This window comes from Schistocerca americana, unplaced genomic scaffold, assembly GCF_021461395.2.
Source record: "Schistocerca americana isolate TAMUIC-IGC-003095 unplaced genomic scaffold, iqSchAmer2.1 HiC_scaffold_57, whole genome shotgun sequence".
Classification (NCBI taxonomy): Eukaryota; Metazoa; Arthropoda; class Insecta; order Orthoptera; family Acrididae; genus Schistocerca; species Schistocerca americana.
Genome location: NW_025726313.1, coordinates 164,728 through 219,383, shown reverse-complemented (window position 1 = coordinate 219,383; position 54,656 = coordinate 164,728). Strand labels below are relative to the sequence as shown.

General features: G+C 54.6%; 6 protein-coding genes across 6 annotated transcripts; all 6 read right to left on the bottom strand.

The window, feature by feature from the left end:
• Positions 1 to 12,265: 12,265 nt before the first annotated feature.
• Positions 12,266 to 12,973, bottom strand: LOC124586824 (mucin-1-like). Its single transcript, XM_047131425.1, has one exon. It carries the CDS (start codon positions 12,971 to 12,973, stop codon positions 12,266 to 12,268), a length of 708 nt encoding a protein of 235 aa, XP_046987381.1.
• Positions 12,974 to 17,529: 4,556 nt separating this feature from the next.
• Positions 17,530 to 18,837, bottom strand: LOC124586823 (mucin-5AC-like). The gene has a single exon (XM_047131424.1). The coding sequence runs from the start codon at positions 18,835 to 18,837 to the stop codon at positions 17,530 to 17,532; it is 1,308 nt and encodes a 435-aa protein (XP_046987380.1).
• Positions 18,838 to 18,878: 41 nt separating this feature from the next.
• LOC124586822 lies at positions 18,879 to 22,462 on the bottom strand. The gene is made up of 4 exons (XM_047131423.1): positions 21,384 to 22,462; positions 20,184 to 21,282; positions 19,282 to 20,094; positions 18,879 to 19,199 (listed from the first exon to the last, which is right to left on the bottom strand). Exons 1-4 carry the CDS (start codon positions 22,460 to 22,462, stop codon positions 18,879 to 18,881), a joined length of 3,312 nt encoding a protein of 1,103 aa, XP_046987379.1.
• Positions 22,463 to 22,561: 99 nt separating this feature from the next.
• Positions 22,562 to 27,298, bottom strand: LOC124586821 (mucin-5AC-like). The gene is made up of 8 exons (XM_047131422.1): positions 27,279 to 27,298; positions 27,030 to 27,223; positions 26,215 to 26,947; positions 25,680 to 26,097; positions 24,433 to 25,597; positions 23,383 to 24,277; positions 23,018 to 23,300; positions 22,562 to 22,900 (listed from the first exon to the last, which is right to left on the bottom strand). The coding sequence occupies exons 1-8, from the start codon at positions 27,296 to 27,298 to the stop codon at positions 22,562 to 22,564; spliced, it is 4,047 nt and encodes a 1,348-aa protein (XP_046987378.1).
• Positions 27,299 to 29,659: 2,361 nt separating this feature from the next.
• Positions 29,660 to 31,479, bottom strand: LOC124586820 (serine/arginine repetitive matrix protein 1-like). Its single transcript, XM_047131421.1, has 4 exons — positions 31,328 to 31,479; positions 30,978 to 31,145; positions 30,565 to 30,845; positions 29,660 to 30,447 (listed from the first exon to the last, which is right to left on the bottom strand). The coding sequence occupies exons 1-4, from the start codon at positions 31,477 to 31,479 to the stop codon at positions 29,660 to 29,662; spliced, it is 1,389 nt and encodes a 462-aa protein (XP_046987377.1).
• A 1,026-nt stretch (positions 31,480 to 32,505) lies between these two features.
• Positions 32,506 to 36,261, bottom strand: LOC124586819 (proteoglycan 4-like). The gene is made up of 4 exons (XM_047131420.1): positions 35,857 to 36,261; positions 34,957 to 35,774; positions 33,975 to 34,874; positions 32,506 to 33,193 (listed from the first exon to the last, which is right to left on the bottom strand). Exons 1-4 carry the CDS (start codon positions 36,259 to 36,261, stop codon positions 32,506 to 32,508), a joined length of 2,811 nt encoding a protein of 936 aa, XP_046987376.1.
• Between the last annotated feature and the right edge of the window lie 18,395 nt (positions 36,262 to 54,656).

Here is a 54,656-nt window from a genome sequence, read left to right as displayed (position 1 = left end):
TGTGCATCAATCTTTTCCAATATCGCAGTTGCTTCCCATTATTTTCCGACTTCTTTCACTCAGTTCTTCCCCGTTAAATCTGTTTCGTTCCACATCTTTTGAGTCAAATTCTTACCGTTCACAATCATGATGTGCTTGAAAATCTCAATCTTCTCTTCTGTAACATGCTTAAATCCATATATCCATATATCCATATATCCAAAATTCACCCTGTTTTTCCGTTCGCCAAATGTCTCTTCAAATTTTCAGACCCTTATTCGCCAGATGTATGCAGACTCCCTTGCCCAACATGGTTGCTTCAGATCCGTACATCTCGGCATTTCTGATTATTTTTGACATATTTCTGTAATTTGGCTGTAATTCATTACAGACATTATAATGTCTGCAAGTTGTCTTTTCAGCATATCGTGGTTTTTGCAGTATGTAAGGCCTGTCTAATATGATCTTGTTCATCTGTTGGTTAATTGTTATTTGGCAGTACATACTAACTGATAAGGGAATAAAAAACTCTTACAATTCCCTGTCTTTTTCTTCTTTAAAACGTCAGATGGCATTTCAGGTCCACGACTCTATCCTGTAGTTACGTTACTTCTATCATGTTGGATTTTGATGTGTAGATTGAAACCATTTATGATATAAAAGAAAAATTAAAACTGTTATCTGTGTCAGTCACCTTTATTTTGTTTATCTTCTAACAGATAATTGGTCTACATTAGCATTTCTTTTCATGGACGTAGCTGGATGTCTGTCTTAGGCTTCATTTCGTTAAAAATGAGTTATTATGTCCCACTTGTTATCATAATATGTCACTGAAGGCACACATTATAAACGACGACAAAACTTCTTATAAGATGATAAATCAAAAGGCATATTATATGTTGTTATGTATACGCGTTTGTGCAACTGATTATTGCTAGACCACGCATTTTTTAGGTCGTGAAAGTACATTTTTGGCACCTAAAATATGCTCTTTTAGATCTTCATTTTGGCTATATAAAACCTGAAATAGGCCCTAAAAAGTATTATGTAGTAGAACTAACTACAATGTAAAGTAAACATTCTTGACATATGAGCATATTGTTACTCATAAAAAAAAGGAAAATATAAATATGCACAACAACTCTACACAGCAGATGCTATACCACTTTCATGCTCAAACTGATCTCAAACCTCCTCAGTTTTCCTAAGGTAAAAATATAGTATAAAACCCATACAGCCATACGTTGAAATAGTGTAATATGTAATGTAATTAATTGCTGATAAACCAGTGGTTTCATACGTTCAGACCATAGCTGGCCTCGCGCTAAATAACTAAAACCTTATCTACGTTTTCCAGAGTAAAGCTAAGGTGCTTGTCAGTCAGTATTGATCTATAAGCCGGAAAAAAAGTTCTTCCTCAACAGATGTGACAGGGGTGAGTTTTACTTTCGTCTCATGTTAGACATGAATACTGCAATCAAGGGACGAGGATTTTCCGTTACTTATGTATGCTGTTGTATAGTAATTCAGCCGTTTTCGCTCATGCTTTTCCTCCCACTTCACTCGGCGCTTCATTAACTTTCTTTTTCACTTCCTTCAGTAAGGATATGCTCTCGTTGGTCGGTCTCCCGAGCCTTCTAATTCGGAAATGGTCCTCGCTACAAATGTGTAGTGGGCTCTAATATATGCCATGTCCCGCTGGATTGAAGAATTTTGGAGCACGTGCTTTGCAAAAGTTACAGAGGCGACATCGTACATTAGATTTCCAGTTACCTTCTGCGGTCCTGGCAGGTGCTTATTGTAGCCCACTGCCGCTAACCACCTGCTCCAGCGATTAACATGTTTATGTGGCTGGGAAAGAAAATTCTTTACTATAGAGATAATTAATTTACGTTAGGGAATTCTAGCCATACTTGCTCTGCTATACGGTTGGTGCCATGTACATGCAGTATGAAAGGGTAGAAAATTTGAAGCAACTGAAACGCTACAATCATATATGCAGCGGCATCTGGAAGACAGAAGCACCTCGTTTCTATCCAGGCCTTTTGGATTCAGCACATTCAAAGTGTGCAATTGTTTGCTAGTTACTCTTTGGGAGCTGTTTTGAACAAATCAGCTAAGTCCTAGAAGTGGCATCTGGGTCCGACGTGCCAACAATCAGATTTACAGTGTACCGGACAAGACTGTCAGTATTTTGATCAACATAAATCCATGTGCAAGATTCCGTAATATTCTCTCGGGTTCTACGCAGTGCGTCAGTGGAAACTGAATCCACGTAATTTTTACGCAACTTTGCCTTTGCCGGAACCGACTGATTGCAGTACTTTTCAAGAAAACCTTTGAAATTAGGATTTTTTAGATTTCGAAAAGGGATGTTTGATGCCACAATAGCATGACACAAGTCACCGCTGAAATGGTTCTTTCTGATGGATTCTTCAGATTTCTTTGTTAAAAGCGATTGCTTTGATTTTGATTTTCGTTCAACATTTACCTTATGTAATGCTCCACCTCTATGATGACACCAAGGGGATTTTTCACAACGCACGTTACCAAGGGGTGAGGGGGTGAGAGCGTACTTTGTGCCCTCCCGAAAAAAATCAAAAGAAACAAAAATTCGTTAATTGTTGTTGATTTATATAAACAACACACTTTTTAAAGAGTTGTTGATTTGTAAGAATGATCTAGAGACTCAAATCACGTTTTATCACGTTCTTTGCAATATCAACACACTTTCAATAATGTATACCACTGACTTCATGACCGCCAAAAAAAAAATTGGAAAAATGCAAACTTCGTTCATTGTTATTGACTTTTATTTTCAACATACTTTTTAAGAAATACTGGTGTGTAAATACGGCCCTGAACCACGAACCACTGAATAACACACTTAGCGGGGAAAGTGAAAACTGTTACAGAGACTTAAATTTGTGGGTAGTGTTTAACTGGAAATTTTTAAAGGTACATGAAGTCTGGCAGAAGAATTCATTAGAACCAACAAACATTTTTCAGAATTTTAAAATAAAAAATTAACTGACTAAATTACAGCTTTTTCGAAAGGCGGGCATGAAGTACTGCCTCCCCCCCTTGGTATTGCGAGGGGTAAGTGGGACTTTTTGTGACTCAGAGCCTACTACAAGAAAGAAACAGGAGAGTGTATACAGGTGCATATAAAAAGTATTTGGTGTTGTTAGAGTACACTGGTACTTATTTTTAGAAAAATAATAAAGGTCAAACAGGAAACATAGAATAAAGTTTGACAATTTTAGTTTTCCATCCATCCTGCCACTGAACAGAGTTTCGTTACAACTCAAAACTTTGAGCAAATTAATACCCGGTGCATGATTTTAAGAACATGAATGCTTTTACCTATAGGTTTGCCATTTTCACACTGCTTACTTTCCCTTTGTACAAAGACTGAGCTCAGTAACCAACGTGTTCTTGTGTCTCTTAGCATGATATTAAGCAATATTTACATAATAATATGCTTCAGGAATGCTCTGGTGGTGAAAGATGTAACGACTTTGAGTAGAGGGAAAACATGTGTTCTGAGACAATTTTTTAGTGCAGGTTGCAAACATTCAGGGAAAAACTTGATTGATTTATGACCCCTCCCCTTGCCCTTAACAAATTGCTCTGTTAATTTATGTATGACCACCTGGGGATAATACGTCCTTCTGATAAAGCCCCCTCAACCCTCCCCCCTCCCCTACCCCTGCCGCTCTGGGAAACACTTCGTTGATACAAGTACACTTTTGATATCAAATTAATTGACTAATTAATTAAATTGATATATTAATTACTCCCTTCCCCTACTGAGAAATCTCCAGCCCTCCCCTCTGACCCATCATCCCCCTATCCTCCGCCACCTCTCTGAAAACCTTCAACCTTCCCCCCTCCCCCTCGCCAATATAGGCACAGTTTCAGGCCCCCTCCCTCTCCATTAGTTTGAGTGACTAATTAATTAAATCAATAAATTAATTAACCTCTCCCCCTCTGGCAAATTCCCTCGGCCCCTCCCTTTCCACACCTGGCTATTGACGACTACATGCTGGGGAGGAAGGATCTCATAGCAAGAAATTCAATTACAAAGCAGAGGATATGCTGTTTATTTATAAAATTCAATTTGGAGGAGTTGTATTTCTGTTGCTCATTATTCTCTGCCATATTGGAAGATGCATGTCTTGTAAAATAAATAAAAAAGACGTAATTGAATAGATCGCTTTTTTTTCAATCACACAAAGGATATCATCAACATAACTCACCATAAGTAATTACACTGTTAAATGTCTTTCGCACTGACTGCAAAGCATTGTGCGCCTATATGCCAACCGATTCGCTGGACTGCACCATGCACTGATGTCCGAGAGATGGCACTATGCTCTCTCAGGCCCGTTCACCATGTGATCCTGGACACGAATTTTGAGCCTCGTTATAAAACTCTGACTGATGGCTTGGCTGTTCGCTTACGTGAAATTCCGAAAGAATGAGCCTGAATAGTGCGCCTTGGCGGCAGTTGATTCATTTTTATTCTATTACTCTAATGGCCCGCCCAATGGTGTAGATATTTCCTGACATCTTCGATGCAGTGTGTGTGTGTGTGTGTGTGTGTGTGTGTGTGTGTGTGTGTGTGTGTGTATGCTTACATCCCACCCTTAAATAGTGCAAGTTGCTGTCCTCTCCGGAGTTGACCTAAATTGGGCGTCTGTTTGGTTTAACCTTCCGTCTGTTAGCCACCTCTTTGAGTTGTTCTGGATGTCTGTAACGTCTCTCTTGCGATGTCGTTCAATGTGGCCACGTGGCGTTGCCGGCCTTGATTTCTGTATACTGCATTTTGCGCCCCTGTTAGCTCAGTGCTTCCATATTGACTCTGGTTTCAAAAAGGCTCTGTTCTATTTTGTACTGGACTTGTATTCCCTTCCCTTATGTATTTATTAAAACTCTTTCTGGACAAGTGGTATGGAACCGACCGTTAACACATGTCTTAGTGAGTGGTAGTTTGGCAGCGTGAGGGCCTCGCCTTGCGGAAGACGACGCGGGCCTGATGGGGTGGAAGGACGCTCGGAGCTGCGACAAGCGACGGACGACAGTTCTGCAAACGGCTCACTGAATCAACAGTTACGTAAAGCAGTTTATACGCATTTCCAAAGCGGCACATTTTGGGGGTGTGTCTCAAATAGTTGTCTTTTCTCCTAGAATGGTTGATGGCTTAAGAATTTTACGGAAAGTAATTGTAAGATTTTATTATGGTAACGCACAGAGACTTTAACATTTTCAAAGCAAAATACAGGAATTTGGGGAAGGTGGGTTGAAAGCTCATTTTGGGGGTGTGTCTTAATTTTTTTTAATGGTTAACACTTCTCTTAAGAATTGGACCATTGCAAATCTTCCTAAAGCACTCGAGTAGGTCTGTAGTTTGCGCTATGTGTATCTTTTATTTATTGATGACGTAATGAAGTAGGTCAGCAAATCGAGTTTTGTATCTTCTTCAAGTATGTGTAAATTCCTAAGAGACCAAACTGCTGAGCCCATCGGCCCCTAGACATACACACTACTTAGACTAACTTAGGCTAAGGACAACACACACACACGCACACACAGCCATGCCCGAGAGAGGACTCGAATCTCCGGCCGGCCGCGCAATCCGTGACATGGCGCGTCAAACTGAGCGGCCACTCAGGGGCATGCTTTTGTTTCTTGTTGTGAAAGTACTTTCTTTCAATGCTGCTCGTTGCGTCAATTTATATATGACTCCTGTGTGCATGTCGTATTCTTACAAGGACTTCAGTTCACTATTTGTCCTCTCTCTCCTTTTTTGCTCTGCGTTTAACATGGCTCCTGGATGTTCGACGGCACTGCCTATTTTTGTTATGAAGGAGCTTGCCATTGAAGGGGTCGAAGTCCTTGGTAATGATAGAGAAATAGAGTATACCTTTTTTCTGCGCCAGACCTTGATTCTATTTGTGCACCGTCCAGTTCCGGACGGCTTTGGAACGTTCCCGATTTTATGAAAAAGGATTGCGTTTTGTGTTGTGGAAAACTCCGCGGCATATTTCGCTACGTGCTGATTTTAACTATGTTGCGTCTTCTGGATCAGTTTCCCTGTCCTCAATTCTGTCGGAAATTGCAAGATTTAGTACATTCCTTGAAACTGCAAAACTATTAGATCTGTGAATATTTTACTCGTCAAATTTACTTATTTTACTGCTATTTCTAACTGTAGCCTTGACTGATTTTATTCATCTGATTGACTGCGTGATTAGTCGATGTTATCCCCACCAGTATGTTGTCGGTGCATAGGGACAGTGCAGCTAAATAAGGGACGATCACATAAAATATGGGACTTCTGGTCACCCTACCCCGGTCAGTCCGACGAAGAATCAGCAACGCTGGTGCCCTGTCCCTGGACTATAGTGAAGACTTCTGGATCCACCCATGTGCAACAGTGGCAGGTTGTGGTGTTACACTCAAAGACTGGTAATTACGGCGAGGTAGCCGTCTCAACCAATAACGGCTGCCGTTGCTCAGTAGCGTGTGCCAGGCGTCGCTTTACTGTAAACAGCAATCAATTGCGAAGGTCATGTACGTCATCGATCCGTCTGACCGCCTGCCTTACGAGCTACAATGCTGGGGTACGTATGGAGCGAAGTGGTGGCTCATGTTTACCTGACGACACACCGCATAGGTCTTGCTGTTACGGAGGTATCAGCGGATCTCGCTGTGCCGTGCTAGGTTAAAGAGATTTTTCTAGTGTGCGACGTGATCCTGTCCTGCGGCTTTGCCGCACTAAATTTCTCTGAGGTCCGCTGTCTGACCATCCAGAAGCGCTGGTGTTGTGTTTTCCCCCGACCCGCTCTCGGTGCAGAAATGTTATTCTTCGCTCCTGCCTCCTGTCGACTCCACCGTAATGCTAGCGAGATGGCTTCGCTCTGGGACTTTAAAAATCCTAACCGTTTACTGCCTTGTTGCTGTACAACAGCAGGTGAGGTTGACCAGCTATCTGGCCAGTGCTGTCCGAGTTAAATGCGCCGGTACAGCTGTTTGAATGTACGATTCCTACCGATGTGCGCGTAACGCACAGAATAAACTTTTTACTATTATGGTACTTGACTGTACTCGAGACTTGTTGGCTCCTGCTCCATGTGAAATAAAATCCAGTGAGATTCCAGTAAACGCGGAAGAATACATGGTGTAATCTTTACATCAGTTTCATTCTTGTGAATAACACAGTATACCATCTCCGACTGTGGCTCTTGCGGAAGAATGGATTGTCATTTCTTCCGAAATTCAGATACCAGAATGAAAGTGTCCCCAGCGGAGTTCAGTTCGTTATAAAGAGGGATACACACTATCCCAAATTAAAATCCAATAATAATTCTGGAGATATTCCTCATCAGAAAATATCGCAGGCGGTAGCTGGCATGGCGGCCTTGTACACGGGCGTGCGGGACTGCAGCGGCAACTAAAGCTGTAATATGTCACGTTAAGCATTAAAGAGTAGTTCTAAGACTGTAGTTTGGCCCTGAGAGGTCTTTTTTATTCGTGAAAGTGAATGTAATCTTGCGTGCCGCGTGGCGAGTTTCGTAGGCGGAGCGTCAGGCCACGGTGGTGTCAGCGTGGAGTGCAGGGGGCTGTGGTGACGTCAGAAGCGGACGGTGCTCACAGCGTGGAGTGCAGTGGGCTGTGGTGACGTCGGACACAGACAGCACTGAAAGCGTGGAGTGCAGCAGGCTGTGGTGACGTCGGACATGGACGGTGCTGACAGCGTGGAGTGCTGCGGGCTGTGGTGACGTCGGACGCGGACGGTGAACACAGCGTGCAGAGCAGCGGGCTGTGGTGACGTCGGACACGCACGACGCTGACAGCGTGGAGTGCAATGGGCTGTGGTGACATCGGACACAGACGGCACTGAAAGCGTGGAGTGCAGCAGGCTGTGATGACGTCGGACACGGACGGTGCTGCCAGCGTGGAGTGCAGCGGGCTGTGGTGACGTCGGACGCGGACGGTGCCGGCAGTGTGGAGTCCAGCGGGCTGTGGTGACGTCTAACGCAGACGGTGCTGACAGCGTGGGGTGCAGCGGGCTGTGGTGACGTCGGACACGGACGCTGCTGACAGCGTGGAGTCCAGGAGGCTGTGGTGACGTCGGACACGGATGGTGCTGACAGCGTGGAGTGCAGCGGGGTGTGGTGACATCGGACGCGGACGGTGCACACAGCGTGGAGACCAGCGGGCTGTGTTGACGACGGACACGGACGGCGCTGACAGCGTGCAGTGCAGTGGCCTATGGTGACGTCGGACGCGGACGGTGCTGACAGTATAAAGTCCAGTGGGCTGTGGTGACGTCGGACACGAACGGTGCTGACAGCGTCGAGTCCAGCAGGCTGTCGTGACGTCGGACGCGGACGGTGCTGACAGCGTGGAGTCCAGCAGGCCGTGGTAATGTCAGACCCGGACGGTGCTGACTGCGTGGAGTGCAGCGGGCTGTGGTGATGTTGGACACGGATGGTGCTCACAGCATGGAGTCCAGCGGGCTGTGGTGATGTTGGACGCGGACGGTGCTCACAGCTTGGAGTGCAGCGGCATGTGCTGACGTCGGACGCGGACGGTGCTGACAGTGTGGAGTCCAGTGGGCTGTGGTGTGTCGGACGCAGACGGTGCTGACAGCGTGGTGTGCAGCGGGCTGCGGTGACGTCGGACGCGGATGGTGCTGACAGCGTTGTGTGCAGCGGGCTGCGGTGACGTCGGACGCGGATGGTGCTGACAGCGTTGTGTGCAGCGGGCTGTGGTGTCGTCGGACGCGGACGGTGCTCACAGCATGGAGTGCAGCGTGCTGTTGTGACGTCGGACGCGGACAGTGCTGACAGCGTGGAGACCAACAGGCTGTGGTGACGACGGACGCGGGCGGTGCTCACAGCGTGTAGTGCAGCGGGCTGTGGTGACGTTGGACGCGGACAGTGCACACAGCATGGAGTGCAGCGGGCTGTGGTGACGTCGGTCACGGACGGCGCTGACAGCGCGAAGTGCAGCGGGCTGAGGTGACGTCGGACGCGGACGGTGCTGACAGTGTGGAGTCCAGTGGGCTGTGGGGACGTCGGACGCGGACGGTGCTGACAGCGTGGAGTGCAGCGGGCTGTGGTGACGTCGGACACAGACGCAATGACAGGGTGGAGTACAGCAAGCTGTGGAGACGTCGGACACGGTCGGTGCTGACAGCGTGGAGTCCAGTGGGCAGTGGTGACGTCGGACACGGACGGAGCTGACAGAGTGGAGTCCAGCGGGCTGTGGTGACGTCGGACGTTGACGGTGCACACAGCGTGGAGAGAAGCGCGCTGTGGTGACGTCGGTCACCGATGGCGATCACAGCGTGGAATGCAAGGGGCTGTGGTGACGTCGGACGAGGGCGGTGCTGACAGTGTGGAGTCCTGTGGGATGTGAAGACGTTGTACGCGGACGGTGCTGACAGCCTGGAGTGCAGCGGGCTACGGTGACGTCGGACACAGGCGGCACTGACAGGGTGGAGTCCAGCAAGCTGCGGTGACGTCGGACACTTACGGTGCTGACAGCATGGAGTCCAGCGGGCTGTGGTGACGTCGGACGCGGACGATGCTGACAGCGTTGTGTGCAGCGGGTTGTGGTGTCGTCGGACGCGGACGGTGCACACAGCGTTGAGTGCAGCAGGCTGTGGTGACGTCAAAGAGGTACGGCGCTGACAGCGTGGAGTGCAGCGGGGTGTGATGACGTCGGACGCGGACGTTGCTGACAGTGTCGAGTCCAGCAGGCTGTGGTGCTGTCAGACGCGGACGATGCTCACAGCGAGGATTGCAGCAGACGGAGGTGACGCCGGACACAGCCGGCACTGGCAGCGTGGAGTGTAGCAGGCTGTGGTGACGTCGGACACGGATGGTGCTGACAGCGTGGAGTGCAGCGGGCTGTGGTGGCGTCGGACATGGACGGTGCTGACAGCGTGTAGTGCGGCGGGCTGTGGTGACGTCGGACGCGGGCGGTGCTCACAGCGTGGAGTGCAGCAGGCTGTGGTGAAGTTGGACGCGGACGGTGATGGCAGCATGGAGTGCAGCTGGCTGTGGTGACATCGGACGCGGACGGTGCTGACAGTGTGGAGTCCTGTGGGCTGTGAAGACATCGGACGCGGACGGTGCTGACAGCGTGGAATCCAGCGGGCTGTGGTGACGTCGGACGCGGACGGTGCTGACAGCGTGGAGTGCAGCGGGCTGTGGTGAAGTCAGACCCGGGCGGTGCTGACAGCGTAGAGTCCAGCGGGCTGTGGTGACGTCGGACGCAGACGGTGCTGACAGCGTGTAGTGCAGTGGGCTGTGGTGATGTGAGACCTGTACGGTGCTGACAGCGTGGAGTGCAGCGGGCTGTGGTGACATCGGACACAGATGGTGCTCACAGCATGGAGTCCAACGGGCTGTTGTGACGTTGGACGCGGACGGTGCTCACAGCGTGGAGTGCAGCGGGCTGTGGTGACGTCAAACGAGGACGGTGCTGACAGACTGGAGTCCAGCGGGCTGTGGTGACGTCGGATACGGACGGCGCTGACATCGTGGAGTGCAGCGGTCTGTGGTGACGTCGGACGTGGACGGTGCTGACAGCGTGGAGTCCAGAGGGCTGTGTTGACGTCGGAAGCGGACGTTGGTGACAGATTGGAGTCCAGCGGGCTGTGGTGACGTCGGAAGCGGACGGAGCTGACAGCGTGGGGTGCAGCGGGCTGTGGTGACGTTGGACACTGATGGTGCTCACAGCGTGGAGTGCTGCTGGCCGTGGTGACGTCGGACGCGGACGGTCCTGACAGCGTGGAGTGCAGCGGTCTGTATTGACGTCGGACGTGGACGGTGCTGACAGCGTGGAGTGCAACGGGCTGTGGTGAAATCGGACACGGACTGTGCTGACAGCGTGGAATCGAGCCGGCTGTGGTGACGTCAGACACAGACGGTGCTGACAGCGTGGAGTGCACCAGGCTGTGGCGACGTCGGACGCGGGCGGTGCTCACAGCGTGGAGCGCAGTGGGCTGTGGTGATGTCGGACGCGGACGGTCCTGACAGCGTGGAGTGCAGCGGTCTGTGTTGACGTCGGACGTGGACGGTGCTGACAGCGTGGAGTGCAACGGGCTGTGGTGAAATCGGACACGGACTGTGCTGACAGCGTGGATTGCAGCGGGCTGTGGTGACGTCGGACGCGGACGGTGCTAACAGCGTGGAGTGCAACGGGCTGTGGTGACGTCGGACACAGACGCAATGACAAGGTGGAGTACAGCAAGCTGTGGAGACGTCGGACACGGTCGGTGCTGACAGCGTGGAGTCCAGCGGGCAGTGGTGACGTCGGACGCGGACGGTGCTCACAGCGTGGCGTGCAGCGTGCTGTTGTGACGTCGGACGCGGACAGTGCTGACAGCGTGGAGTCCAACAGTCTGTGGTGACGACGGACACGGACGACGCTGACACTGTGGAGTGCAGCAGGCTGTGGTGACGTCGGACACGGACGGAGCTGACAGAGTGGAGTCCAGCGGGCTGTGGTGACGTCGGACTTTGACGGTGCACACAGCGTGGAGAGAAGCGCGCTGTGGTGACGTCGATCACTGATGGCGCTCACAGCATGGAGTGCAGCGGGCTGTGGTGACGTCAGACACAGACGGTGCTGACAGCGTGGAGTGCACCAGGCTGTGGCGACGTCGGACGCGGGCGGTGCTCACAGCGTGGAGCGCAGTGGGCTGTGGTGATGTCGGACGCGGACGGTCCTGACAGCGTGGAGTGCAGCGGTCTGTGTTGACGTCGGACGTGGACGGTGCTGACAGCGTTGTGTGCAGCGGGTTGTGGTGTCGTCGGACGCGGACGGTGCACGCAGTGTTGAGTGCAGCAGGCTGTGGTGACGTCAAAGTGGTACGGCGCTGACAGCGTGGAGTGCAGCGGGGTGTGGTGACGTCGGACGCGGACGGTGCTGACAGTGTCGAGTCCAGCAGGCTGTGGTGCTGCCGGACGCGGACAATGCTAACAGCGTGGAGTGCAGCGGGCTGTGGTGACGTCGGACGTGGACGCTGCACACAGTGTGGAGTGCAGTGGGCTGTGGTGACGTCGGTCACGGACGGTGCTCACAGCGTGGAGTGCTTCTTGCTGTGGTGACGTCGGACGCGGACGGTGCTGACAGCGTGGAGTGCAGCGGTCTGTGTTGACGTCGGACATGGACGATGCTCACAGTGTGGACTGCAGCAGGTAGTGGTGACGTCAGACGCGGACGGTGCAGACGGCGTGGAGTGCAGCGGGCTGTGGTGACGTCAGACGCGGACGATGCTCACAGCGAGGATTGCAGCAGGCGGGGCTGACGCCGGACACAGCCGGCACTGACAGCATGTAGTGTAGCAGGCTGTGATGACGTCGGACATGGACGGTGCTGACAGCGTGGAGTCCAGCGGGATTTGGTGACGTCGGACGCGCACGGTGCTGACAGCTTGGAGTGCAGCGGGCTGTGGTGGCGTCGGACACGGACGGTGCTCACAGCGTGGAGTGCTTCTTGCTGTGGTGACGTCGGATGTGGACGGTGCTGACAGCGTGGAGTGAAACGGGCTGTGGTGACATCGGACTCGGATGGTGCTCACAGAATGGAGTCCAACGGGCTGTTGTGACGTTGGACACGTACGGTGCTCACAGCGTGTAGTGCGGCGGGCTGTGGTGACGTCGGACGTGGACGGTGCTGACAGCGTGGAGTGCAACGGGCTGTGGTGACGTCGGACACGGACTGTGCTGACAGCGTGGATTGCAGCGGGCTGTGGTGACGTCGGACATGGACGGTGCTGACAGCGTGGAGTCCAGGCGGCTGTGGTGACGTCGGAAGCGGACGGTGATGACAGAGTGGAGTGCAGCGGGCTGTGGGAACCTCGGACACGGACGGTGCTCACAGCGTGGAGTGCTGCAGGCTGTGGTGATGTCGGACGGAGTCGGTGCTGACAGCATGGAGTGCAGCGGGGTGTGGTGACGTCGGACATGAACGATGCTCACAGCGTGGACTGCTGCATTCAGTGGTGACGTCGGACACGGACGGTGCTGACAGCGTGGAATCGAGCCGGCTGTGGTGACGTCAGACACGGACGGTGCTGACAGCGTGGAGTGCACCAGGCTGTGGCGACGTTGTACGCGGGCAATGCTCACAGCGTGGAGTGCAGTGGGCTGTTGTGACGTCAGACGTGGACGGTGCTGACAGCGTGAAGTGCAGCGTGCTGTGGTGACGTCGGACATGGACGGTGCTGACAGCGTGGAGTCCAGCGGGATTTGGTGACGTCGGACGCGCACGGTGCTGACTGCGTGGAGTGCAGCGGGCTGTGGTGATGTCAGACCCGGAAGGTGCTGACAGCGAGGAGTCCAGCAGGCTGTGGTTACGTCGGACACGGACTGTGCTGACAGCGTGGAGTGCTGCGGGCTGTGGTGACGTTAGACGCGGACGGTGCACACAGCGAGGAGAGCAGCGGGCTGTGGTGACGTCGGACACGGACGGCGCTGACAGCGTGGAGTGCAGTGGGCTGTAGTGACGTCGGACACAGACGGCACTGAAAGCGTGGAGTGCAGCAGGCTGTGGTGACGTCGGACACGGACGCTGCTGACAGCGTGGAGTCCAGCAGGCTGTGGTGACTTCGGACACGGACGGTGCTGACAGCGTGGAATGCAGCGGGCTGTGGTGACGTCGGACGCGAACGGTGCACACATCGTAAACAGCAGCGGGCTGTGGTGACGTCGGACATAGACGGCACTGATAGAGTGGAGTACAACAAGCTGTGGAGACGTCGGACACGGTCGGTGCTGACAGCGTGGAGTCCAGCGGGCAGTGGTGACGTCGGACGCGGACGGTGCTCACCGCGTGGAGCGCATCGTGCTGTTGTGACGTCGGTCACCGATGGCGCTCACAGCGTGGAGTGCAGCGGGCTGTGGTAACGTCGGACGCGGACGGTGCTCACCGCGTGGAGCGCAGCGTGCTGTTGTGACGTCGGTCACCGATGGCGCTCACAGCGTGGAGTGCAGCGGGCTGTGGTAACGTCGGACGAGGGCGGTGCTGACAGTGTGGAGTCCTGTGGGCTGTGAAGACGTCGGACGCGGACGGTGCTGACAGCGTGGAGTGCAGCGGGCTGTGGTGACTTCAGACACAGGCGGCACTGACAGGGTGGAGTCCAGCAAGCTGCGGTGACGTCGGACATGGACGGTGCTGACAGCATGGAGTCCAGCGGGCTGTGGTGAAATCGGACACGGACTGTGCTGAGAGCGTGGATTGCAGCGGGCTGTGGTGACGTCGGACATGGACGATGCTTACAGTGTGGACTGCTGCAGGCAGTGGTGACGTCATACGCGGACTGTGCTGACGGCGTGGAGTGCAGCGGGCTGTGGTGACGTCAGACGCGGACGGTGCTCACAGCGAGGATTGCAGCGGGCGGGGATGACGCCGGACACAGCCGGCACTGACAGCGTGGAGTGTAGCAGGCTGTGGTGACGTCGGTCACGGATGGTGCTGACAGCGTGGAGTGCAGCGTGCTGTGGTGGCGTCGGACACGGACGGTGCTGACAGCGTGTAGTGCGGCGGGCTGTGGTGACGTCGGACGCGGGCGGTGCTCACAGCGTGGAGTGCAGCGTGCTGTGGTGAAGTTGGACGCGGACGGTGATGGCAGCATGGAGTGCAGCTGGCTGTGGTGACGTCGGACGCGGACGGTGCTGACAGTGTGGAGTCCTGTGGGCTGTGAAGACATCGGACGCGGACGGTGCTGACAGCGTGGTGTCCAGCGGGCTGTGGTGACGTCGGACGCGGATGGTGCTGACAGCGTGGAGTGCAGCGGGCTGTGGTGAAGTCAGACCCGGGCGGTGCTGACAGCGTAGATTCCAGCGGGCTGTGGTGACGTCGGATGCAGACGGTGCTGACAGCGTGTAGTGCAGCAGGCTGTGGTGATGTGAGACCTGTACGGTGCTGACAGCGTGGAGTGCAGTGGGTTGTGGTGACATCGGACACGGATGGTGCTCACAGCATGGAGTCCAACGGGCTGTTGTGCGTTGGACGCGGACGGTGCTCACAGCGTGGAGTGCAGCGGGCTGTGGTGACGTCAAACGAGGATGGTGCTGACAGCCTGGAGTCCAGCGGCCTGTGGTGACGTCGGATACGGACGGCGCTGACAGCGTGGAGTGCAGCGGTCTGTGGTGACGTCGGACGTGGATGGTGCTGACAGCGTGGAGTCCAGTGTGCTGTGTTGACGTCGGAAGCGGACGTTGGTGACAGATTGGAGTCCAGCGGGCTGTGGTGACGTCGAAAGCGAACGGTGCTGACAGCGTATGGTGCAGCGGGCTGTGGTGACGTCGGACACGGACGCTGCTGACAGCGTGGAGTCCAGCAGGCTGTGGTGACTTCGGACACGGACGGTGCTGACAGCGTGGAGTGCAGCGGGCTGTGGTGACGTCGGACACGGACGGCGCTGACAGCGTGGAGTGCAGTGGCCTTTGGTGACGGCGGACGCGGAAGGTGCTGACAGTATAAAGTCCAGTGGGCTGTGGTGACGTCGGAAACGAACGGTGCTGACAGCGTCGAGTCCAGCAGGCTGTCGTGACGTCGGACGCGGACGGTGCTGACAGCGTGGAGTCCAGCGGGCTGTGGTGATGTCAGACCCGGACAGTGCTGACTGCGTGGAGCGCAGCGGGCTGTGGTGATGTTGGACTCGGATGGTGCTCACAGCTTGGAGTCCAACGGGCTGTGGTGATGTTGGACGCGGACGGTGCCCACAGAGTTGAGTGCAGCGGCATGTGCTGACGTCGGACGTGGACGGTGCTGACAGTGTGGAGTCCGGTGGGCTGTGGTGTGTTGGACGCGGACGGTGCTGGCAGCGTGGAGTGCAGCGAGCTGTGGTGACATCAGACACAGACGGCACTGACAGGGTGGAGTGCAGCCGGCTGTGATGACGTCGGACACGGACGGTGCTGACAGAAAGGAGTCCAGCGGGCTGTGGTGACGTCGGACTAGGACGGTGCTCACAACATGGAGTGCAGCGGCATGTGCTGACTTCGGACGCGGACGGTGCCGACAGTGTGGAGTCCAGTGGGCGTTGGTGTGTCGGACGCGGTCGGTGATGACAGCGTGGAGTGCAGCGGTCTGTGGTGACGTCGGACGCAGACGGCACTGACAGGGTGGAGTACAGAAAGCCGTGGAGACGTCGGACGCGGTCGGTGCTGACAGCGTGGAATGCAGCGGGCTGCGGTGACGTCGGACGCGGATGGTGCTGACAGCGTTGTGTGCAGCGGGCTGTGGTGTGGTCGGACGCGGACGGAGCACTCAGCATGGAGTGCAGCGGGCTGTGGTGACGTTGGTCACGGACGGCACTGACAGCGCGGAGTGCAGCGGGCTGAGGTGACGTCGGACGCGGACGGTGCTGACAGTGTGGAGTCCAGTGGGCTGCGGTGACGTCAGACACAGGCGGCACTGACAGGGTGGAGTCCAGCAAGCTGTAGTGACGTCGGACACGGACGGGGCTGACAGCGTGGAGTCCAGCGGGCTGCGGTGACGTCGGACGCGGATGGTGCTGACAGCGTTGTGTGCAGCGGGCTGTGGTGTCGTCGGACGCGCACGGTGCACACAGCGTGGAGTGCAGCGGGCTGTGGTGGCGCCGGACGCAAACAGTGCACACAGCAAGGGGTGCAGCGGGCTGTGGTGACGTCGGACGCAGACGGCACTGACAGGGTGGAGTACAGAAAGCTGTGGAGACGTCGGACACGTTCGGTGCTGACAGCGTGGAGTGCAGCGGGCTGTGGTGACGTCAGACACAGGCGGCACTGACAGGGTGGAGTCCAGCAAGCTGCGGTGACGTCGGACACGGACGGTGCTGACAGCGTGGAGTCCAGCGGGCAGTGGTGACGTCGGACGCGGACGGTTCTCACAGCGTGGAGTGCAGCGTGCTGTGGTGACGACGGACGCGGACGGTGCAGACAGCGTGGAGTCAAACGGGCTGTGGTGACGACGGACACGGACGACGCTGCCACCGTGGAGTGCAGCAGGCTGTGGTGACGTCGGACACAGGCGGCACTGACTGGGTGGAGTCTAGCAAGCTGCGGTGACGTCGGACGCGGACGGTGCTGACAGTGTGGAGTCCTGTGGTCTGTGAAGACGTCGGACGCGGACGGTGCTCACAGCGTGGAGTGCGGCGGGCTGTGGTGACGTCGGACACCGACGGCGCTGACAGGGTGGAGTCCAGCAAGCTGCGGTGACGTCGGACACGGACGGTGCTGACGGCGTGGAGTCCAGCGGGCTGTGGTGACGTCGGACGCGGACGGTGCACAGAGTGTGGAGTGCAGTGGGCTGTGGTGACGTCGGTCACGGACGGTGCTCACAGCGTGGAGTGCTTCCTGCTGTGGTGACGTCGGACGCGGACGGTGCTGACAGCGTGGAGTACAGCGGTCTGTGTTGACGTCGGACATTGACGATGCTCACACTGTGGACTGCAGGGGGCAGTGGTGACGTCAGACGCGGACGGTGCTGACGGCGTGAAGTGCAGCGGGCTGTGGTGACGTCAGACGCGGACGATGCTCACAGCGAGGATTGCAGCAGGCGGGGGTGACGCCGGACACAGCCGGCACTGACAGCGTGGAGTGTAGCAGGCTGTGGTGACGTCGGATACGGATGGTGCTGACAGCGTGGAATGCAGCGGGCTGTGGTGGCGTCGGACACAGACGGTGCTGACAACGTGTGGTGCGGCGGGCTGTGGTGACGTCGGACGCGGGCGGTGCTCACAGCGTGGAGTGCAGCGGGCTGTGGTGAAGTTGGACGCGGACGGTGATGGCAGCATGGAGTGCAGCTGGCTGTGGTGACATCGGACGCGGACGGTGCTGACAGTGTGGAGTCCTGTGGGCTGTGAAGACATCGGACGCGGACGGTGCTGACAGCGTGGAGTCCAGCGGGCTGTGGTGACGTCGGACGCGGACGGTGCTGACAGCGTGGAGTGCAGCGGGCTGTGGTGAAGTCAGACCCGGGCGGTGCTGACAGCGTTGAGTCCAGCGGGCTGTGGTGACGTCGGACGCAGACGGTGCTGACAGCGTGTAGTGCAGCGGGCTGTGGTGATGTGAGACCTGTACGGTGCTGACAGCGTGGAGTGCAGCGGGCTGTGGTGACATCGGACACGGATGGTGACACAGCATGGAGTCCAACGGGCTGTTGTGACGTTGGACTCGTACGGTGCTCACAGCGTGGAGTGCAGCGGGCTGTGGTGACGTCAAACGAGGACGGTGCTGACAGCCTGGAGTCCAGAGGGCTGTGGTGACGTCGGATACGGACGGCGCTGACAGCGTGGAGTGCAGCGGTCTGTGGTGACGTCGGACGTGGACGGTGCTGACAGCGTGGAGTCCAGTGCGCTGTGTTGACGTCGGAAGCGGACGTTGGTGACAGATTGGAGTCCAGCGGGCTGTGGTGACGTCGGAAGCGGACGGTGCTGACAGCGTGGGGTGCAGCGGGCTGTGGTGACGTTGGACACTGGCGGTGCTCACAGCGTGGAGTGCTGCTGGCCCTGGTGACGTCGGACGCGGACGGTCCTGACAGCGTGGAGTAAAGCGGTCTGTGTTGACGTCGGACGTGGACGGTGCTGACAGCGTGGAGTGCAACGGGCTGTGGTGAAATCGGACACGGACTGTGCTGACAGCGTGGATTGCAGCGGGCTGTGGTGACGTCGGACACGGACGGTGCTGACAGCGTGGAGTCCAGGCGGCTGTGGTGACGTCGGAAGCGGACGGTGATGACAGAGTGGAGTGCAGCGGAATGTGGTGTCGTCGGACACGGACGGTGCTCACAGCGTGCAGTGCTGCAGGCTGTGGTGATGTCGGACGGGGTCGGTGCTGACAGCATGGAGTGCAGCGGGGTGTGGTGACGTCGGACATGAACGATGCTCACAGCGTGGACTGCTGCATCAGTGGTGACGTCGGACACGGACGGTGCTGACAGCGTGGAATCGAGCCGGCTGTGGTGACGTCAGACACGGACGGTGCTGACAGCGTGGAGTGCACCAGGCTGTGGCGACGTCGGACGCGGGCGGTGCTCACAGCGTGGAGTGCAGTGGGCTGTGGTGACGACGGACGTGGACGGTGCTGACAGCGTGGAGTGCAGCGTGCTGTGGTGACGTCGGACATGGACGGTGCTGACAGCGTGGAGTCCAGCGGGATTTGGTGACGTCGGACGCGCACGGTGCTGACTGCGTGGAGTGCAGCGGGCTGTGGTGATGTCAGACCCGGATTGTGCTTACAGCGAGGAGTCCAGCAGGCTGCGGTTACGTCGGACACGGACTGTGCTGACAAAGTGGAGTGCTGCGGGCTGTGGTGACGTCGGACGCGGACGGTGCACACAGCGTGGAGAGCAGCGGGCTGTGGTGACGTCGGACACGGACGGCGCTGACAGCGTGGAGTGCAGTGGGCTGTAGTTACGTCGGACACAGACGGCACTGAAAGCGTGGAGTGCAGCAGGCTGTGGTGACGTTGGACGCATGCGGTGCCGACAGTGTGGAGTCCAGCGGGCTGTGGTGACGTCTATCGCAGACGGTGCTGACATCATGGGGTGCAGCGGGCTGTGGTGACGTCGGACACGGACGCTGCTGACAGCGTGGAGTCCAGCAGGCTGTGGTGACTTCGGACACAGACGGTGCTGACAGCGTGGAATGCAGCGGGCTGTGGTGACGTCGGACGCGAACGGTGCACACATCGTAAAGAGCTGCGGGCTGTGGTGACGTCGGACACGAACGGTGCTGACAGCGTCGAGTCCAGCAGGCTGTCGTGACGTCAGACGCGGACGCTTGCTGACAGCGTGGAGTCCAGCGGGCTGTGGTGATGTCAGACCCGGACGGTGCTGACTGCGTGGAGCACAGCGGGCTGTGGTGACGTCGGACACAGACGGCACTGATAGAGTGGAGTACAGAAAGCTGTGGAGACGTCGGACACGGTCGGTGCTGACAGCGTGGAGTCCAGCGGGCAGTGGTGACGTCGGACGAGGGCGGTGCTGACAGTGTGGAGTCCTGTGGGCTGTGAAGACGTCGGACGCGGACAGTGCTGACAGTGTGGAGTGCAGCGGGCTGTGGTGACGTCGGACATGGACGATGCTACAAAGTGTGGACTGCTGCAGGCAGTGGTGACGTCATACGCGGACGGTGCTGACGGCGTGGAGTGCAGCGGGCTGTGGTGACGTCAGACGCGGACGGTGCTCACAGCGAGGATTGCAGCGGGCGGGGATGACGCCGGACACAGCCGGCACTGACAGCGTGGAGCGTAGCAGGCTGTGGTGACGTCGGACACGGATGGTGCTGACAGCGTGGAGTGCACCGTGCTGTGGTGGCGTCGGACACGGACGGTGCTGACAGCGTGTAGTGCGGCGGGCTGTGGTGACGTCGGACGCGGGCGATGCTCACAGCGTGGAGTGCAGCGTGCTGTGGTGAAGTTGGACGCGGACGGTGATGGCAGCATGGAGTGCAGCTGGCTGTGGTGACGTCGGACGCGGACGGTGCTGACAGTGTGGAGTCCTGTGGGCTGTGAAGACATCGGACGCCGACGGTGCTGACAGCGTGGTGTCCAGCGAGCTGTGGTGACGTCGGACGCCGACGGTGCTGACGGGGTGGAGTCCAGTGGGCTGTGGTGACGTCGGACACGGACGGTGCTGACAGCGTGGAGTCCAGCGGGCTGTGGTGACGTCGGATACGGACGGCGCTGACAGCGTGGAGTGCAGCGGTCTGTGGTGACGTCGGACGTGGACGGTGCTGACAGCGTGGAGTCCAGTGGGCTGTGTTGACGTCGGATGCGGACGTTGGTGACAGATTGGAGTCCAGCGGGCTGTGGTGACGTCGGACGCGGACGGTGCACACAGCGTAAAGAGCAGCGGGCTGTGGTGACGTCGGATACGGACGGCGCTGACAGCGTGGAGTGCAGCGGGCTGTGGTGACGTCGGACACGGACGCTGCTGACAGCGTGGAGTCCAGCAGGCTGTGGTGACTTCGGACATGGACGGTGCTGACAGCGTGGAGTGAAGCGGGCTGTGGTGACGTCGGACGCGGACGGTGCACACAGCGTAAAGAGCAGCGGGCTGTGGTGACGTCGGACACGGACGGCGCTGACAGCGTGGAGTGCAGTGGGCTTTGGTGACGGTGGACGCGGACAGTGCTGACAGTATAAAGTCCAGTGGGCTGTGGTGACGTCGGAAACGAACGGTGCTGACAGTGTCGAGTCCAGCAGGCTGTCGTGACGTCGGACGCGGACGGTGCTGACAGCGTGGAGTCCAGCGGGCTGTGGTGATGTCAGACCCGGAAAGTGCTGACTGCGTGGAGCGCAGCGGGCTGTGGTGATGTTGGACACGGATGGTGCTCACAGCATGGAGTCCAGCGGGCTGTGGTGATGTTGGACGCGGACGGTGCTCACAGAGTTGAGTGCAGCGGCATGTGCTGACGTCGGACGCGGATGGTGCTGACAGTGTGGAGTCCGGTGGGCTGTGGTGACGTCGGACGCGGACGGTGCTGACAGCGTGGAATGCAGCGGTCTGTGGTAACGTCGGACGCAGACGGCACTGACAGGGTGGAGTACAGAAAGCTCTGGAGACGTCGGACACGGTCGGTGCTGACAGCGTGGAGTGCAGCGGGCTGTGGTGACGTCGGACACAGGCGGCACTGACTGGGTGGAGTCCAGCAAGCTGCGGTGACGTCGGACACGGACGGTGCTGACAGCGTGGAGTCCAGCGGGCAGTGGTGACGTCGGACGCGGACGGTGCTCACAGCGTGGAGTGCAGCGTTCTGTGGTGACGCCGGACGCGGACGGTGCAGACAGCGTGGAGTCCAACGGGCTGTGGTGACGACGGACACGGACGACGCTGCCACCGTGGAGTGCAGCAGGCTGTGGTGACGTCGGACACAGGCGGCACTGAGAGGGTGGAGTCTAGCAAGCTGCGGTGACGTCGGACACGGACGGAGCTGACAGAGTGGAGTCCAGCGGGCTGTGGTGACGTCGGACGTGGACGGTGCACACAGCGTGGAGAGCAGCGCGCTGAGGTGACGTCTGTCACCGACGGTGCTCACAGCGTGGAATGCAGCGGGCTGTGGTGATGTCGGACGCGGACGGTGATGGCAGCATGGAGTGCAGCTGGCTGTGGTGACGTCGGACGCGGACGGTGCTGACAGTGTGGAGTCCTGTGGTCTGTGAAGACGTCGGACGCGGACGGTGCTCACAGCGTGGAGTGCGGCGGGCTGTGGTGACGTCGGACACCGACGTTGCTGACAGGGTGGAGTCCAGCAAGCTGCGGTGACGTCGGACACGGACGGTGCTGACAGCGTGGAGTCCAGCGGGCTGTGGTGACGTCGGACGCGGGCGGTGCTCACTGTGTGGAGTGCAGCGGACTGTGGTGAAGTCAGACCCGGGCGTGCTGACAGCGTAGAGTCCAGCGGCGTGTGGTGACGTCGGACGCAGACGGTGCTGACAGCGTGTGGTGCAGCGGGCTGTGGTGGCATCGGACACGGATGTTGCTCACAGCATGGAGTCCAACGGGCTGTTGTGACGTTGGACGAGGACGGTGCTCACAGCGTGGAGTGCAGCGCGCTGTGGTGACGTCAAACGAGGACGGTGCAGACAGCCAGGAGTCCAGCGGGCTGTGGTGACGTCGGATACGGACGGCACTGACAGCGTGGAGTGCAGCGGTCTGTGGTGACGTCGGACGTGGACGGTGCTGACAGCGTGGAGTCCAGTGGGCTGTGTTGACGTCGGACGTGGACGGTACTGACAGCGTGGAGTGCAACGGGCTGTGGTGACATCGGACGCGGACCGTGCTGACAGCGTGGATTGCAGCGGGCTGTGGTGACATCGGACACGGACGGTCCTGACAGCGTGGAGTCCAGGCGGCTGTGGTGACGTCGGAAACGGATGGTGCTGACAGAGTGGAGTGCAGCGGGCTGTGGTGACGTCAGACACGGACGGTGCACACCGTGTGGAGTGCAGTGGGCTGTAGTGCAGTCAGACCCGGGCGGTGCTGACAGCGTAGAGACCAGCGGGCTGTGGTGACGTCAAACGAGGACGGTGCTGACAGCCTGGAGTCCAGCGGGCTGTGGTGACGTCGGATACGGAAGGCGCTGACAACGTAGAGTGCAGCGGTCTGTGGTGACGTCGGACGTGGACGGTGCTGGCAGCGTGGAGTCCAGTGGGCTGTGTTGACGTCGGAAGCGGACGTTGGTGACAGATTGGAGTCCAGCGGGCTGTGGTGACGTCGGACGCAGGCGGTGCTGACAGCGTGGTGTGCAGCGGGCTGTGGTGATGTGAGAACCGTACGGTGCTGACAGCGTGGAGTGCAGCGGGCTGTTATGATGTCGGACGCGGACGGTGCACACAGTGTGGAGTGCAGTAGGCTGTGGTGACGTCGGTCACGGACGGTGCTCACAGCGTGGAATGCTGCTGGCTGTGGTGACGTCGGACGCGGACGGTGCTGACAGTGTGGAGTCCTGAGGGCTGTGAAGACGTCGGACGCGGACGGTGCTGACAGCGTGGAGTGCAGCGGGCTGTGGTGACGCCGTACACGGACGGTGCTGACAGCGTGGAGTCCAGGCGGCTGTGGTGACGTCGGAAGCGGACGGTGATGACAGAGTGGAGTGCAGCGGGCTGTGGTGACGTCAGACACGGACGGTGCTCACAGCGTGGAGTGCTGCAGGCTGTGGTGATGTCGGACGGGGTCGGTGCTGACAGCATGGAGTGCAGCGGGGTGTGGTTACGTCGGACATGAACGATGCTCACAGCGTGGACTGCTGCATTCAGTGGTGACGTTGGACACGGACGGTGCTGACAGCGTGGAATCGAGCCGGCTGTGGTGATGTCAGACACGGACGGTGCTGACAGCGTGGAGTGCACCAGTCTGTGGCGACGTCGGACGCGGGCGGTGCTCACAGCGTGGAGTGCAGTGGGCTGTGGTGACGTCGGACGTGGACGGTGCTGACAGCGTGGAGTGCAGCGGGCTGTTGTGATGTCGGACATAAACGGTGCTGACAGCGTGGAGTCCAGCGGGATTTGGTGACGTCGGACGCTCAAGCTGCTGACAGCGTGGAGTGCTGCGGGCTGTGGTGATGTCAGACCCGGATTGTGCTGACAGCGAGGAGTCCAGCAGGCTGTGGTGACGTCGGACACGGACTGTGCTGACAGCGTGGAGTGCTGCGGGCTGTGGTGACGTCGGACGCGGACGGTGCACACAGCGTGGAGAGCAGCGGGCTGTGGTGACGACGGACACGGACGGCGCTGACAGCGTGGAGTGCAGTGGGCTGTAGTGACGTCGGACACAGACAGCACTGAAAGCGTGGAGTTCAGCAGGCTGTGGTGACGTCGGACACGGACGAAGCTGGCAGCGTGGAGTGCAGCGGGCTGTGGTGACGTTGGACGCGGGCTGTGCCGACAGTGTGGAGTCCAGCGGGCTGTGGTGACGTCTATCGCAGAAGGTGCTGACATCGTGGGGTGCAGCGGGCTGTGGTGACGTCGGACACGGACGCTGCTGACAGCGTGGAGTCCAGCAGGCTGTGGTGACTTCGGACATGGACGGTGCTGACAGCGTGGAATGCAGCGGGCTGTGGTGACGTCGGACGCGGACGGTGCACACATCGTAAAGAGCAGCGGGCTGTGGTGACGTCGGACACGAGCGGTGCTGACAGCGGCGAGTCCAGCAGGCTGTCGTGACGTCGGACGCGGACGGTGCTGACAGCGTGGAGCCCAGCGGGCTGTGGTGATGTTAGACCCGGACGGTGCTGACTGCGTGGAGCACAGCGGGCTGTGGTGACGTCGGACACAGACGGCACTGATACGGTGGAGTACAGCAAGCTGTGGAGACGTCGGACACGGTCGGTGCTGACAGCGTGGAGTCCAGCGGGCAGTGGTGACGTCGGACGCGGACGGTGCTCACAGCGTGGAGTGCAGCGTGCTGTTGTGACGTCGGACGCGGACAGTGCTGACAGCGTGGAGTCCAACGGGCTGTGGTGACTACGGACACGGAAGACGCTGACACCGTGGAGTGCAGCAGGCTGTGGTGACGTCAGACACGGACGGAGCTGACAGAGTGGAGTCCAGCGGGCTGTGGTGACGTCGGACGTTGACGGTGCACACAGCGTGGAGAGAAGCGCGCTGTGGTGACATCGGTCACCGATGGCGCTCACAGTGTGGAGTACAGCGGGCTGTGGTAACGTCGGACGAGGGCGGTGCTGACAGTGTGGAGTCCTGTGGGCTGTGAAGGTGTCGGATGCGGACTGTGCTGACAGCGTGGAGTGCACGGGCTGTGGTGACGTCGGACACAGGCGGCACTGACAGGGTGGAGTCCAGCAAGCTGCGGTGCCTTCGGACTCGGACGGTGCTGACAGCATGGAGTCCAGCGGGCTGTGGTGAAATCGGACACGGACTGTGCTGACAGCGTGGATTGCAGCGGGCTGTGGTGACGTCGGACACGGACGGTGCTGACGGCGTGGAGTCCAGGGGGCTGTGGTGACGTGGGAGGCGGACGGTGATGACAGAGTGGGGTGCAGCGGGCTGTGGTGACGTCGGACACGCACGGTTCTCACAGTGTGGAGTGCTGCAGGCTGTGGTGATGTCGACGGGGCGGTGCTGACAGCGTGGAGTGCAGCGGGCTGTGGTGACGTCGGACATGGACGATGTTCACAGTGTGGACTGCTGCAGGCAGTGGTTACGTCATACGCGGACGGTGCTCACAGCGAGGATTGCAGCGGGTGGGGGTGACGCCGGACACAGCCGGCACTGACAGCGTGGAGTGTAGCGGGCTGTGGTGACGTCGGACATGGATGGTGCTGACAGCGTGGAGTGCAGCGGGCTGTGGTGGCGTCGGACACGGACGGTGCTGACAGCGTGTAGTGCGGCGGGCTGTGGTGACGTCGGACGCGGGCGGTGCTCACAGCGTGGAGTGCAGCCGGCTGTGGTGAAGTTGGACCCGGACGGTGATGGCAGCATGGAGTGCAGCTGGCTGTGGTGACGTCGGACGCGGACGGTGCTGACAGTGTGGAGTCCTGTGGGCTGTGAAGACATCGGACGCGGACGGTGCTGACAGCGTGGTGCCCAGCGGGCTGTGGTGACGTCGGACGCGGACGGTGCTGACAGCGTGGTGTGCAGCGGGCTGTGGTGAAGTCAGACCCGGGCGGTGCTGACAGCGTAGATTTCAGCGGGCTGTGGTGACGTCGGACGTAGACGGTGCTGACAGCGTGTAGTGCAGCGGGCTGTGGTGATGTGAGACCTGTACGACGCTGACAGCGTGGAGTGCAGCGGGCTGTGGTGACATCGGACACGGATGGTGCTCACAGCATGGAGTCCAACGGGCTGTTGTGGCGATGGACGCGGACGGTGCTCACAGCGTGGAGTGCAGCGGGCTGTGGTGACATCAAACGAGGACGGTGCTGACAGCCTGGAGTCCAGCGGGCTGTGGTGACGTCGGATACGGACGGCGCTGACACCGTGGAGTGCAGCGGTCTGTGGTGACGTCGGACGTGGACGGTGCTGACAGCGTGGAGTCCAGTGGGCTGTGTTGACGTCGGAAGCGGACGTTGGTGACAGATTGGAGTCCAGCGGGCTGTGGTGACGTCGGAAGCGGACGGTGCTGACAGCGTGGGGTGCAGCGGGCTGTGGTGACGTCGGACACGGACGCTGCTGACAGCGTGGAGTCCAGCAGGCTGTGGTGACTTCGGAAACGGACGGTGCTGACAGCGTGGAGTGCAGCGGGCTGTTGTGACGTCGGACGCGGACGGTGCACACAGCGTAAAGAGCAGCGGGCTGTGGTGACGTCGGACACGGACGGCGCTGGCAGCGTGGATTGCAGTGGGCGTTGGTGACGTCGGACACGAACGGTGCTGACAGCGTTGAGTCCAGCAGGCTGTCGTGACGTCGGACGCGGACGGTGCTGACAGCGTGGAGTCCAGCGGGCTGTGGTGATGTCAGACCCGGACGGTGCTGACTGCGTGGAGCGCAGCGGGCTGTGGTGATGTTGGACACGGATGGTGCTCACAGCATGGAGTCCAGCGGGTTGTGGTGATGTTGGACGCGGACGGTGCTCACAGAGTGGAGTGCAGCGGCATGTGCTGACGTCGGACGCGGACGGTGCTGACAGTGTGGAGTCCGGTGGGCTGTGGTGTGTTGGACGCGGACGGTGCTGGCAGCGTGGAGTGCAGAAAGCTGTGGTGATGTCAGACACAGACGGCACTGACAGGGTGGAGTGCAGCCGGCTGTGGTGACGTCGGACACGGACGGTGCTGGCAGAAAGGAGTCCAGCGGGCTGTGGTGACGTCGGACTAGGACGGTGCTCACAGCATGGAGTGCAGCGGCATGTGCTGACTTCGGACGCGGACGGTGCTGACAGTGTGGAGTTCAGTGGGCGGTGGTGTGTCGGACGCGGTCGGTGATGACAGCGTGGAGTGCAGCGGGCTGCGGTGACGTCGAACGCGGATGGTGCTGACAGCGTTGTGTGCAGCGGGCTGTGGTGTGGTCGGACGCGGACGGTGCACTCAGCATGGAGTGCAGCGGGCTGTGGTGACGTTGGTCACGGACGGCGCTGACAACGCGGTGTGCAGCGGGCTGAGGTGACGTCGGACGCGGACGGTGCTGACATTGTGGAGTCCAGTGGGCTGTGGTGACGTGGGACACGGACGGTGCTGACAGTGTGGAGGACAGCGGGCTGTGGTGCCGTCGGACGTGGACAGTGCTAACACCGTGGAGTGCAGCGGGCTGTGGTGACGTCGGACACAGACGGCACTGACAGCGTGGAGTACAGCAAGCTGTAGTGACGTCGGACACGGACGGGGCTGACAGCGTGGAGTCCAGCGGGCTGCGGTGACGTCGGACGCGGATGGTGCTGACAGCGTTGTGTGCAGCGGGCTGTGGTGTCGTCGGACGCGGACGGTGCACACAGCGTAGAGTGCAGCGGGCTGTGGTGGCGCCGGACGCAAACAGTGCACACAGCATGGGGTGCAGCGGGCTGTGGTGACGTCTGCCACGGACGGCGCTGACAGCGCGAAGTGCAGCGTGCTGAGGTAACGTCGGACGGGGACAGTGCTGACAGTGTGGAGTCCAGTGGGCTGTGGTGACGTCGGACGCGGACGGTGCTGACATCGTGGAGTCCAGCGGGCAGTGGTGACGTCGGACGTGGACGGTGCTCACAGCGTGGAGTGCAGCGTGCTGTGGTGACGCCGGACGCGGACGGTGCAGACAGCGTGGAGTCCAACGGGCTGTGGTGACGACGGACACGGACGACGCTGCCACCGTGGAGTGCAGCAGGCTGTGGTGACGTCGGACACAGGCGGCACTGACAGGGTGGTGTCCAGCAAGCTGCGGTGACGTCGGACACGGACGGAGCTGACAGAGTGGAGTCCAGCAGGCTGTGGTCACGTCGGACGTGGACGGTGCACACAGCGTGGAGAGCAGCGCACTGTGGTGACGTCTGTCACCGACGGCGCTCACAGCGTGGAGTGCAGCGGGCTGTGGTGACTTCGTACGCGGACGGTGATTGCAGCATGGAGTGCGGCTGGCTGTGGTGACGTCGGACGCAAACGGTGCTGACAGTGTGGAGTCCTGTGGTCTGTGAAGACGTCGGACGCGGGCGGTGCTGACAGCGTGGAGTGCGGCGGGCTGTGGTGACGTCGGACACCGACGGCGCTGACTGGGTGGAGTCCAGCAAGCTGCGGTGACGTCGGACACGGACGGTGCTGACAGCGTGGAGTCCAGCGGGTTGTGGTGACGTCGGACGCGGGCGGTGCTCACTGCGTGGAGTGCAGCGGGCTGTGGTGAAGTCAGACCCGGGCGGTGCTGACAGCGTAGAGTCCAGCGGCGTCTGGTGACGTCGGACGCAGACGGTGCTGACAGCGTGTAGTGCAGCGGGCTGTGGTGACATGGGACACGGATGTTGCTCACAGCATGGAGTCCGACGGGCTGTTGTGACGTTGGACGCGGACGGTGCTCACAGTGTAAAGTGCAGCGGATTGTGGTGACGTCAAACGAGGACGGTGCTGACAGCCTGGAGTCCAACGGGCTGTGGTGACGTCGGATACGGACGGCGCTGACAGCGTGGAGTTCAGCGGTCTGTGGTGACGTCGGATGTGGACGGAGCTGACAGCGTGGAGTCCAGTGGGCTGTGTTGACGTCGGAAGCGGACGTTGGTGACAGATTGGAGTCCAGCGGGCTGTGGTGACGTCGGAAGCTGACGGTGCTGACAGCGTGGGGTGCAGCAGGCTGTGGTGACGTTGGACACTGACGGTGCTCACAGCGTGGAGTGCTGCTGGCTGTGGTGACGTCAGACGCGGACGGTCTTGACAGCGTGGAGTGCAGCGGTCTGTGTTGACATCGGACGTGGACGGTGCTCACAGCGTGGAGTGCTGCAGGCTGTGGTGATGTCGGACGGGGACGGTGCTGACAGCATGGACTGCAGCGGGGTGTGGTGACGTCGGACATGAAATATCCTCACAGCGTGGACTGCTGCATTCAGTGGTGACGTCAGACGAGGACGGTGCTGAGGCGTGGAGTGCAGCGGGCTGTGGTGACGTCGGACGCAGGCGGTGCTGACAGCGTGGTGTGCAGCGGGCTGTGGTGATGTGAGAACCGTACGGTGCTGAGAGCATGGAGTGCAGCGGGCTGCTATGATGTCGGACGCGGACGGTGCACACAGTGTGGAGTGCAGTGGGCTGTGGTGGCGTCGGTCACAGACGGCGCTGACAGGGTGGAGTCCGGCAAGCTGCGGTGACGTCGGACACGGACGGTGCTGACAGCGTGTAGTGCGGCGGGCTGTGGTGACGTCGGACGCGGGCGGTGCTCACAGCGTGGAGTGCAGCGGGCTGTGAAGACGTCGGAAGCGGACGTTGGTGACAGATTGGAGTCCAGCGGACTGTGGTGGCGTCGGAAGCGGACGGTGCTGACAGCATGGGGTGCAGCGGGCTGTGGTGACGTTGGACACTGACGATGCTCACAGCGTGGAGTGCTGCTGGCTGTGGTGACGTCGGACGCGGACGGTCCTGACAGCGTGGAGTGCAGCGGTCTGTGTTGACGTCGGACGTGGACGATGCTGACAGCGTGGAGTGCAACTTGCTGTGAGACATCGGACGCGGACTGTGCTGACAGCGTGGATTGCAGCGGGCTGTGGTGACGTCGGACACGGACGGTGCTGACAGCGGGGAGTCAAGGGGGCTGTATTGTCGTCGGAAGCGGACGGTGATGACAGGGTGGAGTGCAGCAGGCTGTGGTGGCGTCGGACACGGACGGTGCTCACAGGGTGGAGTCCAGCGGGCTGGGGTTACGTCGTTTGAGGACGGTGCTGGCAGCGTGGAGTGCAGCGGGCTGTGGTGAAGTCCGACACGGACTGTGCTGATAGCGTGGAGTCCAGCTGGCTGTGGTGACGTCGGACACGGATGGTGCTGACAGCGTGGAGTGCAGCGGGGTGTGTGGTTTCGACGGACGCGGACGGTGCACACAGCTTGGACTGCAGCGGGCTCTGGTGACGTCAAAGATTTATGGCCCTTTCAGCGTGGAGTGCAGCGGGCTGCGGTTACGGCGGACACAGACGGTGCTGACAGTGTGGAGTCCAGCGGGCAGTGGTGACGTCGGCCACTCATGCTGCTGACAGCGTGGAGTTCAGCGGGCTGTTGTGATGTTAGACCAGGGCGGTGCTGAAAGCGTGGATTCCAGTGGATTGTGGTGACGTCGGACAAGGACAGTGCTGACTGTGTGTAGTAAAGCAAGCTGTGGTGATGTCGGACGCAGATGGTGCTGACAGCATGGAGTGCAGCGTGCTGTGGTGACGTCGGACATGGACGGTGCTGACAGCGAGGAGCCCAGCGGGCTTTGGTGACGTCGGACGCGCACGGTGCTGACTGCGTGGAGTGCAGCGGGCTGTGGTGATGTCAGACCCGGACTGTGCTGACAGCATGGAGTCCAGCGGGCTGTGGTGACGTCGGACACGGACGGTGCTGGCAGCGTGTAGTGTGGCGGGCTGTGGTGACGTCAGTCGCGGGCGGTGCTCACAGCGTGGAATGCAGCGGGCTGTGGTGAAGTCGGACGCGGACGGTGCTGGCAGCATGGAGTGCAGCTGGTTGTGGTGACGTCGGACACGGACGGTGCTGAGAGCGTGGAGTCCAGCGGGCTGTGGTGACGTCGGACACGGGCGGTGCTGACAGCGTGGAGTGCAGCGGGCTGTGGTGATGTGAGAACCTTACGGTGCAGACAGCGTGGAGTGCAGCGGGCTGTGGTGACGTCGGACACGGACGGTGCTCACAGCATGGAGTCCTGCCGGTTGTGGTGACGTCGGAATCGGTCGGTGTTGACAGCATGGAGTGCAGCGGGATGTGGTGACGTCGAACACTGACAGTGCTCACAGCGTGGAGTGCTGCAGGCTGTGGTGACGTCGGACGCGGACGGTGTTGACAGCGTGGAGTGCAGCAGTCTGTGGTGACGTCGGACGTGGACGGTGCTTACAGCGTGGAGTGCATCGGGCTGTGGTGACGTCGGACACAGACGGAGCACACATCGTGGAGTGTTTCAGGCTGTGGTGACGTCGGATGCGAACGTTGCTGACAGCGTGGAGTGCATCGGGCTGTGGTGACGTCGGACACGGACGATGCTCACCCCATGGGGTGCTGCAGGCTGTGGTTACGTCCGGCGTTGACGGTGGTGACAGCGTGGAGTGCAGCGGGCTGTGGTGACGTCGGACGCGGACGGTGCTCACAGCATGGTGAGTAGCGGGCTGTGATGACGTCGGAACAGACAGCACTGACAGCGTGGAGTGCAGCGAGCTGTGGTGACGTCGGACGCGGACGGTGCTGACAGCGTGGAGTGCAGCGGGCTGTGGTGACGTCGGGCATGGACGGTGCTGACAGCATCGAGTGCAGCGGGCTGTGGTGCTGTCGGACGCTAACGGTGCTGAAATTGTGGAATCCAGCGGGCTGTGGTGAAGTCGGACACTGACGGTGCTCACAGCGTGGAGTGCTGCCGGCTATGGTGACGTCGGACGCGGACGGTGCTGACAGCGAGGATTCCAGCGGGCTGTGGTGACGTCGGACGCAGGCGATGCTGACAGCGTGGTGTGCAGCGGGCTGTGGTGATGTGAGAACCGTACGGTGCTGACAGCGTGGAGTGCAGCGGGCTGTTATGATGTCGGACGCGGACGGTGCACACAGTGTGGAGTGCAGTGGGCTGTGGTGACGTCGGTCACGGACGGTGCTCACAGCGTGGAGTGCTGCTGGCTGTGGTGACGTCGGACGCGGACGGTGCTGACAGTGTGGGGTCCTGAGGGCTGTGAAGACGTCGGATGCGGACGGTGCTGACAGCGTGGAGTGCAGCGGGCTGTGATGACGTCGGACACAAACGGCGCTGACACGGTGGAGTCCAGCAAGCTGCGGTGACGTCGGACACAGACGGTGCTGACAGCGTGCAGTGCGGCGCGCTGTGGTGACGTCGGACGCGGACGGTGCTGGCAGCATGGAGTGCAGCTGGCTGTGGTGACGTCGGACGCTGTCGGTGCTGACAGCGTGGAGTGCAGCGGGCTGTAGTGAAGTCAGACCCGGGCGGTGCTGACAGCGTAGAGACCAGCGGGCTGTGGTGACGTCGGACGCAGACGGTGCTGACAGCAAGTAGTGCAGCGGGCTGTGGTGATGTGAGACCTGTACGGTGCTGACTGCCTGGAGTCCAGCGGGCTGTGGTGACGTCGGATACGGAAGGCGCTGGCAGCGTGCAGTGCAGCGGTCCGTGGTGACGTTGGACACTGACGGTGCTCACAGCGTGTAGTGCTGCTGGCTGTGGTGACGTCGGACGCGGACGGTCCTGACAGCGTGGATTGCAGCGGTCTGTGTTGACGTCGGACATGCACGATGCTGACAGCGTGGAGTGCAACGGGCTGTGAGACATCGGACGCGGACTGTGCTGACAGCGTGGAGTGCAGCGGGCTGTGGTGTCGACGGACGCGGACGGTGCACACAGCTTGGACTGCAGCAGGCTCTGGTGACGTCAAAGAGGTACGGCCCTGACAGCGTGGAGTGCAGCGGGCTGTGGTTACGGCGGACGCGGACGGTGCTGACAGTGTGGAGTCCAGCGGGCTGTGGTGACGTCGGACGCAAGTGGTGCTAACAGCGCGGAGTGCAGCGGGCTGTGGTGACGACGGACCCAGACGGCACTGACAGCGTGGAGTACAGCAAGCTGTGGTGACGTCGGACACGGACGGTGCTAACAGTGTGGAGTCCAGCGGGCTGTGGGGACGTCGGACGCGGACGGTGGTGACAGCGTGGAGTCCAGCGGGCAGTGGTGACGTCGGCCACTCATGCTGCTAACAGCGTGGAGTGCAGCGGGCTGTGGTGACGTCGGACACGGACGGTGCTCACAGCATGGAGTCCTGCGGGCTGTGTTGACGTCGGAATCAGTCGGTGTTGTCAGCATGGAGTGCAGCGGGATGTGATGACGTCGAACACTGACAGTGCTCACAGCGTGGAGTGCTGCAGGCTGTGGTGACGCCGGACGCGGACGGTGATGACAGTGTGGAGTGCAGCGGTCTATGGTGACGTCGGACGTGGACGGTGCTTACAGCGTGGGGTGCAGCGGGCTGTGGTGACGTCGGACACAGACGGAGCACACATCGTGGATTGTTTCAGGCTGTGGTGACGTCGGACGCGAACGTTGCTGACAGCGTGGGGTGCTTCGGGCTGTGGTGACGTCGTACACGGACGGTGCTCACCCCGTGGAGTGCTGCAGGCTGTGGTGACGTCAGGCGTTGACGGTGGTGACAGCGTGGAGTGCAGCGGGCTGTGGTGACGTCGGACGCGGACGGTGCTCACAGCGTGGTGTGCAGCGGGCTGTGGTGACGTCGGACACAGACAGCACTGACAGCGTGGAGTGCAGCGAGCTGTGGTGACGTCGGTCGCGGACGGTGCTGACGGTGTAGAGTGCAGCGGGCTGTGGTGACGTCGACGCGGACGGTGCTCACAGCGAGGAGTGCAGCGGGCTGTGGTGACGTCGGACACAGCCGGCACTTACAGCGTTGAGTGCAGTAGGCTGTGGTGACGTCGGACACGGATGGTGCTGACAGCGTGGAGTGCATCAGATTGTGATGACGTCGGACGCAAACGGTGCTGACAATGTGGAAGCAAGCGGGCTGTGTTCACGTCGGTTGTTGACGGTGCTGACAGCGTGGAGTGCAGCGGGCTGTGGTGACGTCGGACGTGGACTGCAGCGGCCTGTGGTGATGTCGGACATGGACGGTGATGACAGCGAGGAGTCCAGCGGGCTGTGGTGAAGTCGGACACGGCCGGTGCTAACAGTGTGGTGTATAGCGGGCTGTGGTGACGTCGGACCCGGACGGTGCTGACAGCGTGAAATGCAGCGGGCTGTGGTGACGTCGGACGTGGACGGTGCTGACAGTGTGGAGTGGAGCGGGCTGTGGTGATGTCGGACATGGACGGTCCTGACAGCGTGGAGTGCAGCGGGCTGTGGTGACGTCGGACACAGACGGTGCTAACAGTGTGGAGTCCAGCGGGCTGTGGCGTCGTCAGACGCAGACGGCACTGAAAGCACATAGTACAGCAAGCTGTGGTGACGTCGGACACGGACGGTGCTGACTGCGTGTAGTACAGCGACCTGTGGTGACGTCGGACGCGGACGGTGCACACAGCGTGGAATGCAGCGGGCTGCGGTGACGTTGGACACGGACGTCGCTGACTGCGTGGAGTGCAGCGAGCTCTGGTGACGTCGGACGCAGACGGTGCTAACAGTGTGGAGTCCAGCGGGCTGTGGTGACGTCGGACACAGACGGCACTGAAAGCACATAGTACAGCATGCTGTGGTGACGTTGGACACGGACGGTGCTGACTGCGTGTAGTACAGCGAGCTGTGGTGACGTCGGACGCGGACGGTGTACACAGCGTGGAATGCAGCGGGCTGCGGTGACGTCGGACACGGACGTCGCTGACAGCGTGGAGTGCAGCAGGCTCAGGTGACGTCGGAGACGGACGTTGCTGACGGCGTGGTGCCCAGAGGGCTGTGGTGACGTCCGACGCGTACGGTGCTGACAGCTTTGAGTGCAACTGGCTGTGATGACGTCAGTTGCGGACGCTGCTGAAAGCGTGGTGTCCCGCTGGCTTTGGTGACGTCGGACACGGACGGTGCTGACGGCGTTGAGTCCAGCGGGTTGTGGTGACGTCGGACGCGGACGGTGCTCACAGCGTGGAGTGCAGCGGTCTGTGGTGACGTCGGACGCATACGGTGCTCACAGCGTAGAGTGCAGCGGGCTGTGGTGACGTCGCACACGGATGGTGCTGACGGCGCGGAATCCAGCAGGCTGTGGGGAAGTTGGACGCGAATGGTGCTGACAGCTTGGAGTGCAGCGGGCTGTGGTGACGTCAGACCTGGACGGTGCTGACAGCGTGGTGTGCAGGGGGCTGTGGTGACGTCGGGCACGGACGGTGCTGACGGCGTGGAGTCCAGCGGGCTGTGGTGACGTCTTACGCGGATGGTGCTCAGAGCGTGGAGTGCAGCGGGCTGTGGTGATGTCGGACGTGGATGGTGCTGGCAGTGTTGAGTCCAGCGGGCTGTGGTGACGTCTGACACGGACGGCGCTATAAGTGTTGGGTGCAGCAAGCTGTGGTGACGTCGGACACGGACGGTGCTGACAGAGTTGAGTCCACGGGGCTGTGGTGACGTTGGACACGGACGGTGCTGACAGCGTGGAGTGCAGCGGGCTGTGGTGACTTTGGACACGGACGGTGCTGACAGCGTGGAGTCCAGCGGGCTGTATTGACGTCGGTTGCAGACGGTGCTGACAGCGTGGAGTGCAGCGGGCTGTGGTGACGTCAGCCGCAGACGTTGCTCACAGCATGGTGTGCAGCGGGCTGTGGTGACGTTGGACACGGACGGCGCTTACAGCGAGGAGTGGAGCAGGCTGTGGTGACGTCGGACACGGATGGTGCTGACAGCGTGGAGTCCAGCGTTCTGTGGTGACGTCGGACCCGGACGGTGCTGACAGCGTGGAGGGCAGCGGCCTGTGGTGATGTCTGACTCTGACGGCGCTGACAGCAAGGAGTGCAGCAGGCTGTGGTGACGTAGGAGACGGACGGTGCTGACAGCGTGGTGTGCAGCGGGCAGTGGTAATTTCGGACGCGGATGGTGGTGACAGCGCGATGTCCAGCGGGCTCTGCTGACGTCGGACGCGGACGGTCCTGACAGCACGGAGTCCAATGGGCTGTGCTGACGTCTTCCACAGACGGTGTTCACAGCGTGGAGTGCAGCGGGCTGTGGGGACGTCAGACCTTAATGGTGCTGACAGCATGGAGTGCAGGGGGCTGTGGTGACGTCGGACACTGACGGTGCTCACAGCGTGGTGTCCAGCGTGCTGTGGTGACGTCTTACGCGGATGGTGCTCACAGCGTGGAGTGCAGCAGGCTGTGGTGACGTCGGACATGGACGGTGCTGTCAGCGTGGAGTCCAGTGTTCTGTGGTGACGTCGGACACGGACAGTGCTGACAGCGTGTAGTGCAGCGGGTTGTGGTGACATTGGACACGGATGGTGCTGACAGCGTGGAGTCCAGCGGGCTGTGGTGACGTCGGCCGCGTACGTTGCTCACAGCATGGAGTGCAGCGGGCTGTGGTGACGTTGGACACGGACGGCGCTTACAGCGTGGAGTGCAGCAGGCTGTGGTGACATCGGACTCGGATGGTGCTGACAGAGTGGAGTCCAGCGGGCTGTGGTGATGTCGGACCCGGACTGTGCTGACAGCGTGGAGTGCAGCGGGCTGTGGTGATGTCGGACGCGGACGGTGCTGACAGCGTGGATTCCAGCGGGCTGTGATGGCGTCGGACGTGGACGGTGCTGACAGCGTGGTGTGCAGCATGCTGTGGTGGTGTCGGACGCTGATGGTGCTGACAACACAGAGTCCAGCGAGCTGTGCTGACGTCTTCCGCAGACGGTGTTCACAGCGTGGAGTGCAGAGGGCTGTGGGGACGTCTGTTGCAGACGGTGCAGACGGCATGGAGTGCAGCGGGCTGTGGTGATGTCGGACGCAGATTGTGCTGACAGCACGGAGTGCAGCGGGCTGTGTTGATGTCAGATGCGGACGGTGCTGACAGCGTGGAGCGCAGCGGGCTGTGGTGACTTCGGTTGCAGACCGTGCTGACAGCGTGGAGTGCAGCGGGCTGTGGTGACGTCGGACGCGGATGGTGCTGACAGTGCGGATTGAAGCGTGCTGTGTGACGTCGGTCACGGTCAGTGCCGACAGGGTGGAGTGCGGCTGCAGACTGCGAGAGCCACAGCTGTTCATCGCGTCAGGAGTCCCAGACAGCAGCGGCCGACTTGACAGACGCCGTCTACGGAAAGCTGGCTGCAGGTATCGTCAACTGGCCTGTGGCTCCTGTTTCCTGTTGTTACCGAGTAACAGCGCGTGAAGGTGCAGGACAAACTACACAGCGTACTGCGCTTCATGAAACTGGTTGCACTCAGTTTAGAAGCGAACTACATGCGCAATAGATCCATAATTTGGGAATCGACTGCTGTACGGCAAATTTCGTCAGCTGCGTGCTCTGTTTGCCTCACTTTTTTGAAGCATTTGGTAAGTGTGCATTGGCTTTTGACTAAGTTAAGCTCCACGTCCGCGAGTATACGCGGACACTGGAGCATACAATCTGTAGACAAGAAAAAGATAATTGAAATACATTACAGCTTAAGGACATTAGGTGTGATGAGCCCAAGAAGTTCAGACCCCTGCTGCCAGTGCACCATGTCTCAACATATTTAACTGACCAGGAATTCTTAGAAGCGCTCCTCGAAAAAAACCTGAGTGAACATATTACTAAAGATGGGTTCGATAGTGAGGTTAAAATAAAATTTAAAACAGGACCAAAGGGCAAAAGGACAGTAAACAATATTTTAAAAGTGTCGCCAAGAATACGGTTACCGCTGCTTCAGAATGAAAGGGTTTTCATTCAGTTTGAATCTTTGTTTATCAGTGACTTTGTTGCTGTACAAAAATGTTTTAACTGTTGGCTTACTATTCGGTCACCGATCGAAGCATTGCGAGAAGGACCCAGTATGTGGGAGACGTGCAAAACAGTGACACAAAGTGTCAGCATGCAGGCAGGACAATCCTGTAAGCTGTATACCTATCAAACCCACAAATAAAACATGCGATAAGGCAGGGGGTGGGACTGTCCTACATATAAACAGCCCTACGAAAGACAAATAGAGTGCACCGCGTATGATGTTCTGGACAACGTCCAATAATAAGGAGTGCTACCGTAACTGTCAGAAAGCACCCCCCTAACACAAGCAGGGACAGACGTAACTAGTAACATAAACAGGCAAAGGTACAAATCGCCGTCAACTAGAATGAGAGGCTGGCGGCGAGCCATTGCCTTGCAGCAAAACATGGGGTTCCTGCAATCCCCATATGCCAATACTAGTAATGATGTCGAACCTCAGTTCTGGGAGAGAATACAATTTAGGTACTTAAGCATTACCGACTATATAGGAGATATGAGCATGCAGGGTGCAATTGAATATGAAGTTGCCAGGCACCTGAAACATCACATGTTTGACAGGGCCTCTTCCAGGCTGGCCCCCTTTTGCGAGTTGACGAACTGGAAGACAAAATACACACAATATAGTTCAGAGAAATGTATCGACGTCCTTGGACCTCCTTAGGATAAAGATGTCACGGAGTTCATAAGAAATCCAACACCATAAGCAAACACAGACAAAGACAATCGTACACTACCCGCACAGCAAGTAGAGTGCAATACAACCAAATGTAGACCCTATATTACACCAGTTCGTTTTGCCTATAGGGTTAGTACACACAGTCAATACGAAAAATAAAGCAGTGAGGTAGTTGAACAGGAAGACACATCCTTCACCTACCGAACACAGGACCCAACCACCCCAGAAATGGACATACAAGAGTCACCATTCACAAAATAAGTCGCTGGAAGGCATCAAAAAGAACAAGTCACTATCAGGGAAAATGCTCAGCAAAAACACATCAAATTCCACACTACCAGAAACCATAAAGGAAGAAGAACACGCAGCACTGCAACATTACTCGAAACTGGAGCAACAAACAAACAGTCAAGAACACCAGCCAGACACAACCAAGGACCCCAGCTGAATACCGTTTATCACATAAACTACGAAAGCTTAGAAGCTAACCTACAGCTTAGCAGACTAGAAAACATGGATATATTTCAAACAGCTCTTCGCTACGTAATACGAAACAAGCGTGAAAATGGGGATAAAATCTGCTTCCCAACAACAGAACGAACTGATAGGCTGATCCTAAGAGTTGAAAATCGAACACCAAACAACTCTGTAGACTTTTAGGGGAGGCATGTGCACGAAGGGGAGATGGCCTATACCTATGGAAAGCATAGAAGGACTTCGTGAGAGAACATGTACGGGTGTTTCTGAATTTTAAAGAAACCACACCTAAGTGATTTTCCTTGATTAGACATCCCTTATGAACGTAATGCAACTAAACTGCCAGGGAAGTACCCTAGTAAACATGTAACTAGGTAGGCTCCTGGAAGAAACAAAAGCAGACATTGCCCGGGTTCAGGAACCCTTTCTGCGAGGCAGGAAGATTTCAGGACTCCCCTTGCATTAAACACAATAGTAGGTGCACTGAACCCGAAAACGACGATAATAGTAGTTCATAAAAACCTCTAGTAACACAGATCACCCACTTTTGCTCTGAACACATCGCCACAGCAGGATGTATGACTCATGTCGTCCATTTACGCTCAGTACTCGTATGATATAGAACCTTTATTAGACAAAATAAAAGACATTGCACGGAACTCAGAAAGAAAAAGGCTGCTCATTCTAACCGATATCAACGCGAAATCCCCCTTATGGAACTCATAACTGATAACGGAGGATAAACATTGGTTGGCGTGGTAAATGAATGCAACGTCTTTACACTGAGTAGGCAGGGTCAGCCGCCTACCTACCGCGGAGACTCTGGTGGTGTAAGTAACGTAGACCTTTCTCTAGGTAACGCAAAATCCCTTCCACTAGTGAGCACATGGAGGGTATGGGATAGAGCCACACACAGCGACCACAACGCAATCACCATAAGCACAGATATGTCATTACACATAACATGGGCCACGAACAACAGTATTTACTCACAGGAATAGGTGACTGGAAAAAAGTTAGAGGTATTGTTGAGGCGTCGTCACTACACACAGTTCAAAGCAGTATAGATTGCAAAACGCATATACTGACAGAGGACCAACAAAGAGCAAAGGAAGCAGGTATACCACGGGAAAAAAACTGTATGGGGACAGAAACAATCGTGGTCGACAGAACTGGCAAGATTAAGGAAGGATTCACGGGACAAAAGAAAGTATTACCAACAAGCAAAAACAGCTCCTGAAAGACAGATTAGACTTGACCTGTATTGTGACGCTAAAAGAAATACCAGAAACAACTAAAGACAATAAGGCTAGACTACAGGACCAATTTCGTCAAAACCCAGCAACAGAATGACATTTGGGGACAACCTTTCAAGATAGAAACAGAACGAGTTAAGACACCGACAGTTCTGTCAACACTAAAACAAGCTGACGGCACCATGATCAGAGGATGGAGAAGCACAGCAGAATATTTTCTGAACAGGCTACTCCCACATGTCGATCCCACACAAGACGAGTGACACCACGCTGTCCTAAGAGAGAGCATGAGGCAAGCAGGCTTAAAAAACCGAAAAGCAACTGGCCCAGACAGTATACTTTCAGATACATTAAAACAAAGGGTAACACAAATCACACCTTTTCTTACTAACGAGGCACTACTAACAGGCAGAATTCCAAACTTTTGGAAAAGTACTAATGTAGTAATAATCAGGAAATCACAAAACAAAGAGCAAAAGACTCCAAAACGTACCGACCGATCTGCCTCTTAAACACTCTCTCCAAGGAACCGAGAAGGCTGCTGTCTGACCTCATACAACCGCACAGACATCTCCTTGGGTAAACGCCCCATCAATTCGGCTTCAAGGAAGCTAGATCAATAGAAGACGCCGTCAACCAAGAACTGAGAGTTACAAATAGCATCAGTGACAAATACGTGGCCGCCATAAAAATCGACATAGCCAGGGCTCTGAGAACCTGTGGTGGCCGACCCTCTTCGCCAGGTTAAGGGAAATGAGGCTATCAGCTTCCCTCCTCAATAGCCTCCTCGACTACTGCAGAGGCAGAGTGGCATAGTGGAGGGCTGGTACACACAAGGTTGTCAAGAGAATAACGAAGGGATGTCCACAGGGTTCGATTTGTGGACCAATATTCTAGGATATTGTAATTGTACCCTTGTTGAACATGCCGGGTGGTGACAATAGGGTAAGAGGTGTGGTGGCACACGGAGATGACCTGCTCATAGTGGTGTCAGCCAAGTTGAGAGCAGCAATAGAGACAACAGGCACGCAACTGGTTTAGAAAATTAACACTTGGTGCAAAGATTATAAATTAAAAGTCGCTCCCATAAAAAATGTATATTTATTGCTCAGAGCGACATTACAGAGGAATCCAATTCTAAAATTAGGCAATACAAGCATCAAGAGGAAGCAAGCCACACATTATGTACGGCTGCCAATTGGCTAAAAACAGACTTTCAACTATCATATCAAAGTTACAATTGACAAAGCCCCCAAAATCATCCACAAACTAGCAAGACTCGACACAACTCAGTACACATCACCTATTAAGCCGGTAAGGACCTACAACATTGTGATATGTGATTCCATCGCACACTTTGCCGCAAGTGTGTTGGCTCACAGACTGAACATAGACAAACGAGACAATTGCAAGATAAGAGTAGTAGGGCAACAAGGAGTCACCCCACTCTGCATTGTTGACAAATTTGCTCAAGATGGCGGGTCCAAGATGGCGGAGATAGATATGGCAACATCGCGATGATGGCACTGCGGGAAGTTCAAATTTTGGCGGGAAAACTGGTCGGTTGGGCTATCTCTCCAAACATATGGGGAGAGACAGACACTGTGTTACAGACGTGTGAGGGCTTCCCAGCGAAACTTCTGCAGCGTAGTCGGAACAGCAGGCACGCCAACTGTGCGAAACTCACAATAAACCTTTTCCTTTGACAGCAGGAGCCCACTGCTGACTGAGTTTCTGGAACACGACGTCACAATTAATGCCCATGGAAATGAAGATGTTTTGCAAAAATTGAAGCATTCGATCAAGTCCAAAAGCCCAGGAATCTTGACGCACGGCGCAATTCTGCTGCAGAATAATGGCTGACCACAGGTCGTCAATGTTGTTTCGATTACCCTTCAGAAGTGTCACAGGTAGCCCCTACTCATCCTTGGGTGGGCGATTGTGAAACAACCACCCTCAGGCCTACTCTGGCACCCTGTGATTACCACCTCTTCAGTAAACTGCTAAACAGTGGGTCAAAGGCGCTGGTCCTGTCTTCAGTCGTGCGGTTATACAGGCCTTAGTTCCACAGTGGTATAAGGCGACTGAAACGGACGGAGATTACGTCACAAAATTACATTTTGTCTGCCAAGAGTATGTCAAGATATGTAAAAGCTTTGGAGGTAAGGAAGTAAAATGCATGACAAAAAAAAAAAATACATTATGCAATCCTTTTCGGAGTGATCCTCGTAAAAATACGGCCACCCAAGGCTGCACGGCAAATCAAACATGAGATATTTACACAACCATTTTGTACGAGAGGGTAGCCGATGGGCAGTTCGTAGAAGCGCACTCACTGCATAATTATTTCTACGTATGCGCCTAATATAACAAGCGAATCCGCAGGGAGGCGTGTGCGGTCGGCCGGCTTGTCTGACGCTCGCGGGTCTGCGTGCCGATAAATCCCGCTCTCTCATCGGCAGTCGCCATCCGTCGCTAAGCGAACGTCATTTCGCCGCCTGATTTCCGTTAAATGCGATCAGCCATCAATAACAGTTACCTGCAGCGAACGCAAGCTGGCGGCGACACGGAATGACACCAGCACTGGATGTGTAACTCGTCATGTTTCCTGTCTTGTATATACATAACCGCTGAACTACGTACCAAACACGGTGACGAAAATGGGAAGTCTAGCTCCTTGAAGCAACAGTCGACATGAATCACACTTTGTGGAGATGTTCGTCACATAACGGCCATTGAATGATTAAACTAAGACTCCGTTTGGAGGTGATGTCCGTCATCAGCAATGGTATTATGTGTGGCCATACCAGGTAGAAGAAGACTGAGAAGTGTTGTTAGGCTGTTTCTTTAATAGATCTGTCGTATTTTCCATGTGTTTTGCTAATACAGCGCAATTTTTTGTTCGTCTTCCGCACAACATTTGCTACTTGATCGTTCCATGTTAAGTTGTTCGTAACTATAATCCTAGGTATTTAGTTGCAGCGACAGTTCCTAGATTTGTGTGGTTTATGAAGCAACCGAACTCAGGAAATTCTCTTCAGCTACAAGTGCTATTTACATTCGTGATTTGTAGGATAGAAATGTGAAAGAAGTAACATAATTATACAGGTAATTTGTTTGTTTGTGATATTACATTCGAGTATTTCTCATTTACAAACAAACTGGAAATGCGTAACCTTGTGGCATATACCCTGGTCTAATTCCAGCCCCACCCCAACCTGCACGATATCAGCTATCGTTGTGTAGTCATAACCCATCACAAGCACAGTTCTTGCAATGCCTTACTGAAACATTTACTTCTTCAACCCACACTCCCAATCCAGCTGTGCGCCTCTGACAGGAATACAACTTGTACATTATCTTTTCCTACGGTTCATTCCCTTTCCATCGGAATTTCTTAGCCCGAGCTTGTCGTTGATCTCCAGTCGAGCTACAGCAGCTTCAGTGTCAGTAACATCATCAGCATTACGCCTCTAAATTACCATCAGCATCACATTCATACATCGTCACACCAACGTATCTCTTTCCAGTTCATCAAATGCGCACTCTTTATGATCCTTTTTCTTTAAGATTGTTGTAGTCATTACCTATACGAATGTAGAACACATACATCAGTGCAGCCAGCTCGCCCGAAATTGGAACGAAATTGTGAAAATGGGAAAACGGGTATTTGTGATTTTTAATTGTTGCCATTGAGAATACTCAAACATAAAATGCAAATAAATTTCTGCGGTAAGTGATAGTTAGCATAACCGTATTAAACATTTACATAAAGGCAATTCACATCAAGCCACCGGCAACGATCTGAGGTGAACTTAGTATGGACTGCCTGCTTCGTATTTCGTTCACTGGGCTTCTTTGTCTAAGAATCATGATGTACTTACAAACTGGCAGAGTATCAGTTTGACACATAGTCAACAGCAACTCTGCAGGCATTCAGTGGCGGCTTGCGTGTAGGCACTGTGGAAATGTAGCACCTGCTATTTTCTTCCACTTTATATAATCAATAGTGTTTAATACAACGAATTCTTTATTTACATTTGTACAATGTACACAGACAGCAAAACTTGCAACAGCAAGAAGGAGTTGTCAGATGTAAACGAAAGCTGGTAGGCGTGTTGGTGCATCTGGAAGATTGTGTCCGCTCTGATGTCGCGGCGGTCGCAGAAGAGAGTCGCTGGTAGCTCCACTGTGAGGATGCAAATCAGTTTTACTTTAAATACACGTCGTAACGGCGGTGAGCGATAATTATCTCTCAGACTGGACGTGGTGAGCTCATGTTGGTCACGAATGCCTTTTAGGCGACAAAGGCACTGAGTGTGAACTAGGTCCTGTAATAAGGCCACGAGAAGCAGGATGTTCCTCCTACAGTGCTGCACGAGGGCTGCGGCCACTGAAAACGACTGCTGGCGCAACGAGACCGGACTCCGGCCGACCGCGTGGCAGTACCCAGAGGGGAGACCGGCGTTCCCGGCGTATCGTTCTGGAGCGTCGAACTGCGTCTGCAGCAGCAGTCTGAGCAGCAGTTGGCTCCACAGCGACGCAGCCAGCTGTAACGAGTCAGTTACGTCGAGGGCAGCTCCGAGCCGGACGCCCTGCAGCGCCCTTCCCGCTGACCACAAACCACCGCCATTCGCGGCTCCAGTGGTGCCGAGCGAGAGCTCACTGGAGGGCAGCTGGAGGTCTGTTGTGATTCCTGACGAAAGCTGGTTCTGTCTCGGAACCACTGTCGGCCAATTGTTGGTTAGAGGAAAGCCAGTTGACGGCCTGTAGCCAACCTGTTTGCATGCTGGACACACCTGACCTACACCTGGAGCTGTGGTCTGGGGTGCGGTTTCGTGTGACAGCAGGAGCACTCTTGTGGTTACCCCGTGCGCCCTGACTGCAAATTCATGTGTCAGTATTGTGACAACGAGTCGTTGTTGTACTGCCATTCCTGTACAGCACTCCATTGGTGGTTTCCAGCAGGATAACGCTAGCCCACAACCCAACATGCTCTACAGAGTCTCGACGCGTTGCTTTGACCTTCTCGATCACCAGATCTGTCTCCAATCCGGCACACGTGGCACATCACCGGGCGACGACTCCAGCGTCTTCCACAAACAGTATTAACCGCTCCTGTACTGACCGACCGACAGCAACAGGCGTGGGACTCCAACCCACAAACTGATGGCCGGCACGTGTACAACACAGCGCATGCGCGTTTGCACGCTTGCATTCCACATTGTGGTGGTTACACCGTTTATTAGTGTACCAACATTTCAAAATTACATTAACCTGTGGTCTTGCAATGTGGATCACTTAAATGTCTACCCTAGACAAAAACATTCCCGAAATTTCATTTCTTTACATTAATTACTTTTTGGTGTTGCGATATTTTCTCCTTCAGAGTGTAATCATTATGCTTAATGTCAGAAGACATCCATCAATTTTTGAAAAAGATACAAAAAACTTTGCGTGGAATTCCGCTTCACACTTCCAGCAGCGTGGTTTTCGGCTGTTGAGCGCATGCGCGCACAGGAAGCTGTCAGAGTGGGTGCCCCGGGGGAGAGGGAGAGACAACACTGTCGCTTCTGCAGTACCGAATCTGGCGAGGTGACTGCTGCTGGGAGACGGGCAGTCTTATTTTTTAACCCAGCTGTGTTGTGCTTAAAAACGGTGTTTCATTTTACTGAATGTGATCAATTGTAGAATGAGATTATAACTCTGTTTCCAGCTGTTCTTTCCGATTACTTTTCTTTCAATTCTTTTGTGAGAAAGAAAACTTGAACCGTGGCCCTCTATCCCCAAGAAATAATGTCTGTGATTATAAACCATAGGGTTCACGAAAATTTGTAACCTTTAAAAAGTCATTCATCAGTAACAGATTCAGATCAAACCTCTGCAGAGGTAACAGTAATTTAAAATACCTGAATGATGTTAATTTCAAGTTTTGGTTATTCTAATGAAATTATACCTCATGCTGAAATAATTTGCAACCAAATGCACTCTCAATAAATTAGTGTATTTAAAGGTAAAGCACATATAACAAATTTCATAAGTGTTTTTTTAGGATTTGCCGACTGCCTTTCCGCAGTGGTAACGTCGGTTCCTGCCACATCACCGAAGTTAAGCGCTGTCGGGCTGGGCTAGCACTCGGATGGGTGACCATCCGGTCTGCCTGACGCTGTTGGCAGGCTGGGTGCACTCAGCCCTGAGGAGCTACTTGAATTAGAAGTAGCGGCTCCGGTCTCGCAAAGTGACATACGTCCGGGAGAGCGGTGTGCTGACCCAGTGCCCGTCTATATTCGTAACCAATGACGCCTGTGAGCTGAGGATGACACGGCGACTGGTCGGTACGGTTGGACCTTCATGGCCTGCTTGGGCAGATTTTAGTTTAGTTTCATTTTAGGATTAAGAAAGTCGAAGTTGTGTGAGAATCCTTCAAATACACCCATGCCAAAAGCAAGGGAAGTGTGTGATAATGGACAAATACTCTTCCACTGAGCACACAGTAGCTGCTAAATTGTTCAACAAGGAATGCTTCATTCAAGAATGAACAACGTATAGAAGACGTAGCACTGACCACTGAACTTATCTCTAGAATGACAAAGAAAAGCTTGAAATTGATCAAAAAGTGTTCTATTGTGGGTCTGATATTCACAAATATTACAGATGTTGTTTGTGAAATTACGAAACTTATAGAAAGTGTTGTTAACAGTCCCGTGACTACATGAGAGGCAGAATGTTGATTTTCAAAGCTGAAAAAATAGTAAGTTTACGAAAAATCACCATGAATTCGAAAAGACTAAATACGCTTAAAGCTCTTTCAGTTGTTCTCAGCTGTCATCATCCAGATAATAAGGAACAAATTTTTCATATTTTCGCACAAATTAAAAAAAAAGAAGAAACATTTAAATGCTTAGATCAGACTAGAACTGTAACAATTAAGGTTCAAGTGAGTAAAAATGTTTGATTCTGTTCTTTTAGGATTCTATCAAGTTTCTGAAAATTCTGTTTTATACACGTTCGTTTCTTTTTACATCATATCTAAACTGAGGCTAAAAATTTTCTGGGTCAGGTCCCTCACTATTTTTAGCTGCGAGCTGACATTGCAAATATAGTTCAGTAAACCTCCTCTGCCGTTCTCATGTCAGGTGTCCGATCTTGTCCCTAAATACCCTGAACACTGGGCACTGTCACGGATCGGGCGTATCTGGTCCAGCGGTACGGTGTCACTGTATCGCCTACTGCACCAGCAAAGCGATAAAAATAACAGTAAATGGTGTCAGGTTTACTTTAGTGGTTACTTTAGCTGGCATAGAACTGAGCGTCAGCGCTGGTCGTTCGGTTATTCATTCCTTGGCGTCAGACTTCTGAAAGCAAATCAACAGCGGTTATGGGCTGCGAGCAGATCACGTGAAGGAAAAGCGAGTCTAGACGAGCCATTTATAGTAAAATCTTAGTCGACCAAAACCTCTGCAAACTACCGAAAAATTTGAAATAATAAGGAGAAAAGGAATATGTACCGGACGGAGATTCGAGGCGAGGGTGTGCTGGGCCGCCGCGGTTAGCAGGGAGAGGTGAACGCTGACATGGAGTTGTCATCCCACCCACTGACTCACCTGGCTAAGCAAAGCTACGATGCCAAAAATATTGCATTCGAGTGGCTGTTTCTTTCCATTGCGTACGCATTTTTGTGCTATGGCGACTAAACGGGAGCATGTTGTGATTACTTTCGCTGACCAGCTAGCTACTACCCATGAAGTTGAGAAAGGAATTTTACTGGAAACGTTGCAGCTAACTACAGAGTTGGTGCTTCTGTGGATTCAGAATGGGTGAAGTCGTGATCTAAATTTGTAGAGTAATCTGTGGGAAATCTAATGGGAAAAACAGTGAACACTTCCGAGAAAAAGAGATGCCTTTTCCGTCTTGAAACTGCAAAAAGAAGCTAAAATATTGGTTGTTGCTAGGCGAAGAAAGAAAAGATTTTTCTTCAAGCAGTGGGTGGTTAATCGGGTTTAGAAACATATGGCATTCCGCAATAGAATGTGTGTGGACTAAAGTTATTTGCAGACCCGGACGCGATATGTTTTCAAAACAGAATTTGGAGATTACACCCAAGACTACACTAAACGTCGATTTTATATTTTACAATTGCCTGAAACGGAAGTTATTTTCAAGATGTTGTCTCCAAAACCTTTGAGCTCCCTCAAATGAAACGTCTGCTTCAGGACACAAAATGAAAAAATAAACGCTTCCGGCACACGTAGACTGCCCCTAATGTGTTTCGGGAAGGTATTCTTGATCAACGGTATTTTTGGATAACTTATGAACTCATTGCCAGATGGTTTAGTGATCAGTTCGTAGCGAAAGTTGATAAGTTGTAACGAAAAAGGTCTGCTTAACAAAGACATCGCATGATTTCTCAATGCGCCTACATGTCATTGCGAGTTAAAATGTTGCGATATTGTGCATTTTCTTCCCCCAAGTGTTACGTCTGTATCTGTCCCTGGCTCAAGGCATAACAGCATTTAAATGGCGCCACCTGGGGCTGTTTGTGAGAACGATCCTGCATATTAGTGACATGCAAAACAACAATGAGAATGATGCGATGAGGGAAGTAAATATGAAATACATAATTTATTGGTGAATGCAGGCCTGATAATGTCAAAGCAGAAATTCTTCATAGGTGCTGTAGAAAGTTGTATGATTGGCATGAAGAAAATTATTCGTAAAATTTTGAGAACTTGACAGATATTGTAAGGAGAATTCGTGGTTAAGGAGACATGGATACTTGCGATGTAGATGAGTGGGTAGTGACGGACGATTCACAAGAAATAACGGACCAAGAAATTGTGAAAACGGTGTTCCAGTGAAACAACTGACGCGATCGAAAAGGCGAAGTAGATAATGTGAAAGACAGATTGACAGCGGCGATGGTTTTCGACTACTGCTGGTAGGTCTGTATTAATAATTTATCTTTCAAAAACCTACTTGCTATAGTATAACACAGAAATCACGGTATATGTTTTGTTTTTAGTGCAGGTTTCTCCAAGATTTGTTGAACAATGCATTGTGTCAACGCCAGCTGTTGTCCTTCTAATGAAACGATGGCGGGACATTGCTGCTCGAAAACGTGGCAGAGACCCAAGAAACAAGCAAAAATTACCGACTGTTTTGAATGATTGATTCGCATGCAACAAACTACTGTATTACGTACAGCGTATTGTATACGAATGTAATGTAATCCTAAAAAGGTAATTCTTACTTTCATAAAGATCATAAGTATAGCCTACAAAGAGATTTTTGAATTCGTTTCACCTTCAAAGCTTTTTAAATGTACTTACTGTAATTGCAATACAAAGTACTGCAGTACATCTTAGAGGTTCATGGGCTAACCAAAGAAACTGTTACCCAAAACGTCTTCCCCTCCTTTGATTCGGTTGTACTGTATAATACCAATCGACAAACACGGGGCACGGTAAACCGGCCCCAGTTTCAAGCATCCTATTAAACGGTTTCCACGGCCAACAAAAATTTGATTTTCAATGTTTCATACAATTATTGACGGAAATTAAAAATTTTGAATGTTGTCACAATTTGTCGTCATGACGTATAATCTTACGTTGCAGGTCAAACACAGTAAGACAAGTACACTCATACTCATAAATTAAGGATAATTGCACAACGTGGCACAGCAAAATACTGGTGCTAATAGCATAGGCACAAAGGCAACACACACGACACAGATTGGTAAGTCCACAATATTGGTGATAAGTTGAGAAAACCGTCCCGGAACACATGTGCTACAAGGCACCACTGTTTCCTGCGCATGTACCCCCACGTCAGTACGGGATATGATCACCATGCACACGTACACAGGCCGCACAACGGGGTGGCATACTCTGGATCAGGTGATCGTGCAGCTGCTGGGTTATAGCCTCCCATTCTCGCACCAGTGCCTCTCGGAGCTCCTCAAGTGTCGTAAGGGTTTGAAGACGTGCAGAAATACATCGACCAGGAGTATCCCAGACGTGCTCGATGGGGTTTAGGTCTGGAGAATAGGCAGGCCACTCCATTTGTCTGGTACCTTTTGTTTCGAGGTACTCCTCCACGATGGCAGTTGGGTGGGCCCGCGCGTTATTATCCATCAGGAGGAACGTGGGACGCACTGCACCTCTGAAAAGGCAGGCATACTGGTGCAAAATGACATCCAGATACACCTGACTTGCTACAGTTCCTCTGTCAAAGACATGCTGGGGTGTACGTGCACCAATCATAATCCCACCCCACACCATCAAACCACGACCTCCATACAGGTCCCTTTCAAGGACATTAAGGGGTTGGTATCTGGTTCCTGGTTCACGCCAGATGAAAACCGGGCGAGAATCACTTTTCAGACTATACCTGGACTCGTCCATGAACATAACCTGGGACCACTGTTCCAGTGACCATGTCACTGTGTTCTTGACACCAGGCTTTACGGGCTCTCATGTGACCAGGAATCAGTGGAATGCACCTTGTAGGTCTCCAGGTGTCTGTTCAGTCGTCTGTAGACTGTGTGTCTGGAGACAGCTGTTCAAGTGCCTGCAGTAAGGTCCCTAACAAGGCTACCTGCAGTACTCGGTCGCCGTCTGCGGGCACTCGTGGTGAGATATCGGTTTTCTTGTGGTGTTCTACACTGTGGACATCCCGTACTGTAGCGCCTGGAAACGTTTCATGTCTGCTGGAATCGTTGGCATAATCTTGAGATCACACTTTGTGGCACACGGAGGACTCGTGCTATGACCCGCTTTGTTTGACCAGCCTTGAGTCGTCCTAGTATTTTAACCCACATAACGTCATCAATATGTGTTCTTTGAGCCATTTTCAACACACAGTCACCATGAGCATGTCTGAAAACTTCTGTACAAATACTCACTGCACCGTACTCTGGCATGCACCAGCACACCTCAGCGTATGTGGACTGCTCCCAGTGCCACTGTGCGACTGTGCGACGACCTGTAGGGAAGCAGTCCACCCATGTCATGTAGAATTCATATGATTTCCATTGTGTGCCAGCCAAGTCCGCTGTAACTAACTATGGTGTCAAAAATGCTGTGCAAAACCTTAAAAGTAAAGTAAATAATCTGAAAAGTTAATAGCATGTCAGAAGTGATGCTAAAATGATAATGTGTTAAGTTTCAGTTTAGTAACTTTAACAGATTTCGAAATTTGGGTGTTTTACGTAAAAAACATCAGTGCAACAGGAAGGAGCTAGAAACTTCAAAATTTATATTGGGATTCCTTTTTTATTGTAATTTAACGGAAACACCATGCTGGATCTCACAAAATAACATTTTGGTTGAAATTCATGATTTTCTGTTTTAGTGTCCTAAAAGTACGGAAGCAAGATAGATTAAGTGATTAGACAAGGCTAGGATGTTTCGATTTATGTTGAATGTAGATACGCTATAATAACGAAGATGTGAGAAGTTTCCAAAAGGTAGCTATAAAATTATAGCTGTATATATGTCTTTCCAAAGGGCAAGTTCAGAGCTCACCTATTGCATGCAGTGCAACTAAAATAATTATCTCGCCAAAAGTATTTCACCTAGCCTCATCAGAATTTTATTATAGATACTTACCTGTGTGCTGATTGCACAATTAAATTGAGAGCTCCATTGGCCTTCAGCGAATGAGGCAATTAATTATTTAGTAACTTGAAGTGGTGCTCTACTAGCCCCAGCGGCTAGTCAGGAAGGCAAATTTTGTCGGCTACGCCTCCGGCGGTCCGCACCGTGGCTGTATAAATAAGAGCGGTGCGAGCTAGAGTCAGGCCCCAGTTCTCTTCTAGATTCGTACCAACGGGCACTCCATGTTGGAAGCCACGTCGCGTCTGTGCTGTTGCAAGGAACAGCCCTCTCGGTATGCACATAACAATGAGTTCGCATTGTGGTAAGGTGTTAATTGTGGAACGACTTCAGTTACTTATTCTCAGTTTGTGTATGTTGTATAGACCTTCTATCATTACTAGCGTGGCGTTTGATGACTATTAACATCAAATTTTGGTGAGCATTCACTTTGGACATTTACATTGATAACGATTATTGAACAGTTTCATTGTCTAGGAATAATAGGACCCACGCAATAGACTCTGAACAGCTCTGATACTATAAGAGCCGACAGTAGCATTGGTTGGGTAAACCTTTGTCTGGAACTTAATGCTTTATCGATTTCAGAGTATAGTAAAAATTATTATAGTAAACTGCATTTTCAATGAATCTCAGCCATAATCCTATATCCTCTGCGTAATGAACTTCAATAATCAAATAACTCTATTTCTCCATCAGAGTGGGAACAGTGAACTTTAATTATAGGCATCACGTTTTTGCTAATCACTTTCTGGTTGCCAACATTGTAGTTAGAGAGCCTGTGTTGTGAACGGCAACAACAGAAAAATTTCCAGCCAACACCCCTCAGACTGCAGGTCAAATTCACCACATGGTCAATTTGCGAGGTGATTTAAAATTGCAAACTGCCCACCAGACTGTTGTTTCACCATGTAGCAGCATTATCCCTAATTTATGAACATGAGTGTATTCGTCTTGGGATGGCATAACAGATCGCGAGCAAATACCAATAATAGATTCATTCAGTATATGAGCATGAACGCACTTGGCACGTTCCAATACAATTACCACAGCACTTCAAACATTTGCGGAATTAATTTTGGCTGAGCCCACCACAAACAACGGCAGGAGAAAAATTTATCACTCATTGCATTTTTGCTGTTCGTGTTGTAAGACTGACGCATCAGGCATGACGTTTTAGTTCATTACGTATTTACTACAAACTCTATTTGCAGACAGTATCCACATATACGACTGAATGTAGCTCCACAATTATATCACTTTGCGGCGCACAGCTCAGGAGAAATCACGTGAGAAACACTGAGATGCGAGGAAAACTGGTTTATCCTTCAAATGGAGCGCAAATTACCCAGACTATACTCTTGCAGTGTCTGATAATGAGAGCACTCAGCGACACCCAACCATCTTTAAACATAATTCCAAACATTTTCTAAACTTTCTCTCGCTCATATGCTTAAAGCCTAATAATGAGCACATCAACTAACTTGTAAAGTAATTAAAAACGTTGATGCTGTTTTATACATGGGAGTTCTACACTTATAAAAATCTGTATTTTACTGATATACAGTAAAACTAACGAAACCATTGTTTTTGTGAGCAGCGATCCCGAGACTGCTTTGACATTACACTGTAACCTAGTCTACGTTCTGCAGTTCATTTCTTATCTACTTCAACATTAATTTGAACCAATTTACTGTACTCAATTCGCGGTGTTGGTCTACTATTTCTAACCTTCATCTCTATGTTCCATTATCAGATTAACTGTTTACCCGATGTCACAGATCTGATGCTGCAGCCCTGTCCTCACAATTCGATTCATAAACACATTAATAAGTAACTCCTCGAAACTTCTGTAATCTGTACCAGCATGTTACAGGGTCAACTGTTCTCCCAGCTCGCCTACGTGGATTGAGTCGCTTATGCACTCCTGTGCGGTAGTGTTCAACCTTGGATGGTTACCATTTATTTATTTAGTTATTTACACGTCAAGTTCCGTAGGGCCAAATAGAGGAGCAAATCTCCAAGGTCATGAAATTACAACATAAAAGAAATAACAGATAAAAAATAGATGTTTATGAACGCAAAAACGTCAGACAATAAGTTTAACTAAACGCAATCAGCAATACAATAAGGATCAGCTAACTTTTTCAAGAAACTACTCGACAGAATAGAAGGAGTGACCCATGAGGAACCTCTTCAGTTTCGATGTGAAAGTGCGTGGATTACTGCTAAGATTTTTGAATTCGAGTGGTAACTAATTGAAAATGGATGCAGCAGTATTCTGCAAACCTTTTTGTGCAAGAGTTAAGGAAGTCGGATCCAAATCCAGGTTTGATTTCTGCCGAGGATTAACTGAGTGAAAGCTGCATATTCTTGGGAATTAGCTAATATTGTTAACAAGAAATGACAGTAAGGAATATGTATATTGAGAGGCCAATGTCAAAATACCCAGACTAATGAAAGGGTCGACAAGGTGTTCATGAACTTACACCACTTATTGCCCAAACTACCTGTTTCTGAGCTCAAAATAACCTTTTAGAATGGGAAGAGTTACCCCAAAATATAATACCATACGACAGAAGCAAATGGAAAACGATCACTCATTTCTGATACTATTCGAATAGTAAAAATGGCAGTATTAAGTCTTTGCACAAAATCCTGAATT

Bases quoted from the DNA above. Each gene is read 5' to 3' on its own strand.
- LOC124586824 (XM_047131425.1), bottom strand. From the start codon at position 12,973: ATGTCCGACGTCACCACACCCCGCTGCACTCCATGCTGTCAGCACCGA.
- LOC124586823 (XM_047131424.1), bottom strand. From the start codon at position 18,837: ATGCTGTCAGCACCGACCCCGTCCGACATCACCACAGCCTGCAGCACT.
- LOC124586822 (XM_047131423.1), bottom strand. From the start codon at position 22,462: ATGCCACCACAGCCCGCTGCACCACACGCTGTCAGCACCGTCTGCGTC. The intron at 21,283-21,383 runs GTGAGCACCGTC...CGCTCCACGCAG, and splicing joins ATGCCGCTGCACTCAACTCT to TCAGCACTTTCCGGGTCTGA. The intron at 19,200-19,281 runs GTCAGCACAGTC...ACATCACCACAG, and splicing joins AGCCCGCAGCACTCCACTTT to CCCGCTGCACTCCACGCAGT.
- LOC124586821 (XM_047131422.1), bottom strand. From the start codon at position 27,298: ATGCCGCTGCACTCCATGCT. The intron at 25,598-25,679 runs GTGAGCACCGTC...ACGTCACCACAG, and splicing joins CACCCGCTGCAATCCTCGCT to CCCGCTGCACTCCACGCTGT. The intron at 24,278-24,432 runs GTCAGCACCTTC...CCACGCTTTCAG, and splicing joins AGCCCGCTGCACCCCACGAT to TGCTGTCTGTGTCCGACGTC.
- LOC124586820 (XM_047131421.1), bottom strand. From the start codon at position 31,479: ATGTGTGCTCCGTCTGTGTCCGACGTCACCACAGCCCGATGCACTCCA. The intron at 31,146-31,327 runs GTGAGCACTGTC...ACATCACCACAG, and splicing joins AGCCTGCAGCACTCCACGCT to CCCGCTGCACTCCACGCTGT. The intron at 30,846-30,977 runs GTGAGCACCGCC...ACATCACCACAG, and splicing joins AGCCCGCTGCATTCCACGCT to CCCGCTGCACTCCACGCAGT.
- LOC124586819 (XM_047131420.1), bottom strand. From the start codon at position 36,261: ATGCTGTCAGCACCATTAAGGTCTGACGTCCCCACAGCCCGCTGCACT. The intron at 34,875-34,956 runs GTCAGCAACGTC...ACGTCACCGCAG, and splicing joins AGCCCTCTGGGCACCACGCC to CCCGCTGCATTCCACGCTGT. The intron at 33,194-33,974 runs GTAAGTGCCGGC...ACGTCCCCACAG, and splicing joins AGCCTACTGCACTCAACGCT to CCCGCTGGACTCCACACTGT.